The 72,089-nt window shown below is 40.1% G+C and overlaps 1 pseudogene; it reads right to left on the minus strand.

Moving 5' to 3' along the window:
- Window positions 1-8,307: 8,307 nt before the first annotated feature.
- LOC148777368 (uncharacterized) lies at window positions 8,308-35,330 on the minus strand (annotated as a pseudogene).
- Between the last annotated feature and the right edge of the window lie 36,759 nt (window positions 35,331-72,089).

A 72,089-nucleotide genomic window follows, 5' to 3' on the forward strand; every position in this document is an offset into this window, starting at 1 on the left:
TGGACTGTGTGGGATTCTCACACTGTGGGCTTACAATGCAATCTAAAGGTGACCATTCTTACTGTCAGGTATTCACTGGGCCTTCAGTGAAACCAGGATTTCATGTCTACCTGTGATGAGTTTCAGTGGCATGTTTAAAGGGGTACGTGACTAAGATTTGTGCCTGGGCAAAGACTTAGCAAGGAGGTTTGAAGGTTAACCTCAAAAGGATCCTTTAAGAGCTACTGGAGTAGAAAATGGGTGCAGCATGTAACTAAAGGGTGGCCAAGTAAAAGACATCATTTGTTAAGTGGAGTTGACTGAAATTGAATGTCAGCAAGGTAACCATTTAAGGTAGAGTATCAGTTCAGTCACTCAGTCATGTCCCAACTCTCTGCAATCCTGACTGCAGCACACCAGGCTTCCCTGTCGACCACCAACTCCCAAAGCTTACTCAAACTCACGTTCATTGAGTCAGTTATGCCATCCAACCATCTCATCCTCTGCTGTCCCCTTCTCCCCCGCCTTCAACCTTTCCCAGCATCAGGGACTTTTCCAATGAGTCAGTTATTCACATCAGGTGGCCAAAGTATTGGAGTTTCAGCATCACACCTTCCAATGAATATTCAGGACTGATTTCCTTTAGGATGGACTGGTTGGATCTCCTTGCAGTTCAAGACACTCAAGAGTCTTCTCCAACACCACAGTTCAAAAACATCAATTCTTCAGCACTCAGTTTTCCTTATAGTCCAACTCTCACATCCATACAGGTAGAGTATAAGAGACTGTAAGAGATTGAAAAGCCAGACAAGCCTAGCAATTTCTGACTTCAAAGTATAGGCAGCCCACTTAGCTATTCTTTTTTGGTGCTCCAAAATCACTACAGATGCTGATACAGATGCAGCCATGAAATTAAAAGACGCTTGCTCCTTGGAAGGAAAGTTATGACCAGCCTAGATAGCATATTAAAAAGCAGAGCCATTACTTTGCCAACAAAGGTCCGTCTAGTCAAGGCTATGGTTTTTCCCGTGGTCATGTATGGATGTGAGAGTTGGACTGTGAAGAAAGCTGATCGCCGAAGAATTGATGCTTTTGAACTGTGGTGTTGGAGAAGACTCTTGAGAGTCCCTTGGACTGCAAGGAGATCCAACCAGTCCATTCTAAAGGAGATCAATCCTGGGTGTTCATTGGAAGGACTAATGCTAAAGCTGAAACTCCAATACTTTGGTCACCTCATGCGATGAGTTGACTCACTGGAAAAGACTCTGATTCTGGGAGGGATTGGGGGCGGGAAGAGAATGAGATGGCTGAATGGCATCACCGACTCGATGGACATGAGTTTGAGTGAACTCCGGGAGTTGGTGATGGACAGGGAGGCCTGGCGTGCTGTGGTTCATGGGGTCACAAAGAGTCGGACACGACTGAGCGACTGAACTGAAGACTTTTTCAATACAGCCAAATCAATCAATGTTATACATCATTTTAACATATTAAACAAAACCATAAAATCATCTCAATAGATTTCAGAGAAAGCTTTTGACAAAATTTAATACCATATCATAATTTTTTTTATGATTTAAAAAAAATTTCCAGAAGATGGGCAGAGAGGCGAACTTCAGTTCAATTCATTTGCTCAGTGTCTGACTCTTTGCGACCCCATGAACTGCAACACGGCAGGCTGACCTGTCCATCACCAACTCCCGGAGTCCACCCAAACCCATATCCACTGAGTCACTGATGTCATCCAAACATCTTATCATCTGTCATCCTCTTCTCCTCCTGCCTTCGATCTTTCCCAGAATCAGGGTCTTTTCAAATGAGTCAGGTCTTCACATCAGGTGGCCAAAGTATTTGGAGTTTCAGCTTCAACATCAGTCCTTCCAATGAACACCCAGGACTGATCTCCTTTAGGATGGACTGGTTGGATCTCCTTGCAGTCCAAGGGACTCTCAAGAGTCTTTTCCAACACCACACTTCAAAAGCATCAATTCTTCGTGCTAAGCTTTCTTTATAGCCCAACTCACACATCCATACGTGACCACTGGAAAAACCTTAGCCTTGACTAGACGGACCTTTGTTGACAAAGTAATGTCATGCTTTTTAATATGCTGTCTACGTTGGTCATAACTTTCCTTCCAAGGAGTAAGCGTCGTTTAATCTCAAGGCTGCAATCACCATCTGCAGTGATTTTGGACCCAGAAAAATGAAGTCAGCCACTGTTTCCCCATCTATTTCCCATGAAGTGATGGGACCAGATGCCATGATCTTAGTTTTCTGAATGTTGAGCTTTAAGCCAACTTTTTCACTCTCCTCTTTCACTTTCATCAAGAGGCTCCTTAGTTCTTCTTCACTTTGTGTCATAAGGGTGGTGTCACTGCATATCTGAGGTTATTGATATTTCTCCTGGCAATCTTGATTCTAGCTTGTGATTCCGCCAGCCCAGTGTTTCTCATGATGTACTCTGCATAAAAGTTAAATAAGCAGGGTGACAATATATAGCCTTGACGTACTCCTTTTCCTATTTGGAACCAGTCTGTTGTTCCATGTCCAGTTCGAACTGTTGCTTTTTGACCTGCATATAGGTTTCTCAAGAGTCAGGTCAGGTGGTCTGGTATTCCCATCTCTTTCAGAATTTTCCACAGCACAGTCAAAGGCTTTAGCATAGTCAATAAAGCAGAAATCGATGTTTTTCTGGGAAGTCTCTTGCTTTTTCCATGATGCAGCGGATGTTGGCAATTTGATCTCTGGTTCCTCTGCCTTTTCTAAAACCAGCTTGAACATCTGGAAGTTCATGGTTCATATATTGCTGAAGCCTGGCTTGAAGAATTTTGAGCAATATTTTACTAGTGGGTGAGATGAGTGCAATTGTGCGGTAGTTTAAACATTCTTTGGCATTGCCTTTCTTTGGGGTTGGAATGAAAACTGACCTTTTCCAGTCCTGTGGCCACTGCTGAGTTTGCCAAATTTGCTGGCATATTGAGTACAGCACTTTTACAGCATCATCTTTTAGGATTTGAAATAGCTCAACTGGAATTCAGTCACCTCCACTAGCTTTGTTCGTAGTGATGCTTCCTAAGGCCCACTTGACTTCACATTCCAGGATGTCTGGCTCTAGGTGAGTGATCATACCATCATGATTATCTGCATTGTGAAGGTATTTTTTTTACAGTTCCTGTGTATTTTTGCCATCTCTTCTTAATATCTTCTGCTTCTGTTAGGTCCATACCATTTCTGTCCTTTATTGAGCCCATCTTTGCGTGAAATATTCCCTGGCTATCTCTAATTATATGGAGGAGATCTCTAGTCTTTCCCATTCTATTGTTTTCCTTTATTTATTTGCACTGATCACTGAGGAAGGCTTTCTTATTTCTCCTTGCTATTCTTTGGAACTCTGCATTCAAATGGGTATATCGTTCCTCTTCTCCTTTGCTTTTTGCTTCTCTTCTTGGCACAGCTATTTGTAAGGCCTCCTCAGACGGGCTTTTTGCTTTTTTGCATTTCTTTTTTGGGTGATGGTCTTGATTCCTGTCTCCTGTATAATGTCACAAACCTCTGTCCATAGTTCATCAGGCACTCTGTCTGTCAGATCTAGTCCCTTAAATATATTTCTCACTTCTACTGTATAGTAATAAGGGATTTGATTTAGGTCATATCTGAATGGTCTAGTGGTTTTCTCCACTTCAATTTCAGTCTGAATTTGGCAATAAGGAGTTCATAATCTGAGCCACAGTCAACTCCTGGTCTTGTTTTTGCTGACTTTATAGAGCTTCTCCATCTTTGGCTGCAAAGAATATAATCAATCTGATTTCAGTGTTGACCATCTGGTGATGTCCATGTGTAGAGTCTTCTCTTGTGTTGTTGGAAGAGGGTGTTTTCTATGATCTGTGCATTGTCTTGGCAGAATTCTATTAGCCTTTGCCCTGTTTCATTCTGTACTCCAAGGCCAAATTTACCTGTTACTCCAGGTGTTTCTTGACTTCCTACTTTTACATTCCAATCTCCTATAATGAAAAGGACATCTTTTTTGTGTGCTGTTTCTAGAAGGTCTTGTAGGTCTTCTTAGAACTGTTCAACTTCAGCCTCTTCAGTGTTACACATTGGGGCATAGACTTAGATTACCATGATATTGAATGGTTTGCCTTGGAAACAAACAGAGATCATCCTGTCATTTTTGAGATTGCATCCAAGTACTGCATTTTGGACTCTTTTGTTGACCATGATGGCTACTCCATTTCTTCTAAGGGATTTCTGCCCACACTGATAGATAGAATGCTCATCTGAGTTAAATTCACCCATTCCAGTCCATCTTAGTTTGCTGATTCCTAGAATGTCGATGTTCACTCTTGCCATCTCCTGTTTGACCACTTCCAATTTGCCTTGATTCATGGACCTAACATTCCAGGTTCCTATACAATATTGCTCTTTACAGCATCGAACCCACTTCTATCACCAGTCCCATCCACAACTGGGTGTTGTTTTTGCTTTGGGTTCATCCCTTCATTCTTTATGAAGTTATTTCTCCACTGATCACCATTAGCATATTGGGCACCTACTGACCTATGGAGTTCACCTTTCAGTGACCTATCTTTTTGCCTTTTCATGCTTTTCATGGGGTTCTCAAGGGAAGAATACTGAAGTGGTTTGCCATTCCCTTCTCCAGGGGACCACATTCTGTCAGACCTCTCCACCATGACTTGTCCATCTTGGGTGGCCCCACACAGCATGGCTTAGTTTCACTGAGTTAGACAAGGCTGTGATCCGTGTGATCAGATTGGCTAGTTGTCTGTGATTGTGGTTTCCGTCTGTCTGCTCTCTGATGCCCTCTCTCAGTGCCTACCATCTTACTTGGGTTCCTCTTACCTTGGACGTGGGTATCTCTTCACAGCTGCTCCAACAAAGTTCAGCCGCTGCTCCTTACCATGGACGTGGAGTGGCTCCTCTCAGACACTGCCCCTGGATGTGGGGTAGCTCCTCTCGGCCACTGCCCCTGTCCTTGGACATGAGGTAGCTCCTCTCCAGAACTGCCCCTGACCTTGGACGTGGGGCAGCTCCTTTCGGCCACGCTTCTGCTCCATCCATCGCAGCTGCCATGCTTCTGCATCTCTGTCGCAGCCCCTACGCTTCTGCGCCATCCGTCGCAGTTGCTGCAACGGATTTTACTTTGTGAGAGGGAACTTACCTCAACATAATAAAGGCTATATATCACTAATCCATAGCAACCATAATTCTCAACAGTGAAAACTGAAAACATTTCCTCTAAGATAAGTAACAGGACAAGGGTGTCCCCTCTCATCATTATTATTCAACATAGTTTTTGAAGTCCTAGCCATGGCAATCAGAGAAGAAAAAGAAAAAAAAAAAAAAAAAGGAATGCAAAGTCGAAAAGAAGTAAAACCATTACTGTCTGCAGATAACACAATCCTATGCATAGAAATTCCTAAAGACAGCACCAGACAACTCCTAAAGCTAATCAATGAATTTGGTAAAGGTATGGGATACAAATTAATGTATGGAAATCTCCTGCATTCCTATACACTAAAAACTAAAGTGCAGAAAGAGAAATTCACTACTTGACTCAAAGAAATCCACAGATTCAATGCAATCCCTATCAAACTACAAATGGCATTCTTCATAGCATTGAATTTTACAAAGAATTTTACAATTTGTGTAGAAAAACAAGACTTCAAATAGCCAAAGCAATTTTGTGAAAGAAGAATAGCTGAAGGAATCAAGCTCCCCAATTTCAGGTAATATTGCAAAGCTACAGTAATAATGACAGTGCGGTATTGGCACAGAAATAGTAATATAGATCAATGGTACAGGACAGAAAGTCCAGAGACAAACCCAGGCATCTATGGTCAACTATCTATAACAAAGAAAGAAATAACATGAAATGGAGAAAAGACATCCTCTTTCATTAAGTGGCACTGGGAAAACTAGACAGCTGCATGTAAAAGAATGAAATTATAACACTATCTAACATGATACACAACAATAAACTCAAAATGAATTAAAGACGTAAATGTTAAAGACCAGATAGTATAAAACATTATAGAGAAAAAGATAGGAAAAACACTCTTTGACATAAATTGTAGCAAGATCTCTTTTGACCACCTCCTAAAATAATGAAACTAAAAACAAAGAAATGGGACCTAATTATAAATAAAGGCTTTTGCACAGCAAAGGAATCCATAAACAAGATGAAAAGACAACCCTCAGAAGGAGGAAAATATTTCCAAATGAAGAAATGGACAAACAGTTAATCTCCAAAATACAGAAGCAGTTCATGAAGCTCAATATCAAAAAAACAAACAATCCAATCTAAAAATGGGCAGAAAACATGAAATAAATAGACATTACTAAATAGACTTTACTCAAAAGAAGAGATACAGATGATGAAGAGGCACAAAAAAAGATGCTTATCATCACTAATTATTAGAGAAATGTTAAACCTACAATAAGGTATCATCTCTCACCTGTCAGAATATCCACCATTAAAAAATCCACAAACAGTAAATGCTGGAGATGGTATAGAGAAAAGGAAACACTCTTGCACTATTGGTGGGAACATAAACTGATATAGCCACTATGGAAAAATGTATGAAGATTCTTTTGAAAACTAGGAATAAAACTACCATATGACCCAGCATTTCCACTAGTGGTCATATAGCTGAGAGAACTATAACTCAAAAAGACACAGGTACCCCAATGTTCAAGGCAGCAATATTTACAATAGCCAGGATGGAAATAGCCAGGATGAGTGTCCAACAGATTAGCAGATAAAGAAGATGTGGTACATATATATAATAGAATATTTCCAGCCATAAAAAGGAACAAAATTGAGTCATTTGTATATATGTGAACAAATTTGGAGTCCTTCTTGTAGAGTGAAGTTAGGTCAGAAAAAGAAAAACAAATATAAACACAGGTACATGGAATCTAGAAAAATGGTACCAATGAACCTAGTTGCAGGGCAGGGAGAGAAGATGCAGACACTGAGAACCAACATGTGGACACAGGACGGGAAGAGGAAGGTGGGATGAATTGGAAGATTAGATTTGACATAAATACACCACCCTCTGTAAAATACACAGCTAATGGGAATCTGCTGTATAGCACAGTGAGCTCAGCTCAGTGCTCTGTGATGACATGAATGGGTCGGATAAGGGGAGGGAGATCCAAGTGGGAGGAGATATATGTATACATATAACTGGTTCACTTCATTGTATAGCAGAAACTAACAAAAAATTGTAACAGAATTACACACCAATTTAAAAACAAAAAAAGGTAAGTTATCAAAATGGAGGACTGCATAATGATAAGGAGGTGGAGTCAAACAGTAGATATAACAATTCTTAAGAGTATGGTTGGGAAAACAGTTCATCAAAATAAGAGGAAAAAACTGATAAAAATTAGCTTGAAAGTTCAACAGAATTCCATTTGCACTTAATGGATTCATCAGTCAAAATAAGCACACAGTTGAACTGAGCAGCACCATCAATGAATAGGATCTAATCAACATTTATACAATATTTTATTCTATGGCATTAAAACACACATTATTTAACTCAGACAAAAGTCTGATTGAGATAGACAACATTGTGGCTCACAATGCACAATTTAAAGTTCACAGAATAAATCTTTCAAAGTAGGATCCCACTGAGTAGCCTGGCTGAAACAGTAGTCTATCCATAAGTGATTAATATCAAGGACTGTTCTCCTGTGTGAGCACTCTAATGTCCAAAGTGGGCTGAAATCTGGTTCAAATATTACCCATTCACAGTAAACATAAAGGATTTCTCTATGAGCTTTGTTGATGGATGATTGATTTCTCATAGACAAAATTTCCTATTTTATTATATTCACTGAGCTTCCTCTGAGTTCTCTGATGCTACACTACCGGTCAGTTTCCACCCACCCCACCCCACCCGCTTTCTACTACATTCGGACTGTTACTCTGACAGTTCCTAAGATCTGACTTTTAGGTAAAAGCTTTCCCATGATAATGGGGTTTCTCCCCTATGTGATGTCTCTGATGTATTCCTAGGCCTGGAAGGCTGCATCAAGTTTTATAAAGCTTATTACATTCATAGCAGGTCTCTTATGTGTGGAGTGATAATACTCTGAAGATTAGTTTATAAGAGAAAACTTACCAACATTCAATACCCATAAAATTTCACCAAGTGTGAGTTCTGAAAACATTATAGGGCTGGTAACTGTCTAAAATCTTTCTTACATTCAGTATTTTCATAGGATATCTCCCCTGTGAATTCACTGATGAAGGGTTAGATGAAAATTTCCACAGGATTTACCACACTTATTACACTCCTATGGTTTCTGTCTTGTGTGAGTTTTCTGATGCCTAGTGAGGTGGCATTTCTTAGGCAGACATTTCCCACACTTACCACATTCATAGGTTTTCTCCCCAGTATGAGTTCTCTGATGAATTTTAAGGAATGATTTCAAGGCAAAGGCTTTTCCACATTTACTGCACTCAAATGTTTCTTCCCGGGTGTGAATTCTGTGATGAACAGTGAGGTAACTTTTTGTACTGAAGGATTTTCCACATTTATTACACTCATAGGGTTTCTCCCCTGTGTGGCTTCTCTGATGAATAGTAACTTTTTGTACTGAATGATTTCCCACATTTATCACACTCATAGCCTTTCTCCCCTGTGTGAGTTCTCTAATGAATAGTGAGGTAATGTTTCTACTGAAGGGTTTTCCACATTTATTACACTCATAGGGTTTCTCCCCTGTGTGACTTATCTGATGAACAGTAAGGTAACTTTTTCCATAGAAGGATTTTCCACATTTTATTACACGGATACACTTTCTCCCCTTTGTGAATTCTCTGATGCACAATGAGGTATGCTTTGTTAGAGATAGATTTCCCACACTCACTACATTCATAGCGTTTCTCCCCTCTGTGAATTTTCTTATGTTGCTTGAGGTATGACTTGCAGGTAAAAGCTTTCTTACATTCATTACATGCAAAAGGTTTCTCCCCACTATGAGTTGTTTGATGGTCAATGAGGTTTGACTTCCTAGAGAAGGATTTTCCACATTCTTAACATTCATAGGGTTTCACACTTATTTGAGTTCTCTGATGCACACTAAGGTATTCTGAGAAGATAAGGTTTGCTGAAATATTGTACCATCGCAGAAGATCCTCTTTGTGTCAAGTTTCTGGGATATCGTAAGAGTTTAAGTGACTTCTAATTTCAGAGGGCTTGATTCCTGAATGACTGCTCTGATGTTCTCTGCAGTGTGATTTCTGGCTGAAAGTTTTCTCACCTGTGTCTGTAGTTTGATGTTGAGTAAAGTCTTGCTGCAGAAATGGTATGGACCTAACAGAAGCAGAAGATATTAAGAAGAGGTGGCAAGAATACACAGAAGAACTGTACAAAAAAGATCTTCACGACGAAGATAACCACGATGGCGTGATCACTCACCTGGAACCAGACATCTTGGAAAGTGAAGTCAAGTGGGCCTTAGAGAGCATCACTACGAACAAAGCTACGAACAAATCCTGAAAGATGATGCTGTGAAAGTGCTGCACTCAATATGCCAGCAAATTTGGAAAACTCAGCAATAGCCACAGGACTAGAAAAGGTCAGTCTTCATTCCAATCCCAAAGAAAGGGAATGCTAAAGAATGCTCAAACTACCACACAATTGCACTCATCTCACACGTTAGTAAAGTCATGCTCAAAATTCTCCAAGCTAGGCTTCAGCAATATGTGAATAGTGAACTTCCAGATGCTCAAGCAGGTTTTAGAAAAGGTAGAGGCACCAGAGATCAAATTGCCAACATCCGCTGGATCATGGAGAAAGCAAGAGAGTTCCAGAAAAACATCTATTTCTGCTTCATTGACTATGCCAAAGCCTTTGACTGTGTGGATCACGATAAACTGTGGAACATTCTGAAAGAGATGGGAATCCCAGATCACCTGACCTGCCTCTTGAGAAACCTGTATTCAGGTCAGGAAGCAACAGTCAGAACTGGACATGGAACAACAGACTGGTTCCAAATAGGAAAAGGAGTATGTCAAGGTTGTATATTGTCACCCTGCTTATTTAACTTATATGCAGAGTACATCATGAGGAACGCTGGGCTGGGAAAAGCACAAGCTGGAATCAAGATTGTCGGGAGAAATATCAATAACCTCAGATATGCAGATGACACCACCCTTATGGCAGAAAGTGAAGAGGAACTCAAAGACCTTTTGATGAAAGTGAAAGAGGAGAGTGAAAAGGTTGGCTTGAAGCTCAACATTCAGAAAACGAAGATCATGGCATCTGGTCCCATCACTTCATGGCAAATAGATGGGGAAACAGTGGAAACAGTGTCAGATTTTATTTTGGGGGGCTCCAAAATCACTTCGGATGCTGATTGCAGCCATGAAATTAAAAGACGCTTGCTCCTTGGAAGGAAAGTATGACCAGCCTAGATAGCATATTAAAAAGCAGAGCCATTACTTTGCCAACCAAGGTCCGTCTAGTCAAGGCTATGGTTTTTCCCGTGGTCATGTATGGATGTGAGAGTTGGACTGTGAAGAAAGTTGATCGCCGAAGAATTGATGCTTTTGAATTGTGGTGCTGGAGAAGACTCTTGAGAGTCCCTTGGACTGCAAGGAAATCCAACCAGTCCATTCTAAAAGAGATCAATCCTGGGTGTTCATTGGAAGGACTTATGCTAAAGCTGAAACTGCAATACTTTGGCCACCTCATGCGATGAGTTGACTCACTGGAAAAGAGTCTGATGCTAGGAAGGATTGGGGGTAGGAGGAGACGGAGACGTCAGAGAATGAGATGGCTGGATGGCATCACCGACTCGATGGACATGAGTTTGAGTGAACTCCGGGAGTTGGTGATGGACAGGGAGGCCTGGCGTGCTGTGATTCATGGGGTTGCAAAGAGTCGGACATGACTGAGCAACTGAACTGAACTGAAAGTCTTGCTGCAAAAGTTTTCCTCCATTTGCCAGGCTTTTCTTTAAGAGGTTATCAAGTCTGCATTCTTATGAAAGAAAAAAAATGGTTAATAAAGATTACAACACATTTCTCTTTCAGGATGCAGCCTTTATATGTGTCTTATATTTTATTTGACCATTTGGTTTTTAGTCACCAAATCTTACCAAAATAAATAAATTCCAAATGTGTTCCTATACTCCTTGAGAAACAAAGACACCAAAATTATGATTATCATTATACACCTGAATTTTAAAAATAACAGAAAACCAATAAATAGATACTAGAGAACTCTCAAAACTAGTTCACTAAGAAACATGAAAATTAGAGATGACTGATTTGGGATGACTGATTCTCAGCAGTAGGCAGAATTGCAAGAGAAATCTGTCAATAATGGTTTTCAACACTGTATCAAAGAAGGAACTTGACTGTGGAATAAAATCAATGTCTAGGTCCTTATACATTCAACTAGAGAACACAGTGGTAGGATACTGAGTAGTCAATAACCTTTAGCTGGAGTTTCCTCATTTCAACTCCACATATAAACACTAAAACCAATTCATAATTGCACTGATTTTTCTCCTGATTAAAGAAACAATTCTATAGTTCAAATCCTCCTGGAGAAATTCACAGATATATAAATGTACAGAAGTTAAAAATTGATGAGACATAAAATAACACACTGACCTGGAATGAATCCACTTCTATATGCTGGCTCTGAAGCCTTAATTTATTACATCAGGGTTGTTCAACAACAAAACACGGTTAAACATCAAATCGTAAGTTTTCCCTTTCATTGTGATTACTCACTTTCCTGAGCCTAGTCTTTTTTTTTTTTTTTGGCCATACAACATCCAGTGTGAGGTCTTAGTTCTCTGACCAGGGATGGAATCCATGAACCCTGCAGTGGAACTAACGATTGGAACGCTGGAATGTCCAGGAAGTCACCCTGAGACTCGTCTCAACCAGGACTAAGCTCCATTTAAGTATTCCATGCACTGCTGAACATATAGTAAGTTTCTATTAACTGAGATCCTTTAATCTCATGCTTCACCCTATTTCCAAAAGTCTACTTTTATTCATTTCTCATAAGTTTCTTTTATGTTTGACTGTTCTTACCTAGGATATTTCACTTCACATGTAACATGCCAGATCTATGCTCAAACCTAAGATGGCAGTGAGCATGCCACTCTAAATACAACAGATAAAAAGGGTCAAGAGGCATCATTCTGAAAAGCAAACTTTTAAAAAATCTGCTTTTAGGCACACTGGATATTCAGGTTACTATTTCATAACTCTGTGATATTTTCCTATTCTAGTTTGGTCAGGCCATATGTCTCAGTGCTTTCACTGTTGTGGCCTGGGGAAGTAAGATTCTGCAAGCTGTGTGGCGTGGACAAAAACAGTAACAACAACAACAAAAAAAAAAAAAACCAAACAGGATTTCCTTGGTGGTACAGTGGACAGGAATCTGCCTGACAATGCAGGAGACATGGGTTTGATACCTGGTGCAGGAGAAGGCAATGGCAAGCCACTCCAGTACTCTTGCCTAGAAAATCCCATGGACGGAGAAGCCTGGTAGGCTGCAGTCCGTGGGGTCGCTAAGGGTCGGACACGACTGAGCGACTTCACTTTCACTTTTCACTTTCACACGTTGGAGAAGGAAATGGCAACCCACTTCAGTGTTCTTGCCTGGAGAATACCAGGGGCAGGGGAGCCTGGTGGGCTTCCATCTATGGGGTCACACAGAGTCGGACACGACTGAAGTGACTTAGCAGCAGCAGCAGCAGGAAGATACCACATGCCATGGAGAAACTAAGCCTGTGCCTAAGAGTCCACGAGTCACAACTACTGAGTTTGCATGCTGCAGCTACTGAAGACCATGTGCCTAGAATCTGTGTTCCACAACAAGAGAAGCCACTGCAATGAAAAGCTCACACACTGCAATGACATGTAAGCCCTACTCACCAGAATTAGAGAAAACCTGTGTGCAGCAATGAAGACCCAGTGCAATCAAAAATAAATAAATATTTTTTTAAATCAACTGAAATATTTCACAAAACAATGACTCAGTTTTTCAAAATTAGTGACAGACTCCAACCACAGATCCAGGAAGCCAGAGAATACCAAGTCATATATAAACAAAACTATCTAGATATATACTGTTCAAGCCTCTAGCATATAGAACATTTGAAAGCTACTTGAATTACCTTAAGTGCTAAAGCTGAAACTGCAATACTTTGACCACCTCATGCAACAACTTGACTCACTGGAAAAGACTGATGCTGGGAAAGGTTGGGGGCGGGAGGAGAAGGGGACGACCGAGAATGAGATGGCTGGATGGCATCACCGACTCTGTGGACATGAGTTTGAGTGAACTCCGGGAGTTGGTGATGGACAGGGAGGCCTGGCGTGCTGTGATTCATGGGGTCGCGGAGAGTCAGACACGACTGAGCGACTGAACTGAACTGAACTGAACTGAACACTCTACTCCAGGGCAACCACTAAACAGTTTTAACAATTATAGCTTATATGCCAAGAAGAAAGAAAATGCATGGTTTAAAAAATTCACAGTTAAGATTACAGGAGGAAGAAAAAGAATGAAAAAGTACAGTTAATAGATAATATTTTAAAACATGGCAGATATATGTGAATTATCTAATCATACCAATGAAAAAAACAACTTTCTCCCCTGTGTGAATTCTCTGATGCAGAATGACGTATGATTCCCTACAGATTTCTCACACTCACTACATTCACAGCATTTCATCCCTGTGTGATATTTTTGATATATTCTGAGGTATGCCGTGTGAGTAAAAGCTTTCCCACATTCTGTACACCCACAGCATTTCTCCCCAGTGTGACTTTTCTGATGTTCACAGTGGATTAGGAAAAAAAAAAAAAAAAGACAATATGCTACCTATACAAAACCCCTTTGAATGTAAAAACAGGCATATCAAAAGTAAAAGGGTGGGACTGACTTTGTGGCCCAGTGGTAAAGAATCCACCTCGCAATGCAGAGAACTCAGGTTTGACCCCTGGTTGGGGAACTAAGATCCAAAATGCCATGGAGCAACTAAGCCTGTGAGCTGCAACTAAGACCCAACAGGGTTTAAAAAAAAAAAGTAAAAGGGTGAAAAAAATATGTCATACTAACACAAATCAAAAGAAAACTAGAATAGATTTATTTCTTTCAGACAAAGCTGACTTTAATCAAAGGAAAATTACCAAGAATAAAGAGGAGCTTTACATAATGATAAAGAGGTGTGTGCCTAAAAATAGATCAAAATAGAAGAGGTAAGAACTGATAACAAGTATATTTTGAAATTTCAACAATTTCCATTTGTACTTGATAGACTCACCACTCAAAACAAGGACACACCTAAACTGAGCAGCACCATCAATCAATGGGATCTAAATCAACATTTATAAAATATTTTATTATACAATAGCAGAATATACATTTCTAAGCTCAGGTGAAACTTTGATTGAGATAGACAACACTGTGGGTCAAAAAACACAATTCAACAAATTTAAGAGAAGAAATCACACAAAGCATTTTCTCACACCATAAGACAATGAAGTTCAGTATTAATAAAAGTCATTAATATAAAAATATTTGCAGATTGAACAACATATTTCTACATAATATGTGGGTAGAAACATCCAAGATAATTTTAAAATACTTTAAATGAGAATGAAAATACAACTTATTTTTCTGTTTACAGTATATATAGTGAGTATTAATGTACTGTGACTCCTCAGTTGAATCAGAACAGTTCTCTAAACAGCTGTGACTATGACTTTGCATAACAAATATAATGTTCACACTAAAAGTACTGCTGACCCTGAGACAATAAAAATCTTACAGAAAATACTGCTTGACTTTTTTCCTGAAGAGGTAATTCAGTAACAATAATCTCCCTTATATACACTGGCCAGAGACAGTAAGAAAAAATAGGAACACACTTATTTTAACCATCCAAATATATCCTAGTCTAACACGCTTATATGTGCACTGTATGCTAAGTTGCTTCAGTTGTGTCCAGCTCTTTGTGAACCTATGGATGGTAGCCCACCAGGTTCCTCTGTCTATGGGATTCTCCAGGCAAGAATACTGGAGTGGGTTGCCCTTCTCCAGGGGATCTTCCTGACCCAGAGATCGAACACGCGTCTGTCTCCTGCATTGACAGGCAGGTTCTTTACCACTAGCATTACCTGGGAAGCCCAATATGTTTACATACTGATAGTTCTTGCATTAAAAAGTAAATAATTCCCACTACTCTCATGTTGGATTCTAGTACTATTAAATTGATGGTTGCCTTGCACTAGAGAAGTTTCCTTCACCTATTACCTTCACAGAATTTTTTTTTCCTGTGTAAATTTCTAACATCCACCGAGCATTCTGACTAAAAGACTGCTCATAAGTGATTAATTCCAAGGATCTACCTGCTGTGTGAGTCCTCTAATATCCAATGAGGGCTAAAATCTAGTTGAAACACTATCCATACACTAAACATCCGAGATTTCTCTGCGAGTTCTGATTGATGGCTGATTTCTTGTAGAGCAAGTTTCCATGTTGATTACATTCACTGGGCTTCCCTTGAGTTCCTTAATGTTTCACTTCCAGTCAAAGTTTCCCTATAACCACTACATTCATAGAGTTTCTCCGTCTGATGTTTCCTAAGACCTGACTTTTGGCTAATAGCTTTCCCATATTCACCATGTTAATAGGATTTCTCCCCTGTGTCAATTCTCTGATGTATTCTTAGGCCTGGGTTGCTGCTGTAAATTTTCTAAAAAGGTTACCATATTAATAGGGTTTCTCCCAAGTGGACTGTCTGATGTACCCTGAGGTTCAGCTTGTAGATTAAAAAGTCTTCATATTCATTACTAATAGGATTTCTTCCTAGTATGAGTTCTCCAAAGTCTTTAGGACTGGCATCTGGCTAAAAGCTTTCTCACATTCAATACATTTATAGGGTTTCTCCCACATGAACTCTATGATGAAAAGTTAGATAAGAATTTCTACAGGATTTTCCACCCTTAAAACTCTCTTAAGGTTTCTGTCCTATGTGAACTCTCCAATGCTGCATTAAGTGAAACTTCCTAGAGAGATATCTTCCACACATACTGCATTCACAGGGTTTCTCCCATGTGTGGACCATCTAATGTAACCTGAGGTTGACTTGGTAGGTGAAAACTTTCCGACATTTTGTCCATAGGGTTTCTGTCCAGTGTGGGTTCTCCAATGTCTATTTAGTCGTGACTTCCAGTTAAAAGCTTTACCACATTGACTACATCCATAGAGTTTCTCCCCTGTATTTCTCTGAGGCTCAACGAGATTAGACTTTCTATAGAAGGATTTTCCACAGTTGTTACACACATAGGGTTTCTCTTCTGTATGACTTTTCTGATGCTCAGTAAGGTAAGACTTTGTATAGAAAGATTTCTCACATTTGTTACACTCACAGGGTTTTTCCCCAGTGTGACTTCTGTGATATTCAGTGAGGTAACTCTTTCTATGGAAGGATTTTCCACATTTATTACAATCACAGGGTTTTTCCCCAGTGTGACTTCTTTGATGATCAGTGAGGTAACTTTTTCTATCGAAGGATTTCTCACATTTATTACACTCATAGGGTTTCTCCCCAGTGTGAATACACTGGTGTATTTTTAGGGATGACTTATGTCTGAAAGCTTTTCCACATATATCACACTCATTGGCTTTCTCCCCTGTGTGAATTCTCTGATGCACAATGAGGTATGACTTCCTACAGACAGATTTCCCACACTCATTACATTCATAGCGTTTCATCCCTGTGTGGCACCTCTGATGTTTTTGGAGGTATGCCATGTGAGTAAAAGCTTTCCCACATTCAGTACATTCATAGCGTTTCTCTCCATTGTGACTTTTCTGATGCTCACTGAGGTGAGAATTTCTATAGAAGGCTTTTCCACAATTACTACACTCAAAGGACCTCTCCCCTGTGGGGGTTCTCTGATGTCTTCTTAGGGTTGATTTACGGCTAAAAGCTTTCCCACATTCAATACATTCATAGGGTTTCTCCCCTACACAACTTCTCTGATGTTCTCTGAGGTATGACAAGTGAGTAAAAGTTTTTTCACATTCATTACATGCAAAAGGTTTTTCCCCACTATGAGTTCTCTGATGGCTAGTGAGGTATAACTTCCTAGAGGAGGATTTTCCACATTCTTCACATCCATAGGGTTTCACACTTATTTGAGTTCTCTGATGTACACTAAACGTAGTCTGAGAGTATAAAGCTTGCCAAAATATGGTATCATCACAGAAGCTGCTGTTTGTGTTGCATTTCTGGGATAGAGTAGGGGATGCATTAGGACTTAAGTGACTTCTAATTTCAAAGAGCTTTATTCCGGAGTAATTGTTCTGATGTTCTCTGCACTGTGACTTCTGACTGAAAGTTTTCTCACCTGTGTCTGTATTCTGAAGTTGAGTAAAAAAAGTCTTGCTGCAAATGTCTGTCTTGATTTGCCAAGCTCTTCTCTAAGAGGTTATCAAGATTGCAGTCTTACAAAAGAAAGAAAATAAAAAATGCTGTATGAGCCTTAAAACACATTTCTTACAGGATGCAGCCTTTGTATTATACATATATATGCCATATTGTATTTGACTATTTGGGTTCTAGTCACCAAATCTTCCCAAAATAAACAAATTCCAAATTTACGTTTCCTACACTCCTTGAGAAAAAAAGACACCAAAATGATGATGATTAACACTATATACCTGAATTTAAAAAAAAAAAGGAAATGGATAATAAATAGATGATAGAGGACATTCAAAAGTCATTCACTCAGGCAACTGGAAAAATGGAGAGACTGGGATGACTGATTATGAGGAGGAAGTAGAATAATAAGAAAAACTAGTCAACAGGGGTTTTTAAACAATGCATCAGAGAAGGGACAGTATTGAGGACTAATTATCAATGTCTAGGTACTTATATTTCCAACTAGAGATTACAGTGGTACAATACTTTAAAATTACTCCATAAGATTCCAGCTGGAGTTCCCCCTTTTCTATTTTACACATTAACACTTAATTTGTAACTGCACTGATTTTCTCCTGATAAAGATACAATTCCACAGCTCAAGCTCCAATTCTCCTGTAATTATTCACAGAAATACAAATGTACAAGAAGTATAAAACTGATGAGAGGTAAAACTATATGTTGACCTGGAATGATTTCACTTCTATATGCTGGCTCTAATGCCTTAGTTTATATCAGGGTTGGTCAACAACAAACTTCTCTAACATAAAATCATAAGCTTCCCCTTTCATTATAATTAGTCACAGTCCAGAAACTAGGTTTTTTGGGGTGTTTGTTTGTTTTTTTTGTTGTTTTTTTTGCCATGTCAAACCACTTGCAGGATCTTCAGTTCAGTTCAGTTCAGTCGCTCAGTCGTGTCTGACTCTCCACGACCCCATGAATCACAGCACACCAGGCCTTCCTATCCATCACCAACTCCCGGAGGTCACTCAAACTCATGTCCACAGAGTCGGTGATGCCATCCAGCCATCTCATTCTCGGTCGTCCCCTTCTCCTCCCGCCCCCAACCTTTCCCAGCATCAGAGTCTTTTCCAGTGAGTCAACTCGTCGCATGAGGTGGCCAAAGTATTGCAGTTTCAGCTTTAGCATAAGTCCTTCCAATGAACACCCAGGATCGATCTCCCTTAGAATGGACTGGTTGGATCTCCTTGCGGTACAAGGGACTCTCAAGAGTCTTCTCCAACACCACAGTTCAAAAGCATCAATTCTTCGGCGATCAGCTTTCTTCACAGTCCAACTCTCACATCCATACATGACCAAGGGAAAAACCATAGCCTTGACTAGACGGACCTTTGTTGGCAAAGTAATGTCTCTGCTTTTTAATATACTATCAAGGTTGGTCATAACTTTCCTTCCAAGGAGTAAGCGTCTTTTAATTTCATGGCTGCAATCAGCATCTGCAGTGATTTTGGAGCCCCCAAAAATACAGTCTGACACTGTTTCCACTGTTTCCCCATCTATTTGCCATGAAGTGACGGGACCAGATGCCATGATCTTTGTTTTCTGAATGTTGCAGGATCTTAGCTACCCAATTACCCAATCAGGGATCAAATCCATGCCCCCTACATAGGAAGCATGAAGTCTAAACCACAGGACTGCCAGGGAATTTCCTCTGAAACTAGTCTTAACCAGGAGTAATCTCTATGTAAGCATTGTGTTTACTTCTAAACATATAGTTTCTATTAACTGAGATCCTTTAACATCTTGTTTCAGCCTGTTTCCAAAAGCTTGTTTAGAATATCTTTTATTCATTTCTCATGAAAGTTTCTTTCACATATTTGCTCTTTTCTAGGCTATTTTCACTTTCTATCTAAAAATAACAGCTGGATGCTAAAACCTAAAATGGCATTGAACACACAGCTCTAAATACCACAGATTTTAAAAAAGTTAAGTGGTATCATTCTGGGAAAAAAAAAGTTTTTTCCCCAACCAACTTCAGGCCTATTAGATATTCTAGCTACCATTAAACAATTCCACAATATTTTCCAATCTAGTCTGGCCAGGCTATTTGTCTCCCATCCTTAACAACAGTAATAGTTTTCAATTTCAACAATTATCTTCTACCAACACCCTTTCCCTAAGTTACCCTACATCTCAACTTAAGGACTAATGATTAATCTAGATATTTTCTGAGGCAATGCTATTCTCTAAACTTGTCAAAGATTGAGGCACACACATTTTAAGCAAATTTCCATCATTCAACCAGGATGCATCTTAAAACTGATGGCATGTTCACAGTTGTTTAGCTATCCCTAAAATAATGGTTTGTCTTTCAACTGATACCATTTTAGAGCCTATAAAACAATTCATGCAGCTTTGTGCTCCAAAACCTGAAACATAGCTTTCATTCTGGGATTATTTTCCTACCCCTCTGTGATATAAAATAAGTTAGTAGTCCTTAACAATGCAATATGCTTCAGAGCTACCCAGGCCACTCTTGGTTATACTCGCTCTGGTTCAATGCCAATTGAACAAAGATCAGAAGTCAAAGAAATTTGACTGATGCATCAATAAATGTGAAATACCTCTCACCTAACCTGGCTCTACTGTCAACCCAATATAACTATGCAATGTTAGTTATATATTACATCCTACAGGAGGCAGGAATACAATAAGAAATGTTATTTTCAGTACAATACACCAAATAACTTGTACACACGTAAGTTTTAAGTATATCTTAGTGTATGTTTTAATATTCTTATTCCAAATAATAAGACATTATTCAGTTAATTGTTTCTGACCATTATTTATATGTTACTTTCCCACCTATGAACATTTTCTGCTTGATTTCATAAGGACAAATTTCATTTTAGATTCTTAGACCATGGTTGCCCTATAGTTATAATGTTCCATTTTACTACTATATTATGATTTAATTTTTAGTTTACTTATGAATAAGTATCAAGGTTCTTTGCAGGTTTGTGCCTTTTACAAATGTTGTATGAAGAAAATCTTATTTTTGCCTCCCAGTGAAAATGCGCAGGAAACTCTACAAAAAACTGGGAGCAAAATTGCTGAGTCATAAGTAACAGGCATGTTAAACTTTAAAGAAAATGCAAATCTGTTTCCTCAAATATTTATACCAATTAATACTGCTGCCTGCTTGGTAGATGTTTCCCTGAATGATAACTTCATACTCTCGTCATCATAAGACTTCTCCATGTTTGCGAATTTATTGAGTATAATATCACACTACAGTATAATCTAATCTAAGTTTGTACTTCCCACAATGCCAAAATTAAGCAAATTTTTTTCTTCATAAATGCCATTTATTCCCTTCTACGAGAAATGCCTGTTTATGGCCTTTGACTCTTGTGAGCTTGCTTTCTTGCTCACAATTTTAGTAGCTTATTATTTAACATACATTTGAGTCCCAGGGTGCTATCTCTGATGGTGAATCAGTGAATACAATATTTTAAATATCTGCTCTTAAAGACTTTAAATGCCACTGGAAAGAGATAGAAAACAAAATATCTGACAACAGTATACAGGGTGATGGTTGGGAGAAAAATAAAACAGAAGAAAGGAAGAAACAGTTTGAGACAGAAGTGACATTTTGAATAGTAGAGTCATGGAAGGCCATACCAAGAAGATACCTGTCTTGAGATCTGAATTCTTTATTACAGAAACAAATCCTTTTTGAAGTATGTTTGTAACAAATATCATCTTCCACTGCTTGATTTGTCTCATGTTTATAAAAATATGAAATTTAACATAAATATACATACAACTATTCTCTTCATGATAACAAATAGCACATAGTGATCACCCAAAGAACCATCATTCTCATAAAGAAACAGAGTATGACTGGATCAGGAAAGTATCAGGTCTTTCTTAAGCACAAGTTTCTGCATTATTACAGGTCACATCACTTGATTATCTGCTTTCATTTCTGTAGTTTTACAACTCTCTTTTAGAGGCCTTAGGAATTTGACTGTTTAGGAAAAAATAATCCAGTATGTGGAGGCAGGAGATGTAAAAAAAAAGCAATAAGATGTAATCCTGATGTTTTTCTCATCTTGAAAAGCTAGGAACCACAATACATAATTTAAAGCTGACAAATCAATAGTCATATTTGCTATTCAAAAGCCAAAAATTAAGAGAGATTATAACAGAAACTAAAGTTGGATACTAAAATATGGGACAGAAGAGAAAGTAAGTATTTAAATTGCATAACTGGTTACACATCAGGTGATTACTAGATACTGTCAAAATAAATAGATGATTAAGCAATTACAAGAGACTATAATTTTGTGTGTGTGTGATTGCACCATGCAGCATGGGGGAATCTTTGTTCCTGACGAGGGATCACACCCAAGCCCGCTGCAGTGGAAGCACAGAGTTTTAACCACTGGACTGGCAGGGAAGTCCTAAGATTATAATTTTTAAGGTCACTATTTAAACCAAAGTACAACTTAACTAAATTATTTTTAGAAAAGCACACTTATTTTTAAAAGTGAAGAAAACAGGCCTATTAAAGAAAAGTTTCTGTAACATTTTACACACAAACAGCATTACAGAAGTAACAGCTAGTCAACCAATATGAACGGGCTAATGTCAACTAATAAAAGAAAATGTAATTAGACTGTATCAGGAACATACCTTAGATTAATTTGGAAAATTAGATATAAAAAATTTCAAATTAAATAAACATTTAAAAATAATTCAGGACTTATCGACTTTAGTCAAGCTTAAATTCAATTTTTTTAAAGTTAAATTCAATGTTTAGTATAATGCCAAACAAAATCTCAAGAGTACTTTTTGAAATTTGATCACCTCATTATTAAAGCATATCATAAAGGTGCATAATCAATATAAAATGGTATTAGGGTAGAGATAGAGAAACAATAGCAGCAAACACATGATTTACTGACTTGACGTCTATCTAAGGTAGCAATACAAAAATCTGAAGAAAATTACTCATGAAAGATCAGTAAATTTTATGTTTGAATGTAAATGTTTATATCACTTATATTTCAAGTTACCACCTATGTATTCAGATTTCTGTCTTCTATCTTATTATCTGCAAAATGACAACAGCAATTTGTTTATATTTCATCCCTTTTCTTAAACCTCACTTACTACACCATATTATGTCTATTCTTTTTATAACCCTCAAAAAGAGGAGTATTTAGGACTTTCCTGGTGGTCCATGGTTGAGAGTCCACCTACTAGTGCAGGGGACATAGGTTCAATCCCTGGTCGGAGAAGAGTCCACATTCTGGGGAGGGGGACAACTAAGCCCCTTGGGCCACAACTACTGAGTCTGCACTCTAGAGCCTGTGAACTGCAACTCCTGAAGCCCATGCTGTACAACAAGAGAAGCCACCATAATGAGAAGCCTGTGCACCTCTCAACAGGAGAATAGCCTCCACTCACCACAACTAGAGAAAAGCCCACATGCAGCAACGAGGACCCAGAGCAGCCAAAAAATAGATAAAATTTTTAAAAGGAGAGTTTAAACTATTTCACAATGTCCACATCTAACTGACCACTTTGGATCTAACATCCCCTGGAGACCTGCATGGCTCTTGCTTAGAAACTCTTCCTCTAACAACAATGGATCTTGCTCCAACTTGATGGTTATGTCTGGTTTTGCTAAACAATACCCTGTAAATGGGAAATAATTTAGGATTTGGACCAGATGCATTGGCTTTAATGCATATGCATATGGAGGAAGGAGCGGTTATAGGAAATAGCATGGTGATGATTCTCATATGACCTTTCCTTTGGAAAGGAAACTAAAATTTTTTCTGTATCTAAAATAAAATTGATCTCGTTACACCCCTGAATCATAACGATACATAACACTGAGCCTACATGCACAGAGGTTTAAATAAGGCTCAGGATAACAACCTCCAGCAATGGCCATGATGGTGTAAGAAGTAAATATCATCAGATATCAAACAACGGGAAATCATAAAAAAAAAAAAGTCAATGAAACAATGACCTTTAGGCATTACATTGTCTAGTAAGACAATGGCACTGGAAGACAAAGGTCTCTGAAAGAAGTGAAGAAACAGAATTTCTAGATTATGGCACAGAAAGGAGACTCCAAATCACAGCCCTCTAATCTCAGTAAATGGAGATGGCAACGCTTGGAATTCAGGGAAGCCAAAACAATTAGAATTTCTAGGGTAAAAAATATCTGAGCAAAGATGGACAGCGAGAGATAGGGAGAGAGAGGCAGGAAACGTAAACAGAAAGGTCCTCTTAAGTAAGATTTGTACACTCATATAAAAAAACTTCTAACAGTGGAGGGTAAGAACCCAAATGCAGTAGGTGGAAAGATTCCCAAAGCATATACACAGACAGGATGTTTGGAAAGAGTGGAAAGATCTAATCATGAAGTACCAGGCACTCTGTTCACAAAAGATTGTTATTGTCTTACTACCGAAACCAAATTAGTCCTAAAGGTTGCTCTAGACATGAAATAACAAGGAAGGACTGAATTAATTTAATTAAACTACAAGTCAGAACTGAAAGGACTAAAATTACTCCCAAGTTATTTACTACTCCCCCCAAAAATGCCCCAAAGTATTTAAACAAATAAAAGAGAAGCTAGCAGCCAACAATGTAAAATTCATAATATACAGCACACTATCAAAAAAAGATCAAGTATGAAAAGAAGGAAAGTATGATTCGTGACAAGAAAACAAGTCAATGGGACAGAAGAAGAAATGTAACCTGAGATTAAATTAGCCTCCAAGGATGTTAAAACTGCCATTATTAATACATTCCACACGTTAAAGAAGATAGAAAAAACAGGAATGTGGTGAGAAAACAGTTATAAAAAATGTCACAAACTGGAAGTAAAGGCAAGAAAATACATTACTTGGGGGAAAAAACACTAAAAAAACTGCCAACGATTTTATGATACAGATTACCAACATTTACATTAAAAATAAAAACTGTCACAGATCTCTTTAATAAGGCATCCAGGTTCTCATGTGCTCCTGTTTGGTTCATTTGTTGTGTACAGTCATTTAATTATTTGAAAACTCCATCGTTTACTTGTGAGTGGTGAAAAAGGATAATATCTTAGGGTCATTATCCTTGAACTGTCACTGGCCTTTTAGGTCAAAGTGCTATATAGTCCTAATAAACCAGTCCTATTCAGTATCTCCAGGAATCCCTCATAAATTTCAATGAGCACCCAGCCAACTGAGCACTCAACTAAGTTGTTGTTCTGGACTGATATATGAGAGTTTGCACTTCTAACCAATTCCAAGGAGATTTCAAAAGTCCTTAATATTAGAATAGCAGACATTTCTGTTTCATTTTGATTTAATCTAAATGGAAGCTTTAAAAAAATATCAATATGCTCAAACATAAGGTTTTCAAACTGTTCATGCTTATCTTATAAATTCAGTACATCATTCACCTTACCAACTTTATCAGCCAAATAAAGGACCCAAAAATTAAACATTAAGTTTCAACAGCCCCAAATCAAGTGAGGCCCCTCTTTCCTCCTCCCCAAACTAGTTATGTGGAATCTTGAGCGAACTCAAAAATCAGAGCACTACTAGTTATCAAAAAATATAATGACCTTTTAAAACAAATAAATAAAACCCACTGTCAATTGACCTAAATTTTTAAAAAACTAAAATAAGTCATTTAGATAAAAAAAATTATCCCAAGTGTAAATCTGCATCTACATAAAGAAATAAAGAGAACTGTAAATGAAATGTAAATAAAACATCATTCTCATTTAAAAAATATTAAAGTGAAATAACACTTTTAAAGAAGACAGCAATGTACCATGGAGATTACAAGATATATAAAAGTAAAATAAATGACAATAATAGAAAAGATGAAGATAGAAAATGAAAACACTCTTTTAATATTGTGATACATAGTTGAAGTAACAAGTATTATTTGAAGATAGAAGAATGACACTTTACAGATGTATATTCAGCAACCACTAGAAAATAAGAAGTACTGGGTTGGCCAATACGTTCTTTCAGTTTTAAGTAAAACTAAAAGACATAGTTTTCATTTTCACCAACAGCTTTACTAAACAATGTATTCATTGTTTTTGTTCCACTACTTTTGCCATTCTTCAGGTAACTCCATAATTTCATCTTCCAAAAACTTTTTATCTTTTTGACCAAAAAGCTGTTCCAGGTGCCTTTTACAGTCTTCCAGGGGATTGCAATTTTTTCCATTAAGAGAATTTTGTTAAGACTAAAATAAATGTCAATCCAAAGGTGCAATGTCTGGTGAATATGATAGATGAATCAGAACTTCCCAGCCAAGCTGTAACAGTTTTAGCCTGGTCATCAAAAAAACATGAGCTCTTGCATTATCCTGATGGAAGATGATGCATTTTCTGTTGAATAATTCTGTATACTTTTCATTGGGTGCTGTTTTCAATTGGGAACAGTATTTGTTAGAATTAATCATTTGGTTTTCCAGAAGGCGCTCACAGTAAAGGACTCCCATCCAATCCCACCACATGCATGAAGTCTCCTTTTTATGAAGGTGAAGACCAGCCTTTGCTGTGGTTCATTTCACCTGCCCCAAGATCTCTTCATTGCCTATCATGATTTGTTTTAAAAATGAAACATTTTTGTTACGTTTAAGTAGAGAATCACATCTGAAAATAGTTAAGAAGGATTTTTTTTTTTTTTTTTTTTTTGCTTAACTTAAAGGTAGAACCCAAACATCCAGTGATTAACATAACCAAGCTGGTACAAATGATTTTCAATCCTTAACTTGGATATTTTGGGTATGTTGCCAGTCTTCCACATGGTATAACGACTGTTCTCAACATCTCGATTTGATTGCTATCAACTTCAACTGGTCTACCCAACTGTGGAGCATTGTGCAATGAAAAACCTCCAGCAAGAAACTTTGCCAACCACTTTTGACATGTTCAATCAGTCACAACACCTCCATACACTGCACGAATCTTTCTTTTGAATTTCAGTTGCATTTTTACCTTTCTTTTTAAAACATTAATTAATTTGGCCATACTGAGTCTTGGTTGCGGCAGGAGGGATCCATTTTCCCACCAGGTATCAAACCTGGCCCCTGTGCATTGGCAGTGTGGAGTCTTAGTCACTGGACCACCAGGGAAGTCCCACATTTTAACCTTTCTTGAAATAATGAAGCACAATATGCAAAAAATGTTGTTTTTTTCCTTGCATCTTCAATATAAACTGGCTACATAAAAATCACCCAGTTTCGATGTTTTTTCTTTTAAATGCACACAGATATGACAGCTGCCACAATACAGTCTAATGAAATTGTTTCAAATGACGTTAAAGACAACTAGCCCTACTAGTTGTAGGGCTTACAAGAAACATTTTGTTTACCCTTTCAGTTCAGTTCAGTCGCTCAGTCGTGTCTGACTCTTTGCGACCCCACAATTACCAATTACTAACTATTTACCAATTATCTTATAGGTAAACAAAATGAACCTTTTGCCCAACATGATATATTTCATAGAAGCCAAAAGTGAGTAAAAGAGATTCATTAAAAAATAAGCACAGGAAATTCTCTGCTAGTTCAGTGGTTAAGACTCTGTGCTTCCACTGCAGGGGGTGTGGGTTCAATCCCTGGTTGAGAAATTAAGATCCTGCCATGAGGTAAGGCCAAAAATACAATTTTAAAAAGTAAAGAAACACAGAGAAGGCAGGGATAAGGAAAATGAAAATAAAAACAGAAAAAATTTGAAGGTAAATGAAAGATGATTCAAATTTGACCAAAAAGATAACATTAAACATAAATGATATAAACATTTTGCTAAAACACAAAAATTATCAGAGGAAATAAAAAGCAAGACTTAAATATGCCGTCCCTTAAAAACGGACTGCAAATATAAAGACAAAGATAGGTCAGAAATAAAAGGATAGAAAAATCTATATATCAAATGAAAGTCTGACTGACTATACAGTACCACACACAAAAAGAAGTATTACCAAAAATAAAAATAAATACTGCAAAATGCTAAAAAAGAAAATTCACCAAGAGGATATAACAATCCTAAATGCTTTACCACTTGAACACAAAGCTTCAGAATGCAAGAAGCAAACCCTGTTAAAAAGGAAAGGAGATAACAGACAAATAAATTAGACTTGAATACTCTCATTCCTTTCTCAATATTTAATAGAACAAGTAGATAAGATAGTAAAAGGATACTGAAGCCTTGAGCAATAAGATCAGTCCAACAGAACGAATTCACATCTAGAAAAAATATTCTTTTCAGTCACATACAGAACATTCCCCAGGATCATACTGTAGGCCCTAACACAAGTTTCAATACATTTAATTCAATATTGTCCAAAGTAACACACAAACAAAAAATTATATATAAATTACAAAAGTAAGAAATTATAAAACACATAAATATTGGAAAATAAACAATTTTTACCAATTCTACTCACAGAATACTTTTGTATTCTCAATACTATTTCACTGCTGGTCACTTCAGACCTAAGAGGTTTTTCCTACTACCAAGTAACTGTACAATACCAGGAGGGTATCCTACATTTAATTCACTTCTGACAGTATCTACCTGGAGTTTACATCAGATCCCACACAGGAGTTGAGTCCCACGAGACTGCCTCTCCTCACACTTTAGATGTCAATTACAAGTTTGGGTTGCTACCTGTGATTGGACCAACTAGCTATAAATAGGAGGTTCCCACATCCTCACCCTCAGATTTAATTTGCTAGAATGGCTTACAGAACTCAGGGAACCCATTTACTTACTTTTAATAGATGGCCAGGTTTATTACAAAGCATACAACTTAGTGACAGTCAGATGAAAAAGCTGCATAGAGCAGAGCTTCCAGGCCCTCCAGGAGCCTCACCTTCCCAACACCTCCAAGTATTCCGAAACAAAGCTCTTTGAACCCCACAGCTCAGATATTTTTATGGAGACTTAAACATGTAGGAATAATTGTTCAGTTCAGTTCAGTCTCTCAGTCGTATCCGACTCTTTGCGACCCCATGAATCACAGCACGCCAGGCCTGCCTGTCCACCATCAACTCCTGGAGTTCACTCAAACTCATGTCCATCGAATTGGTGATGCCATCCAGCCATCTCATTCTCTGTTGTCCCCTTCTCCTCCCGCCCCCAATCCTTCCCAGCATCAGAGTCTTTTCCAGTGAGTCAACTCATCGCATGAGGTGGCCAAAATATTGGAGTTTCAGCTTTAGCATCAGAATAATTGTTATTAGTTAATTATTAGTTAAATATCCAGCCCCGACCGCAGCTCCCTGGAAATAAGGGGGTGGCCCTGAAATTCCTTACCTTCTAGTCACTTGATTGGCATTCCTGGCAAGCAGTCTACATCCTCAAGGTTTTATCAAAGGTTGCCTCATTAACATGAACTCAGGCATGGTTGAAAGGAACTTGTTATGAATAAGAAAATACATCTTAATTTCTCTAATCACCTAGGAAATTGCCAGGGTTTCTGAACTCTGTGCCAGGAACAGGGAGGAAGACCAAGTACATCTTTCTTATTATAAATTCCAGTATCATACTATGCTACACTATCCCAGTACTACAGTACTGGTGCAAAAATAGACATATTAAGAATAAAAATTAAGATCAGTGGGGAACTGAGAGGCCAAAAATAAATCCTTAAATTTAAGGAGAGTGGTTTTACCAGAGCAGATTTCATCTCAAGAAACCACTTTCTTTGCCCTTTCAAGTAGCAACTTGTCATCCATAAAATTTTTATCATAAGATTGAAGCAATTCAATCACATCTTCAGATTTTACTTCTAATTCTAAATCTGTTTCTTCCACCACATCTGCAGGTACTTCCTTCACTGAAGATTTGAAACCATCAAAGTAATCCATAAGGGCTAGAATCAACTTCCTCCAAACTCCTATTCAGGTTGATATTGTGATCTTTTCCCATGAATCACAAATGTTCTTAATGGCATCTAGAATGGTCAATCCTGTCCAGAAAGCTGTGAATTGACTTTGCCCAGATCAATAGAGCAATCACTATCTATGGCAGTTGTAAACTTATAATAAAATGTTATTTCTTAAACAATAATTCTGGGAAAGTCAAAACAGGTTCTTGATGCATGGGCTGCAGAACAGATGCTGTGCTAGCAAGCATAAAAACACTAATCTCATAGTACGCCTCCATCAGAGCTCTTGAGTGACTACGTGCATAATCAATAAGCATGTTTTGAAAGAAATCTTTTTTCTGAGCATTTGATCTAACAATAGGCTTAAAATATTCTGTTAACTATGTTGTCAGTATACGTACTGTCATCCAGGGTTTGTTGTTCCACTTACAGAGCACAGGCAAAAGAAATTCAGTATAGTTTGTAAAGGCTCTAGAATTTCCCGAATGGTAAGTGAACACTGGCTTCAACTTGGACCCACCAGCTGCAACAGCCCCTAACAAAAGAGTCAGTCTACACTTTGAAGCTAGGCACTGATTGCTTCTACCTATGTAAGTCCTAGATGGCATCTTCATCCAATGGAAGAGTAGTTCATCTACACTAAAACTCTGTTGTGTACTGTGGCCACCATCATCTTAGCTGGATAACCTGCTGCATCTTTTCCATCAGCACTTGCTGATCCCCCTTGAACATTCATCTCAATGGAGATGGCTTCTTTCCCTAACTGTCATGAACCAACCTATACTAGATTCAAACTTATCTGCAGCTCCCTAGCCTCTCTCAAGCCTTTACAGGACAGAAGAAAGTTAGGGGTGAGGAAGATACCCTGGAGAAGGGAATGGCAACCCACTCCAATATGCCCGCCTGGAGAATTCCATGGACAGAGGAGCCTAGTGGGCTATAGTCCATGACATCGCAAATAGTTGGACACAACTAAGCAATTAACAGACACAAAACCATGCCCTGGATTAGGACTGAGGTGAAGGAAATGTTGTGGCTGACATGACCTTTTATCCAGGACACTAAAATGCTCTTTTTTTTTTGGTTGTGCTGGGTCTTCACTGTTGTGCATTGGCTTCCCCTGGGTGTGGAGAGTGGGGGCTATTCTTCATTGGAATAAACAGGCTTTTCACTGTGGTGGCTTCTCTTATTGTGGAACACAGGCTCTAGGCACAAAGGTTTCAGTAACTGCAACACACGGGTTCAATACTTGTGGCTCATGGGTTCTAAAGCTCAAGCTCAGTAGCTGTGGCTCATGGGCTTAGCTGCCCCATGGCATGTGGAGTCTTCCTGGACGAGGGATCAAACTCATGTCCCCAGAATTGGCAGGCAGATTCTTATTCACAGTACCAGAGCTGTTAATAGATTTTAGAAAGATCTAAAATATTCTTGATATCAACAATCAAGCTGTTTTACTTTCTTATCATTCATGTGTTCACTGTAGTTAGCACTATTTCTGCTTCATTGACTATACCAAAGCCTTTGACTGTGTGGATCACAATCAACTGTGGAAAATTCTGAAAGAGCTGGGAATACCAGACCACCTGACCTGCCTCCTGAGAAATTTTCATGCAGGTCAGGAAGCAACAACTGGACACGGAACAACAGACTGGTTCCAAATAGGAAAAGGAGTACGGCAAGGCTGTATACTGTCACCTGCTTATTTAACTTATATGCAGAGTACATCATGAGAAACACTGGGCGGGAGGAAGCACAAGCTGGAATCAAGATTGCCAGGAGAAATATCAATAACCTCAGATATGTAGATGACACCACCCTTATGGCAGAAAGTGAAGAAGAACTAAAGAGCCTCTTGATGAAAGTGAAAGAGGAGAGTGAAAAAGTTGGCTTAAAGCTCAACATTCAGAAAACTAAGATCATGGCATCTGGTCCCATCACTTCCTGGCAAATAGATGGGGAAACAGTGGAAAGAGTGGCTGGCTTTATTTTGGGGGGCTCCAAAACCACTGCAGATGGTGACAGCAGCCATGAAATTAAAAGACGCTTACTCCTTGGAAGGAAAGTTATGACCAACATAGACAGCATGTTAAAAAGCAGAGACATTACTTTGCCAACAAAGGTCCGTCTAGTCAAGGCTATGGTTTTTCCAGTGGTCATGTATGGATGTGAGAGTTGGACTATAAAGAAAGCTGAGCTCCGAAGAATTGATGATTTTGAACTGTGGTGTTGGAGAAGACTCTTGAGAGTCCCTTGGACTGCAAGGAGATCCAACCAGTCCATCCTAAAGGAGACCAGTCCTGGTGTTCATTGGAAGGACTGATGTTGAAGCTGAAACTCCAATACTTCAGCCACCTGATGTGAAGAGCTGACTCACTGGAAAAGACCCTGATGCTGGGAAAGATTGAGGGCAGGAGGAGAAGGGGACGACAGAGGATGAGATGGTTGGATGGCATCACCGACTCAATGGACATGGGTTTGGGTAGACTCAGGGAGTTGGTGATGGACAGGGAGGCCTGCCGTGCTGCGGTTCATGGGGTCACAAAAAGTCGGACACTACCGAGCAACTGAACTGAACTGAACTGAAGACAGGGAAAGAGATGGGGCAATGACCAGTCAGTGGAGCAGTCAAAAGACATACAGTATTTGTGAATTAAGTTTGCCACCCCATATGGGTTCAATGCATGGTGCCCCAACACAATTACAATACAACATCAAAGATCACAGATCAACAAAACAAATGCAATAATGAAAGAGTTTCAAACGTTCTGAGAATTACCAAAACATGACACAGACACATAAAGTGAGCAAATACTATTAAAAAAGGGGGGCAACAATAGCATAATAAGGTAAAGCACAATTAAACAAGGTATTCCTAGGTATAAATATTTAACATGAGACCCAGGAAACCACAACTAGAGTCTTTACACAAGAGGATGAAAACATGGCCAAACAAAGACTTAGTCTTAAATATTCATAGCACCTTCACTTATGATAACACCAAACCAAAAAGGACCTCAATGTCTTATCAACAATTGAAAATACACACCATGAAATAAAACATTACTTGTCAGTGAAAAGAGTAAATACAGATACACACAACAATATCTGTGCATCTCAAAAGAACTATGTAAAATGAGAGAAGTCATACAAATAAAAGCATAATTCCATTTATATGAAATTTCAAAATGGCAAAAGTGCTAAAATAGAAAGAGAATCAGTGATTTACAGAACACAGATGAGAAGAGAGGACTGACTGAGAAAGGCCATTAGGAAAACATTCACATGATAGAAATAATCAGTATTGTGATTTTGGGGGCTTAACTGTAAACATTTTTCAAAATTTATTGAATTATACACAAAAAGTTGCTGAATTTTATTTTCTGTTAATGATCCCTGAATATAGGTGATTTATTTAAAAAAGAAGAAACAGAAAATCAAAGGCACTCTAGGCTGAGTTGCATGATAAAGTAGGCTCACCCAGTGAGACAAGGTGTCTATATTCTCCAGCATCACATCTCTGTACAGGGTCCTCTGACCAGGATTCACATGCTGCCACTCCTTCCAGGTAAACTTCACACTCACATCCTTGAATGACACTGATGTCTATGAAGGCACTTTCTCATCAATCTGAAGAATTCAAATTTAGGTGACGTGGAAAATACCTTTGGAACTAATTTCTATCAGTTTATGGTTAAAAAATATAAGACAAAAACTGAAAATTTTTTCACATTAGCAAAAATAAAAAATATCCAACAGTACACTCTTTATATGCAGTGTCCTAGGGAAGCAGGCACATTTTTGGTTCCACCTCCAAAATCCACACAAATATTATTTTTCTTTCGAAAAAAAGGTTAAAAGAAACATATTTTATTCAAAGAGTTCTTTTCCCAAATTATATCCATGATCACAATGCAAGCTTGGGTGAGAGTTTTCACATCAATATTTACGAAGTATCATTCTCAGACTTAAGTTTATCAGCTGGCCAAAGCATCCCAGGCTGTTTCTGTTTAAGCTAAAGTGGAATCAAGTAAAATCATCTGGGGCTTCCCTGATGGCTCAGTGGTAAACATTCTGCCTGCCAGTGCAGAATACTTGAGCTCAATCCCTGAGTCAGAAGATCCCATGGAGAAGGAAATGACAACCCACTCCAGTGTTCTTGCCTAAAGAATCCCACAGACGGAAGAGCCTGGTAAGCTAAAGCTGATAGGGTCTCAAAGAGTCGAACGTGATTCAGCAACTAAACAACAACAAAATCATCCAACCCATCATCAAATCTTGGAAGAACTAAAAGAACCAGCTAACTCATCTGTTTTCTCAACTGCTTCACTAGAGTCCATTCTGAGAGTTATATTTTAAATTATAAGTCAGGCCATGCCCTTTCTTACCTCAAAATTCTCTAAAAAACTAGTTCCGTTCCGTCAGTCGCTCAGTCGTGCCCGACACTTGCGACCCCATGAATCACAGCAAGCCAGGCCTCCCTGTCCATCACCAATTCGCGGAGTTCACCCATACTCATGTCCATTGAGGCGGTGATGCCATCCAGCCATCTCATTCTCTGTCGTCCCCGTCTCCTCCCACCCCCAATCCTTCCCAGCATCAGAGTCTTTTCCAATGCATCAACTCGTCACATGAGGTGGCCAAAGTACTGGAGTTTCAGCTTTAGCCTCAGTCCTTCCAATGAACACTCAGGATTGATCTCCTTTAGAATGGACTGGTTGGATTTCCTTGCAGTTCAAGGGACTCTCAAAATAAAAAGATAAAATTTTTGTCTATTGATTTAAATAATACAAACAGAAATCTAACAACAGCTGACTGAAGAACATCAAAGGATAATGCTATTTCACAGTAGAATACACAACTGTATCCTTTATGTTCTTCAGTTTTCCTAGCAAAACTGTTTACCCACTGAGGTTGAGAATTCACAGGAAGTCGAGTAAAAAGGATGGCAAACTTTAAGGCAATTTAAAAAAAAATTACTGAAGTGGGCTGCAGTTTCTCAAAAGGGACTCTTGATAAGTGTCTTCTTAGGACAGAACAGTGTGAATGACGGTCCTGGCTCTGGCACAAGCTGGGTAAGCCTAGAGAAGTCAACAGTCCTCTCAAATTCAGGACCACCTCACCAACTTGAGACTCAGATTTGCTTCTTGTTTTCTGTGTTTAATGCAGAGGGTCACACCCCTATCACGAGATAACTGGGAGACTTAAATAAACCATCCAACAAAAAGAACACTGTGTCTTTTAAAAACAACAGCTGTTACCACTTCTTCGGCGGTTACTACCCAGTACTTTGCTAACTCCTACTAATGAGGCCACCTCGAATCCTCGGACCAATCCCATGAAGCAGGCATTATCCATAGCCTTCTTTGCAGACGAGTTACCTGACTCTGCTCCACGTTAGTTCTCCCGCCCACGGGGCATGTGGCACAGCGGGAACTGACCAGGTCTCTCCGGTTCCGGAGCAGGACTGCCCAGCACACCTTCCGCTCACGCTCGGCCAGCGTGACGACCACTGTCCGCCCAGCGATCCCCCGTCAGATGCAGGCGAGGCCGGATATTCACACCCCACAGGAACCAAGTCCCTGCTCCTAATGGACCTCAGCCCTACCTGCGCTGGAGCCCACCTGAGCCGAATTGGGAACACCGCACCCAGCTTCCCAGTACTAAGGTCCAAGCCAGACCGGGCCCCTGCGGGGTCCCACCTGGGCCTGAGGGAGGCCCAAGACTTCCTGCTTCTGCCTCCGCCACAATAAGGCCGCGCTCAGCAAAGCTCGAGGCCACTCGAGGTCCCGTTGTGATGCCTAACTCTCCCACCTGCAGGTAACTGAGAAACGCCACGAACTTCTCGCCGAACCTGCCACTGCGGACAGGAAGAAGGACCAAGGCTGCACATGCGCAGAGGGAGCCCGCGGAGACCAGGCGCGCTGTGGGGCGGAGAAAGACTACACTTCCCATCTTGCGCGCTCCCTGTGACTCTGAACTAAGCTATCAGGTTCCAGCTGCAGAGTAGGAATATGGGATAAACGTGTGTCCCAGAGTCCTGGTTCTCAGAGGCCCCAGATGGGGTGTGTCCACACACTGCTGGTGTTAGGCTGTCTCTATACCTAGCAGCAGCAGCATACCTGGCAAGCAAATTTGGAAAACTCAGCAGTGGCCACAGGACTGGAAAAGGTCAGTCTTCATTCCAATCACAAAGAAAGGCTATGCCAAAGAATGCTCAAACTACCGCACAATTGCACTCATCTCACATGCTAGTAAAGTCATGCTCAAAATTCTCCAAGCCAGGCTTCAGCAATATGTGAACCATGAACTTCCAGATGTTCAAGCAGGTTTTAGAAAAGGCAGAGGCACCAGAGATCAAATTGCCAACATCCGCTGGATCATGGAGAAAGCAAGAGAATTTCAGACAAGCATCTATTTCTGCTTCGTTGACTATGCCAAAGCCTTTGACTATGTGGATCAAAATAAACCGTGGAACATTCTGCAAGAAATGGGAATACCAGACCACCTGACCTGCCTCTTGAGAAACCTGTATGCAGGTCAGGAAGCAACAGTCAGAACTGGACATGGAACAACAGACTGGTTCCAAATAGGAAAAGGAGTACGTCAAGGTTGTATACTGTCACCCTGCTTATTTAACTTATATGCAGAGTACATCATGAGGAACGCTGGGCTGGAAGAAGCACGAGCTGGAATCAAGATTACTGGGAGAAATATCAATAACCTCAGATATGCAGATGACACCACCCTTATGGCAGAAAGTGAAGATGAACTCAAAAGCCTCTTGATGAAAGTGAAAGAGGAGAGTGAAAAGGTTGGCTTGAAGCTCAACATTCAGAAAACAAAGATCATGGCATCTGGTCCCATCACTTCATGGCAAATAGATGGAGTAACAGTGGAAACAGTGTCAGACTTTATTTTGGGGGGCTCCAAAATCACTGCGGATGCTGATTGCAGCCATGAAATTAAAAGACGCTTACTCCTTGGAAGGAAAGTTATGACCAACCTAGATAGCATATTCAAAAGCAGAGACATTACTTTGCCAACCAAGGTCCGTCTAGTCAAGGCTCTGGTTTTTCCAGTGGTCATGTATGGATGTGAGAGTTGGACTGTGAAGAAAGCTGAGCACCGAAGAATTGATGCTTTTGAACTGTGGTGTTGGAGAAGACTCTTGAGAGTCCCTTGGACTGCAAGGAGATCCAACCAGTCCATTCTAAAGGAGATCAATCCTGGGTATTCATTGGAAGGACTGATGCTAAAGCTGAAACTCCAATACTTTGGCCACCTCATGTGACGAGCTGACTCACTGGAAAAGAGTCTGATGCTGGGAGGGATTGGGGGCAGTAGGAGAAAGGGACGACAGAGAATGAGATGGCTGGATGGCATCACTGACTTGATGGACATGAGTTTGCGTGAACTCTGGGATTTGGTGATGGATAGGGAGGCCTGGCATGCTGTGATTCATGGGGTCACAAAGAGTCGGACACAACTGAGCGACTGAACTGAACTGAACAATACCTGGCTTAGGTGAAGGTTCAAGGATAAAATTGGAAAAGTTCATGGATGAAACCATTCTCCAAATTGCTAAATCCTAGAAGTCTGGAGAAAATATTCTCCTGATGGAATACAATTTTCTCTCTCTCCATTAGTCAACCTGCTTACCATCATGTAGACTTCCTTTGTAAAAGGACAAATAGCATGTCTTTTAAAAAGTAAGGTTGCTGGTTTAGTCACAATTGAACAGACTTCTTTTTCATTTCTTGTAATTCTGTAACCAGTTAGGACTACACAGGGCCCTGCTAGATACAAAAGGCTTTCCCTGTCCCCTGAGTTTTTAGCAGGAAAAAGGCATCAGTCTCCAAAGCCTTCCCTGAATGCCAAAGGGCAGATTCTGACAGTTACTAGTAGGCAAGGGATGTAATGTAGAAGAAATGTGGAGCAGTCAAAACAAAATGATGAATTACTTTGCTGTACACTGTAAATTAACACATTGCAAAGCAACTATACTCTGATAAAAATGAAAAAAAAAAAGATTTAAAAATAGTACAGCTAAAAAGTAGAGACCTTAAGAGTTCCTCCTTCAATTCAGTTCAGTTCAGTCGCTCAGTCGTGTCCGACTCTTTGCGACCCCATGAATCACAGCACGCCAGGCCTCCCTGTCCATCACCAACTCTCGGAGCCCACCCAAACTCATATGCATTGAGTCAGTGATGCCATCCAGCCATCTCATTCTCTGTCGTCCCCTTCTCCTCCTGTCCCCAATCCATCCCAGCATCAGAGTCTTTTCCAGTGAGTCAACTCGTCGCATGAGGTGGCCAAAGAATTGGAGCTTTAGCATCAGTCCTTCCAATGAACACCCAGGACTGATCTCCTTTAGAATGGACTAGTTGGATCTCCTTGCAGTCCAAGGGACTCTCAAGTGTCTTCTCCAGCACCACAGTTCAAAAGCATCAATTCTTCAGCAATCAGCTTTCTTCACAATCCAACTCTCACATCCATACATGACCACTGGAAAAACCAGAGCCTTGACTAGACGGACCTTGGTTGGCAAAGTAATGTCTCTGCTTTTGAATATGCTATCTAGGTTGGTCATAATTTTCCTTCCAAGGAGTAAGCGTCTTTTAATTTCATGACTGCAATCAGCATCTGCAGTGATTTTGGAGCCCCCAAAAATAAAGTCTGACACTGTTTCCACTGTTTCCCCATCTATTTGCCATGAAGTGATGGGACCAGATGCCATGATCTTCGTTTTCTGAATGTTGAGCTTCAAGCCAACTTTTTCACTCTCCTCTTTCACTTTCATCAAGAGGCTTCTTAGTTCCTCTTCACTTTCTGCTTTAAGGGTGGTGTCATCTGCATATCTGAGGTTATTGATATTTCTCTCAGTAATCTTGATCCCAGCTTGTGCTTCTTCCAGCCCAGCATTCCTCTTGATGTACTCTGCATAGAAGTTAAATAAGCAGGGTGACAATATACAACCTTGACGTACTCCTTTTCCTATTTGGAACCAGTCTGTTGTTCCATGTCCAGTTGCTGCTTCCTGACCTGCATTCAGGTTTCTCAAGAGGCAGGTCAGGTGGTCTAGTATTCCCATCTCTTTCAGAATTTTCCACAGTTTGTTGTGATCCACACAGTCCAAGGCTTTGGCATAGTCAATAAAGCAGAAATAGATGTTTTTCTGGAATTCTCTTGCTTTTTCCATGGTCCAGCTGATGTTGGCAATTTGATCTCTGGTGCTTCTGCCTTTTCGAAAACCAGCTTGAACATCTGGAAGTTCACGGTTCACGTATTGCTGAAGCCTGGCTTGGAGAATTTTGAATTTTACTTTACTAACGTGTGAGATGAGAGCAATTGTGTGGTAGTTTGATCATTCTTTGGCATTGCCTTTCTTTGGGATTGGAATGAAGACTGACCTCTTCCAGTCCTGTGGACATTGCTGAGTTTTCCAAATTGACTGGCCTATTAAGTGCAGCACTTTCACAGCATCATCTTTCAGGATTTGAAATAGCTCAACTGGAATTCCACCACCTCCACTAGCTTTGTTCGTTGTAATGCTCTCTAAGTTCCACTTGACTTCACATTCCAGAATGTCTGGCTCTAGGTCAGTGATCACACCATCGTATTATCTCGGTCATGAAGATCTTTTTTGTACAGTTCTTCTGTGTATTCTTGCCACCTCTTCTTAATATCTTCTGCTTCTGTTAGGTCCATACCATTTCTGTCCTTTATCAAGCCCATCTTTGCATGAAATGTTTCCTTGGTATCTCTAATTTCCTTGAAGAGACCTCTTGTCTTTCCTATTCTGTTGTTTTCCTCTATTTCTTTGCATTGATCACTGAGGAAGGTTTTCTTATCTCTCCTTGCTATTCTTTGGAACTCTGCATTCAAATGGGTATATCTTTCCTTTTCTCCTTTGCTTTCCACTTCTCTTCTTTTCACAGTTATTTGTAAGGCCTCCTCAGGCAGCCATTTTGCTTTTTTGCATTTCTTTTCCATGGAGATGGTCTTGGTCCCTTTCTCCTGTACAGTGTCACGAACCTCTGTCCAGAGTTCATCAGGCACTCTATCTATCAGATCTAGTCCCTTAAATCTATTTCTCACTTCCACTGAATAATCATAAGGGATCCGATTTAAGTCATACCTGAATGGTCTAGGGGTTTTCCCTACTTTCTTCAATTTAGGTCTGAATTTGGCAGTAAGGAGTTCATGATCTGAGCTACAGTCAGCTCCTGGTCTTGTTTTTGCTAACTGTATAGCGCTTCTCCATCTTTGGCTGCAAAGAATATAATCAATCTGATTTCGGTGTTGGCCATCTGGTGATGTCCATGTGTAGAGTCTTCTCTTGTGTTGTTGGAAGAGGGTGTTTGCTATGACCAGTGTGTTCTCTTGGCAAAACTCTATTAGCCTTTGCCCTGCATCATTCCATGCTCCAAGGCCAAATTTGCCTGTTATTTTAGGTGTCTCTTGACTTCCTACTTTTGCATTCCAGTCCCCTATAATGAAAAGGACATCTTTTTTGGGTGTTAGTTCTAAAAGGTCTTTTAGGTCTTCATAGAACCGTTCAACTTCGGCTTCTTCAGCATTACAGGTTTGAGCATAGGCTTAGATTACTGTAATATTGAATGGTTTGACTTGTAAACAAACAGAGATCATTCTTTCATTTTTGAGATTGCATCCAAGTACTGCATTTCAGACTCTTTTGTTGACCATGATGGCTACTCCATTTCTTCTAAGGGATTCCTGCCCACAGTAGTAGATATAATGGTCATCTGAGTTAACCTCACCTATTCCAGTCCATTTTAATTCACTGATTCCTAGAATGTCTACGTTCACTCTTGCCATCTCCTGTTTGACCACTTCCAATTTGCCTTGATTCATGGACCTAACATTCCAGCTTCCTATGCAATATTGATCTTTACAGCATCTATCTTGCTTCTATCACCAGTCACATCCACAACTGGGTATTGTTTTTGCTTGGCTCCATTCCTTCATTCTTTCTGGAGTTATTTCTCCACTGATCTCCAGTAGCATACTGGGCACCTACCGCCCTGGGGAATTCCTCGTTCAGTTCCTATCATTTTGCCTTTTCATACTGTTCATGGGGTTATCAAGGTAAGATAATAGCTTATCTTTCAATTTTTATGACGGTACTAAGGCAACAACCCAGGTGGAGGATGGCAACTTCAGGTGCAGAAGGTGAGCCCCAAACACCACACTGTTAGCTCACCACCAACCAAAGCAACACACACTGTGGCTTTTGCCTGAACTTTGCCTATAAAATCTCTTTCCCCCCAAATAATACAGAGGATTACGTCTTTAGCACACGAACCACCAGTTCTCCTCCTTTAGCCTTTGCAGTAAAACTGCTCCAAATCCCAGCGTTTTGGTTTTTTGGCTTCAGTATTCAGCAGGCACAGGAATTTGTATTTGGCAGTGATTTTCTACAAAAAATTCCTTGAACTCCAAATTCTAAATCTAAATATCACTGTTTTGTTGTTGTTGTTCAGTGGCTAAGTTGTACCCGACTCTTTGTGCCCATGGACTGCAGCACACCACACTTCTCTGTCCTCCACTATTTCCCAGAGTTTGCTCAAATTCATGTCTATTGAGTTGGTAATGCCATCAAACCGTCTCACCCTCTGTTGTCCCCTTCTCCAACAGAGAAGGCAGTCTTGCCCAGCATCAGGGTTTTTTCCACTGAGTCAGTTCTTCATATTAGGTGGCCAAAGTATTGGAGCTTCAGCATCAGTCCTTCCAATGAATATTCAGGGTTGGTTTCCTTTAGGATTGACTGGTTTGATCTCCTTGAAGTCTGAGGGACTCTCAAGAGTCTTCTCCAACACCACAATATGAAAGCATCAATTCTTCTGTGCTCAGTATTCTTTATGGTCCAACTCTCACATCCGTATGTGACTACTGGAAAACCCATAGCTTTGACTAGACAAATCTTAGTTGGTAAAATGATGTTTCTGCTTTTTAATATGCTGTCTAGGTTTGTCATAGTTTTTCTTCCAAGGAGCAAGCGTCTTTTTAAATTCATGGCTGCAGTTACCATCCACAATGATTTTGGAGCCCAAGAAAATAAAGTCTGTCACTGCTTGCATTGTTTCCCCATCTTTTTGCCATGAAGTGATGGGACCAGATGCCAATATTTTAGTTTTTTTGAATGCTGGGTTTTAAGCCAGCTTTTTCACTCTCCTTTTTCACCGTCATCAAGAGGCTCTTTAGTTCCTCTTGCGCTTTCTGCCATAAGGATGGTGTCATCTGCATGTCTGAGTCTGTTGATATTTCTCCTGGGAATATTGATTCTAGCTTGTAATTCATCCAGCCTGGCATTTCTCATGATGTACTCTGCATATAAGTTAAACAAGCTGGGTGACAGTATACAGCCTTGATGTACTCTTTTCCCAATATTGAACGAGTCCATTGTTCCATGTGCGATTCTCACTGTTGCTTCCTGACCTGCATACAGGTTTCTCAGGAGGCAGGTCAGGTGGTCTGGTATTCCCATCTCTTTAAGAATTTTCCACAGTTTGTTATGGTACTGAGTTGGCCCAAAACAAGAGATGCCAATTTGAGCAGGCAGTGAAGATTCCCCAATGAACACGCCCAAGAAAGGTGAAAATGTTAAAATATCTAATCTGTGTAACCAATTAGAAATGAACTACTAACAGGAATTGGCATAACCAATGGGAAAAAGTAAAAGCTAACAGAAAATGATACAAGTGAAAACAAATGCACAATCAAGGAGGAGCAAAAAGCATAAGAAAGGTGATAAAGTGATTTTACACTAGGAGACTCATAAGGAAAGAGTAATGTAAAATGTAATATAGTTCAGCAATGTAAACCCCAAGTTTATGTAACCAAAAATTGCAAAGTAAATATTTAGTATAATGGGAGTAAGGTAAGGAAGAAGGGGGCTTCCCTGGTGGCTCAGAGGTTAAAGCGTCTGCCTCCAATGCGGGAGACTCGGGTTCGATCCCTGGGTCTGGAAGATCCCCTGGAGAAGGAAACGGTAACCCACTCCAGTATTCTTGCCTGGAGAATCCCATGGACGGAGAAGCCTGGTAGGCTACAGTCCACGGGGTCACATAGAGTCGGACACGACTGAGTGACGGAATGGAACGGAAGGAAGAAGGAAAGCTAAATAGAGATTTATAATAAAATGGAATCAACAGATAATGTCTAAAATGAAGAAATCAAGAGGCACCACTTTACAACTATTATCAAAACGATGTTTAAAGATGAATGCAAGAAAACAGAGCTAAAAAGATTGAAGGTGCTTAGTTATTTCTGTAGAACAAGAGAAAGGAAGGGAGAGAAAGAGTGTGGGGATATAGACTGAGATTTTTGTTGTGTTATTTAATTACACTGGATTAAACATTTTAAAATTTTAATTGGAGGACAATTGCTTTACAATGTTATGTTAGTTTCTGCTGTACAACAAAGTAAATCAGCTTTAAGAATACATATATCCCCTCCCTCTAGAGCCTCCCTAACACCCCCCTCCATCCCACCCCTCTAGGTCATTTCAGAGCATCAAGCTGAGCTCCCTGTGTTACACAGCTGGTTCCCACTAGCAATCTATTTTACACATGGTGGTGAATATATTTGGGGCTTCCCAGGTGGCTTATTGCAGTAGAGTCTGCCACTGCAGTAGACACGGGTTCAATCCCTGGGTCAGGAAGATCCCCTGGAGAAGGAAATTGCAACCCACTTCAGTATTCTTGCCTGGAAAACCCCATGGACAGAGGAGCCTGGTGGGCTACAGCCCATGGGGTCACAAAAGAGTTAGTCACGACTTAATGACTAAAACAACAACAGCAAAGTGTATATATGTCAATATCACTCTCTCAATTTGTTCTACCCTCTCCTTCCCCCAATGTGTCCACAAATCTTTTCTCTACATCTGCATCTCTATTCCTGTCCTGCAAATAGGTTCATCAGTACCATTTTTCTAGAGTCCATATATGTTCGTTAATATGTGACATTTATTTTTCTCTGACTTACTTCACTCTGTATGACAGACTCTAGGTTCATCCACATCATGACAACTGACTCAATTTTATTCCTTTTTATGGCTGAGAATTACACTGGATTTCAAAATTGTGGTTCATGTCTTCTGATTTAAAATTTAATGATCAATTTTAAATTTAAAATCTATTTTAAAATTTAAACTTAAAAAATTATAGTGCTCTTTTTTAAAAGAAAGAAAATGGAAAAAGTTTTATTATCACCAGCAGGTGGCACTGTTTTCTCTCAGTGTGAGACTTTTCTTCCAAATCCTGTCACCTCTGCTTTTTCCTCACTCATTTCATTATATTAAATTGTACAGCTTTTCCTCATAAGAACTAAGAAGCCCAAGCTGATTGGTCTTTACTGAGAAAACTGTTTGTTTATATTGTTTGCTTAGTCGTTCAGTCGTGTCCGACTCTTTTGCAACCTCATGGACTGTAGCCCGCTAAATTCCTCTGTCCACGGGGATTCTCCAGGTAAAAATACTGGAGTGGGTTGCCATGCCCTCCTCCAGGGGATCTTCCCAACCCAGGGATCGAACCCAGGTCTCCCACACTGCAGGCAGATTCTTTACAGTTTGAGCAACCAGAGAAGCCCAATATAAATTTTAGGCAATCACAAATATTTCCAAAGTGATTACATTAAACTGAAATTATCACATTTCCTTTTTCTTTTGTAAAGCAGAGATGAATTCACCAAACTCTTCTCTTTTTAAAAACTTTTTTATTTAATTTTTTATGTTTGGCTGTCCTGGGTCTTTATCTCTGCTCAGGCTTTTAGAGAAAAGTTGGGGCAATCAGACTTCTCATGGTAGTGGCTTCTCTTGTGGAACACCATTCTAGGATGTTCAAGCTTCAGTAGTTGTGGCATGTGGGCTCAGAACTTTCAGCTCCCGGGCTCTGGAGCACAGGCTCAATAGTTGTAGTATGAGGACTTTGTTGCTCTGTGGCATGTGGGATCTTCCCAGACCAGGGATCTAACCTGAGCCTCCTATACTAGCAGGTGGATTCTTTACCACTCAGCCACCAGGGAAGTCCAACTCTTCTCTTATTCATAAATCTTGGCCATCAAAGAAAACCAGCAAAATTTTCACAGAACCAATTTTTTTGTTTAGCCCATTGACAGTGGAGCCTGGCGGTATACAGTCCATGGGGTCACAAAGAGTCGAACTTGACTGAGGGACTAAGCACACCACTTAACCTTCAAGTTCATGAAAAACTATCAATTTAAGGGTAGCATTAAAGATTGATTTTATCTAACTCCATCTCCTAGTGCTATATAACCCTAGAAAATAGATCTTTGTGCTTGGTTCTTTCTTTATGGGTTTAGGTTAGGACAAGATTAGGGTTAGGCTCAGGGTCCTCCATATTCCTTTCTTTTTACTGCCCCTCTGTGTGTGTTCTCTTTATCAAAAATTCAGCAACAACATCTCCCCTATAAAGAGAGGTAACATGTATGGTGGGCTGTGAAAATGATAAAGGGCTTTACAAATAAAAGTCACCACAGTGTCTGTAACAAACAGAATATTGAGACTGTTTTTTTTTTTCTTCTGATACTGGATAACCTGGTATTGGTTAAATGGTGGAAGTATTTTTTTAATAATTTATTTACTTTTGACACATACACACTTATTTATTTATTTTTGGCTGTACTAGGTCTTCGTTGCTGCAGGCAGGCTTTCTCTAGTTGCAGAGAGTGAGGGTTAGAGGCGTGCATGGGCTTCTCATTGTGGTGGCTTCTCTTGTTGCAGAGCTCAGGCTCTAGTTTTGCATCACGTGCCTCAATAGTTGCAACTTGCTGATTCTAGTGTTCTTGGGTTTCAGTAGCTGTGGTACAGCGGCTGATGAGTTGTGGTTGGTGGGCCCTAGAGTATACAGGCTTCAGGAAGCTACACACACAGGCTTAGTAGTTGTGGCACACGGGCATAGTTGCTCTGGGGCATTTGGGTTCTTCCTGAACAAGGGATTGAACCCATGACTTCTGCATTGACGGGCAGATTCTTATCCACTGGGCTACCAGGGAACTCCAGTGGTGGAAGCATTTTTGTCTCAGCTTTAAAATGAGACTTGTAAATGATGAGACTGAGGCTGAAAATGAATGAGCTTTGAGTAGAATGACAAACAGAAAAGTATGGGACAAGTAACCTTACTGCCATCTTCACTCCTCACAAATAAGCAAGCTGAAACAGGGCTCTTTACCCTCAGGACTGTTTCTTTATCTATAAAAAGGATATTGTAATATTGATAACACACACGCCTGAAGCCACAGCCCTTGGACCTGGAGAAATCTTGATTTCCTGTCCATTTTTAATATCTGTAGTTTTAACCCACAGCTTTCACAGTTCCCTTAAATTGGTACACAGTAAAGAGCTTCTGGAAAGAAAAGGACTTAATAAAATAAAAACTTTATCCAGTGATTCAACAGTCAAGTCATTATATGAAAATAGAAGGGCGGGGGACTTCCCTGGAAGTCTAGTCGTTAAGACTCCAGGTTTCCACTGTAGAGGGTGGGAGTGGGGCGGGAGCACAGGTCTGATACCTGGTAAAGGAACTGCCTCTTGAGAAACCTGTATGCAGGTCAGGAAGCAACAGTTAGAACTGGTCATGGAACAACAGACTGGTTCCAAATAGGAAAAGGAGTACGTCAAGGTTGTATATTGTCACCCTGCTTATTTAACTTATATGCAGAGTACATCATGAGGAACGCTGGGCTGGAAGAAGCACAAGCTGGAATCAAGATTGCCGGGAGAAATATCAATAACCTCAGATATGCAGATGACACCACCCTTATGGCAGAAAGTGAAGAGGAACTCAAAAGCCTCTTGATGAAAGTGAAAGAGGAGAGTGAAAAAGTTGGCTTGAAGCTCAACATTCAGAAAACGAAGATCATGGCATCTGGTCCCATCACTTCATGGGAAATAGATGGGGTAACAGTGGAAACAGTGTCAGACTTTATTTTTTTGGGCTCCAAAATCACTGCAGATGCTGACTGCAGCCAGGAAATTAAAAGACTCTTACTCCCTGGAAGGAAAGTTATGACCAACCTAGATAGCACATTAAAAAGCAGAGACATTACTTTGCCAACCAAGGTCCGTCTAGTCAAGGCTATGGTTTCTCCAGTGGTCATGTATGGATGTGAGAGTTGGACTGTGAAGAAAGCTGAGCGCCAAAGAATTGATGCTTTTGAACTGTGGTGTTGGAGAAGACTCTTGAGAGTCCCTTCGACTGCAAGGAGATCCAACCAGTCCATTCTAAAGGAGATCAATCCTGGGTGTTCATTAGAAAGACTGATGCTAAAGCTGAAACTCCAATACTTTGGCCACCTCATGTGATGAGTTGACTCACTGGAAAAGACTCTGATGCTGGGAGGGATTGGGGGCGGGAGGAGAAGGGGACGACAGAGAATGAGATGGCTGGATGGCATCACCGACTCGATGGACATGAGTTTGAGTGAACTCCAGGAGTTGGTGATGGACAGGGAGGCCTGGCATGCTGTGATTCATGGGGTCGCAAAGAGTCGGACATGACTGAGCTACTGAACTGAACTGAACTGAGAGGAACTGGAAAATCCCATGTACAGAGGAGCCTGGTAGGCTGCAGTCCATGGGGTCGCTAAGAGTTGGACACGACTGAGCATCTTCACTTTCACTTTTCACTTTCATGCATTGGATAAGGAAATGGCAACCCATTCCAGTGTTCTTGCCTGGAGAATCCCAGGGACGGCGGAGCCTGGTGGGCTGCCGTCTATGGGGTCGCACAGAGTCAGACACGACTGAAGTGACTTAGCAGCTGCAGAGGAACTAAGATCCCACATGCCATAGTGCACCGCCAAAATAATTAAATAAATAAAATTGAAAAAAAAGGGGGGGGGAATACGATGAACAATTTTTTTAAAAAAAAGAAAATATAAGGGCATTCTTTGTGCCACTAAAGGAAATTGAGGAAACTTGGCTCCATGACACGACGTTAAGAAACAGAACTTCGCACTTTTCCCAGACAATGATCCTGTCATTGACTGGGATCTGCACATAAAACTTCCCTGCTTCCGACAGTGGGTCTGGTCCATGGAATCACTCCGTTTCTTCCACAGTCATTGGGTGGGATTCCTAATCGCTCCTTGGGTGGGATTACTAATCAGTCCCTTAACATGTTTATATTTAGTCATTTTAAAAATAGTTTTATAATCCTACTATGTGCAGATACTCTGCTCTCTGTGATTTCTTGAGACATGTTAAAAAAAAAGAGTATAGGATTTGCTTTCTATGGGTGTAGCGACAACAGGTGGCGCTAGTGGTAAAGAACCTACGTGCCAATGCAGAAGACACAAGAAACCCTGGTTCGATCCCTGGGTTTGGAAGAGGCCCTGGAGGAGGGCATGGCAACCCATTCCAGTATTCTTGCCTGGAGAATCCCATGGATGGAGGAGGCTGGCAGGCTACAGTCCATAGGGTCACAAAGAGTCAGACACAACTGAAGTGACTTAGCACACCCAGGGACAACAGAAAGGGATTTTAGAAAGTGACATTAAGAGACTTTCAGGCGTGTGTGCTACCTCGCTTTAGTGTCTGACTCTTTGCGACCCCACGAACTGTAGCCCACCAGGCTCCTCTGTCCATGGGGTTCTCCAGGCAAGAATACCGGAGTGGGTTGCCATGCTCTTCCCAGTGGATCTTCCTGACCCAGGTCTCTTATGTCTCCTGTATTGGGAGGCATGTTTCTTACAATGAAGATAGGAGAACAATCTGGGGTTTCTACCATTAACATCTAACAGCACAGTTTTTCACACCAGCCAGGTCTGCTCAATTAGTATTTCCTTCTTTTTGCATCTTTTGCCCTACAAAATTAAATCTTAAAATTAAAACTTGTCTTGGTAATACCAGTATTATGAAGTTAAAATAAATCTGACAGACATTCTTTCTTTCAACACATGTTTATTGAGCACCTTCTATGTGTGAGGTATTGTTTTGTGTGCTAGGGTTACAGCAGTGAAGGAGGCAGGTAGCATGACTCAGCAGGAGCTTCTATGCTGATGAGGGGAGACAATTAATTAATCAACTAATAATTAAATTGGAGAAGGAAATGGCAACCCACTCCAGTATTCTGGCCTGGGAAATCTCATGGACAGAGGAGCCTGGCTGGCTATAGTCCATGGGGTCGTAAAAGAGTCAGACAGGACCTAGTGACTAAACCACCACAACAAAATAATTAAATAAGCTAACAAATTTTCAGATAGTGGTAAGGAGTGGAGATATCTAATGACTGCACTGCTACCTGTTGAGTTAAGTAGACATCTGGGGCTGAGATCTGAAGGATAGAGTGGTTAGCATAATGAGATAGATGAAAACTGCTTTCTGGGCATAGTGAACTGATGGCATGAACACCTAATGTGCAACCAAGCATGAAGCTCAGATAGACTTCTGTAACCGGAACAGGCTCACAGAGGTGAGAGTGGGAGGATAAACTAGCAGCAAAGTAGGTAGCAACCAGGCAGTGTAAGATTTAGCATTTTGGATATATGTGCATGTAAAGACAAAAGCAAGTAAATCATAAGTGTTGCTCAGTGCACAGCAATGTAACATACATATGAATTTCAGCATTATTAAAACATTTTAAGGTGCCTTCAAATTAATATAGTACTTTAAATGTGTTGCAGAAAGTTCTATGTAAATAGCATGTTTTAATTTTAAAGGAACTGTAGTTTAATCTGTATTTGTTCAATCTTTTCTGAAGTAAACTATCACTTCCATTTTATTGTTACTAGAATGAAACTAAATGTAAGGAGAATGCTACTTTGTCAGGTGAGTAGATTATTTTAAAAGTAATTAGAGCACCTAAAAGACTTAGTCTAAATTTTTGAAACTGAAATTTAAATCAAATAAAATTAAATGCTCAGAAAAACTTTCCAAGCTCACTTTAGGGTTCAAAAATAATTCCTTATAATGACTCAGTAGCTATTCAAATTTGCTCTTGGTCAAAATATTTGTATGTTCAGTATTAGGAGAAGTAATAGACTTATTTTTTTAAAAATAGGTGTAAGTTAGAATGACTAGTCTAGAACAAGGAACAAAAATTTGTAAGAAATCTGGAATCTTATTTCTCTGTCCATTTCTTTTCACTTACACTCCCAGGCCAGAAGCCAGAGGAAAAAAAAATATGCCATGAGCTAGGAAAAAAAATATGCCATGAGCTGGGAAAAATTAAGTCATTTCTAGATGAATTTTAGAAAGCTGACTAAGTTGAAAACACAGTGATGAGTTCAATATCAACTTTTACCAGTTACCTGGTATTTAATTATTTGAAAATAACAAGAAGCTGGGCATGATTTTGTTTTGCTAATGCACCGTAACAATAAAATATAATTGCTAGTACAGAACACTGTGTATTTTTAAGTGTGAAATTAACACAAAGGCTAATCTAGTTTGACACATAGAAGGAGGCCCACAATTATGTAGGAATTTGATAAGCAGCTTAGGAATTCATGAGTTTATAGGTTTCACAGCATTTTGCCGACAGAGTTGGAAGCTCTAGGTGCAATGTAGAGAGGCTGCTATGGAGGTCACAGGACTTGTTCCGTTTTGTGGCCCTCCTGTGCAGAGATCTGGTTCCTTTGAGCAAGAATCCTCTCTTCTTTGAACTTCAGATCTGACATTCCAGGATTTTTTTTAATTTTATTTTATCATATTATTTTATAATTTAAACCCTTCTCTCATATCACCTTCAGTCAGTTCAGTCGCTCAGTCATGTCCGACTCTTTGTGACCCCATGAACCGCAGCACGCCAGGCCTCCCTGTCCATCTCCAACTCCTGGAGTCCACCCAAACCCATGTCCATTGAGTAGGTGATGCCATCCAACCATCTTATCCTCTGTCGTCCCTTTCTCCTCCGGCCCTCAGTCTTTCCCAGCATCAGGGTCTTTTCCAATGAGTCAGCTCTTCGCATGAGGTAGCCAAGGTATTGGCGTTTCAACTTCAACATCAGTCCTTCCAATGAACACCCAGGACTGATCTCCTTTAGAATGGATTGGTTGGATCTTCTTGCAGTCCATGGGACTCTCAAGAGTCTTCTCCAACACCACAGTTCAAAAGCATCAATTCTTCAGAGCTCCGCTTTCTTTATAGTCCAACTCTCACATCCATACATGACCACTGGAAAAACCATAGCCTTGACTAGACGGACCTTGGTTGGCAAAGTAATGTCTCTGCTTTTTAATATGCTATCTAGGTTGGTCATAACTTTCCCTCCAAGGAGTAAGCGTCTTTTGATTTCATGACTGCAGTCACCATCTGCAGTGATTTTGAAGCCCAAGAAAATAAAGTCAGCCACTGTTTCCACTGTTTCCCCATCTATTTGCCATGAAGTGATGGGACCAGATGCCATGATCTTAGTTTTCTGAATGTTGAGCTTTAAGCCAACTTTTTCACTCTCCTCTTTCACTTTTATCAAGTCCTCTTTAGTTCCTCTTCACTTTCTGCCATAGATTGGTGTCATCTGCATATCTGAGGTTATTGATATTTCTCCCGGCAATCTTGATTCCAGCTTGTGCTTCTTCCAGCCCAGCGTTCCTCATGATGTACTCTGCATAGAAGTTAAATAAGCAGGGTGACAATATACAGCCTTGACTTACTCCTTTTCCTATTTGGAACCAGTCTGTTGTTCCATGTCCAGTTCTATTGCTTCCTGACCTGCATACAGGTTTCTCAAGAGGCAGGTCAGGTGGTCTGGTATTCCCATCTCTTTCAGAATTTTCCACAGTTAATTGTGATCCACACAGTCAAAGGCTTTGGCATAGTCAATAAAACAGAAATAGATGCTTTTCTGGAATGCTCTTACTGTTTTGGATGACCCAGCAGATGTTGGCAATTTGATCTCTTGTTCCTCTGCCTTTTCTAAAACCAGGTTGAACATCTGGAAGTTCCCGGTTCATGTATTGCTGAAGCCTGTCTTGGAGAATTTTAAGCATCACTTTACCAGCGTGTGAGACGAGTGCAATTGTGCGGTAGTTTGAGCATTCTTTGGCATTGCCTTTCTTTGGGATTGGAATGAAAACATATCCCCTTGGCCTATCTCTATTTTCAGCCCCAGCCTTCTGGGAGATTTTGTGCAAGTTTAGACCCATTCTACAGAGCCAGCCTTTCACTTAAAGAAGTTATGTCTCTCTGCATTTTGATGTAGGATTTTACCTTCTCCACTTTTGGTTCTGGCTCTAAGTACTGTCTGGAAATGTAGGGTCATTAAACCTCACTTGGGACTTCTCTGGTGGTCCAGAGGTTATGAATCCTGTGGATTCGATCCCTGGTAGGGGAACTAGGATCCCAGATGCTGTGGGGCAACTAAGCAGGTGTACTGCTACTAGAGAAGGCTGTGTACTTCAACGAGAGCTTCCACACTGCAGTGAAGACCCAGCACCACCAAAAACAAAAACAGCCTCACTTCCTCACTTAACAAAAAAGAGGTTGAACTGTCGTGTAGGATTTTCTTTTTTTTCCGACTGTGCTGGGTGTTCATTGCTGTGGGGGGGTTTCTCTAATTGCAATGCTTGGACTTCTAATCACAGTGGCTTTTCTTGTTGCTGAGCACTGGCTCTAGGAAGTGAGGGCTTCAGTAGTTTCAGCACATGGGCTCAGTAGTTGTCGCACACAAGCTTAGTTCCATGGCATACGGGATCTTCCCAAATCAGGGATCGAACCTGTGTCTCTTGCATTGGCAGACAGATTCTTTACCACTGAGCCACCAGGGAAGCCCAGTCTTGTAGTTTTGAAGGCTAATTCTAAGCGGTATTCTGCCCACTTCGCAGGAGATCACAGAATTGGCACCCGCCCCACACACCCACCCCTGGCAGCCCCCAATGGTAATCTCTCATTGTGCACCCTTACTATTGACTTTCTCTCTTGCCCTCCTCACTCTCTACTCCCTTACTCATACTTCCTAAAACCATGTCTTGTATTAGAGTGCTATTGCTCCCTACCAAATTACCACATATTTATTACATGTAATAAATGTGTCACCTATTCTATTCCATAGGCCAGAGTTCTGGGTGGGGTGTATGGATTTTCTAATTGAAGTCTCACAGGGCTGAAATCAAACTGTTAGCCAGGATGAGCCCTTAGGTGCAAGATTTAGAAAAGACTCCGCTTCCAAGCTTAGCTCCTTGAAAGTGAAAGTCCCTGCTTCCTGGCTATAAGTCAGGGGGCCATTCTCAGCTCCTAGAAGCTAGTCTCAAAGCTATTCCAAGGCCTGTCTCCTTCCTTTTCACAGCCTATGATGGGGGCATGTCAGTTCCTTCTTGTGCTTTTAATCTCTTTGACCTTCCCTTCTGCAGCCAGCCAGAGAAAACTTTCTGCTTCAAAGGACTCATGCTATTAGATTAGGCTTACCTGAATCATCTCCTTTTTGATTAACTCAAAGTCAAGAAATTAACAGGCTTCCCAGGTGACACTAGTGGTAAAGAATCCGCCTAGCGATGCAGGAGATGTTTGAGACATGGGTTTGATCCCTGGGTTGGGAAGATGCCCTGGAGGAGGGCATGGCAACCCACTCTAGTATTCTTCCCTGGAGAATCCCATGGACAGAGGAGCCTAGCGGGCTACAATCCATAGGGTCGGAAAGAGTCGGATATGACTGAAGTGACTTACCACGCACGCAAGTAATTAATAACTCAAAGCTGCAAAATCCCTTTTGCCATGCAGCGTTAATGTAATCCTGGTCATATTTCATCATATTCGCAGTTCCAGGATTTAGGATGGAAAATCTTGGAGGAATTCTGCATACCAACTTCCCAAATAAACTAATTGTATCCAAATCTTTGCCCTCGGCTCTGCTTTCAGGGGGGCCAAAAGTAAGACATCCCATTAATAGACAATGACTACTTTTCCAATTCTATTATGAGCTTTCCATCATTCCAAGATTCTAAATTCAAGATTCTAGAGATGTTTTCTAATTTATCTGTCATTTTCATGACTGGAAAGTTGTAAGAGAAGTAAGTATAAAAATTAAACAATTTCTGGGACTTTCCTGGTGGTCCAGCGGTTAGGACTCCACGCTTCCACTGCAGAGGTTATGGACTTAGTCCCTGGCCAGGGAACAAAGATCCTGGCATGCTGCACAGTCAGCACCCCCCCAAAAAAAAAATTAAATAATTTTTCAAGCTTTCTTACAGATGTCTAAACTATTTAAACCCAACTAAGGCTAGTAGCTCCTTTCCTTTTGATCTTCTAATTTTACAGTACATCACACTTAATATTTGTATATTTTTCTAATCTAGCAGATTTGTTGAATTTATTTCATTTCCTCTTCACAAGAAGCCTGAGAAACTTTATGACCCTAATGTTAGAAACAGAAACTTTCTATAAACAGAAATTTTCAGACAGCCACAGAAAATTTCTTAAGACTACATGTCTAGTCATGGCAGAAATGGATTGAAAGTCCAGTTCTCTCTGATGTCAGATGCCCACTCCTTCCATTTTACCTTACTAGTCTCCACAACTGAGCAAACAGACAGGTAATCTGGGAGAAGGAGGTACTGCTTAGCCCTACATAAAGACACTTCAAGTGACTGAGTTGGACAAAATGATGTTCAACACAGACTGGCTTTACAGAAATTACAGGGACTTCCCTGGTGGTCCTATAGCTAAAACTCTGCACTCCTGATGCAAGCAGGCCCGGTTCAATCCCTGATCAGGGAACTAGAACCCGCATATTGCAACTAAATATTCCATGTGCTACAGCTAAAAAGACCCCACATGCTGCAGAAAAGATTGAAGACCCCGTGTGCAGCAACTAAGACCCAGCACAGCCAAATAAATACATAAATATATTTTTTAAAGAAATTCCAGAGTTTCCATGGTGGCTCAGTGGTAAAGAATCTGCCTGCCAAGCCAGGAGACAGGAGTTTGATCCCTGATTCGGGAAGATCTCATATGCCACAGAGAAACTAAGCCCAAGCACCACGACTCTAGAGCCTGTGCTCTAGAGCCTGGCAGCTGCAACTCCTGAAGTCCATGCTCCCTGGAGCCCATGCTCCTCAACAAGGGAAGCCACTACAATGAGAAGCCCGCACACCACAACTAGAGAAAAGTCCAAGAAGCAACAAAGACCCAACACAGCCAAAAATAAATAAATTTATTAATATAAAAAAAGAAATTATAGTCATAGTACTGATCCCAGATCATCATCCTGATTTTCTCTTACAAGCCTCCTCCTTCCAGAAAATGTAACAAACCTCAGAGAACTCAAATATAGTACTATAATGGTTTCCATGATTGCATTTCAACTAAACTGTTCATTAAAGAGTAATTTAGTTGCTCAGTCATGTCAGATTCTTTTGTGATCCCATGGACTGTAACCCACCAGGCTCCACTGTCCATGGAATTCTCCAGGCAAGAATACTGGAGTGGGTTGCCACTTCTTTCTCCAGGGCATCTTCCTGACCTATGGATTGACTTGAGTCTCTTGCATTGGCAAGTGGATTCTTTACCCCTGAGCCACCAAGGAAGCCCAGTTTTATTCTACATGTAATCGTTTTACGCCCCAGCTCTCTCCCCAGTTCCAGTACACTCTCTCCTGTATGTTTTTCAAACTCTCTTTCATGAGAAGCAGAATGGTGACCTGAAAAGTCATGGGCTGTAATCTGGAGTCTCAGCACTGCCGTTACTCACTAGGGATAAACCTTGTGGAAAGATAGTTCTTTCTGCTTCCATTTTTGGATGTTCTCTATGCCCCTGTAGCAAGAACATCCTGGGAGTTCAGCATTTGGTTAACTTTATAACTATCTATTCCCTTTCCTCTGAAGATTCCCCACAAATTGAACCAGAGTCAAAATAATCTAAAACATTGCTGTTCAAAGAGTTGCCCATAGACAATCAGCACGAGTATCACCAAGAAACTAATTCAAAATCTCAGGCTGACCTCAGACCTGCTGAGTCAGAATCTGCCTTTCAGTGAGGTCCTAATGATTGATTATACATTGAATTTTAGATGTTCTTATCTGAACATATACTTAGGCATTGACTCCAGAGCTTGGGAGCATAGTTCCTGGCAGTCTGAGGGAACAAGTCTGGCTGGGTCACACGATGGAGGGTGTCCAGAAGATTCAAGGAAGCCTATTTTTATGATTAGAGGTTTTAGTCATTGACGTCAGTGACCTCAGAACTTCTTCCTGATGCTATACCTGGAATGGTGTCACTGTAAGATTCAGCACCATATCTTTCAACAGCAACAAACAGCCATAAAGATTACCCCTTCAAAATAAAGGGAAAATCAGTGAGAAATGAGCTAAAAGAAAAATCCTCCTAGTTCTTCCTGGCTCGAGGAGATTTTATCCTCCTGTCTTTTTATGTCTTCTATCTTTCTCTGGCCTCCCATTTCTCTATTCCCCTCCCAAGTGGGGATATTGCTGACATAGACTCTCTCTTCTGCTTCCTTTCTGACTTCTTTGAATCTAGCACTAACATTTTTCCTTGAAATAATACTCACTAAATAAGATAATTATCAAAAACTAGTAAAAATTGCCAAGATATCTGACTTAGAACCAAAGTCTGGCCCGGCTCTTCTAAGACCAAAAGAATATTGCCCTACCACTACCTGCTATGTTCCCCTCAAAGATGGCATATGTTGCTGTAGTTTCAGCTGCCATTGCTAATGTCAAGTCAAATGTGAAGGTGAGAGATTGAATTTAGCTAATAATACAGCAATAAATTTTTAATTTTCCATTATCTCACAGCTTCAGCCTTCCTCTTTACAAGAGAGAAGCAGAAGCTAATGTTTAAAGTACTCTGAGCTGAAAACATAAACATTATATAAGCACCATGCATGAGAGTTGATGCATTTTATATTGTCTCACTCAGAATTTATGTACCCTTGCTTGATTCTTTGTTCTAATAAGCCTATATATCTGATTTCCAAACCACAATAAATTAGAAAAGAAATAAACAATGTAAGTGAGTTATGACAGCTATTGGGGATGGAGGATGCAGTAAAAGGACGAAACCCTGAACACACGCACACAAGCAGACACACCAAAAGTAGTATGGGACTACTTTATGTAGAGGCAAATATCGATCCTTACACCTGTCTTTATAGCCCTGAAAGCTTTATTGTATTACAACTCAGTAGTCCAGTTAATATTCGTAATAACAAAGCTGAGTTATGCAGAAAAATGTAAAATATTCTCCAGTAAGCTGAAAAATAAAAAGACACTTAAGCATAAGTTATGGTTTCCCTGGTGGCTCAGACGGTAAAGATCTGCCTGCATAGCAGGAGACCCAGGTTCAATCCCTGGGTCAGGAAGATTCCCTGGAAAAGGGAATGGCAACCCACTCCAGTATTCTTGCCTGGAGATCTCATGGACAGAGGGGTCTGGAAGGCTATAGTCCATGAGATCACAAAGAGCTGGACATGACTGAGAGGCTAACACTAACTAACACTAATGGTTTAACTATAAAAACTGTAACCATAGCATAAGTAGAATTTAGGTAGTTTTTCATTTAAAATAGTCAAATAACCTCGTGGGGCTATGCAAGGATTATGACTAAAGCTTCACAGCACCTTATAATTTGTTTAATCCTTAAAGTTTTTTTAAGAGGTTCTCATTCAAATGGGATTAATGAAACTTGAGTTAAATAAATGAGGGAAAATAAATGTATTTTTAAGAAAAAAGTAGAAGCCATCTCTATGGAATCGGAATGATTCCTATGACTCTCTCTCTCTCTGAAATTACAGATAAAATGTTTTAGAGAAATGGAAAAAAAAAAATGTGTGTTAAAAAAAAAAAAATCATACCTCTCTGGCTACAAGAACTTTAGTGAGTATGTGGTCCAATCACCCATATAATACTCAAGGTCTTTCTATGACATCTGTGATAAGTGATTCTTCAATTAGAATTTAATCATGTTAAGAGATGTTTCCACTTCTTTTATCTTTAAGTAACTCCCTCAGAATATTCCTTTTTATACTGAGTCATAATCTACCTCTTTCCAGCCTCTACCAATAATATCTAGCTTAATCTGTTTTGGTCTTTGTTAGTAGGGAAAGGACTCAGGAATAGAGATAAAAAAAGGTGAGGGTGTTCTCTTCAAAGACCATTATGTGAAAAAGAAACTGGACTTGTGATCCATGCATAGAAGTTATGAAAAGGCAAAAACAAAAACCATTTAAGCAATCATTTCTGTCCACCAATGTGATAAACTTTCTTGAGAAATTCTGAGTTTCCCATTAATGGAAGCACTCTAATTGTAGCATGATGACCATTACCAGGATACTATAAAGAATCTTCCTATATTTCATGGGAAATTATGTTTTACAGCCATGAAATTAAAAGACGCTTACTCCTTGGAAGGAAAGTTATGACCAACCTTGATAGTATATTAAAAAGCAGAGACATTACTTTGCCAACAAAGGTCCGTCTAGTCAAGGCTATGGTTTTTCCCGTGGTCATGTATGGATGTGAGAGTTGGACTGTGAAGAAAGCTGAGCGCCGAAGAATTGATGCTTTTGAACTGTGGTGTTGGAGAAGACTCTTGAGAGTCCCTTGGACTGCAAGGAGATCCAACCAGTCCATTCTAAAGGAGATCAATCCTGAGTGTTCATTGGAAGGACTGATGCTAAAGCTGAAACTCCAATACTTTGGCCACCTCATGCGATGAGTTGACTCACTGGAAAAGACTCTGATGCTAGGAAAGTTTGGGGGCGGGAGGAGAAGGGGACGACAGAGAATGAGATGGCTGGATGGCATCACTGACTCTGTGGACATGAGTTTGGGTGAACTCCGGGAGTTGGTGATGGACAGGGAGGCCTGGCGTGCTGTGATTCATGGGCTCGCAGAGAGTCGGACACGACTGAGCGACTGAACTGAACTGAACTGAACTGAACTGAACTCTAACTTAGTTTTACTTACTACACTGTTACAATTTCTGGGTTATAACTCAGTGCTCAACATTTTAATCATTATTATCATCAGTAACATTTATTTTGTGCTCTCAATGTGTCGGATATTTCATATTTTGTTGTTCAGTTGCTGAGTCATGTCTGACTCTTTGCAACCCCATGGATTGCAGCACACAGACTTCCCTGTCCTTCACTCTCTCCCCAAGTTTGCTCAAACCCATGTCCATTGAGTCAGTGATGCCATCCAACTGTCTCATTCTCTGTTGTCCCCTTCTCCTCCTGCCTTCAATCTTTCCCAGCATCAGGGTCTTTTCCAATGAGTAATATTTATATAATCTTATTATTTAATCCCAGGAAACAAGTGATATTATTAATGTTTCTTTTGATAAATGAGAAAACCAAGGCTTACAAAGATTCAGAATCCTGTCTTTAAACTATAGAGATTGAGAAAAGATCAGTGGTTGCTAAGGACTAGCAGTGGAAGGAAAGATTGACTACAAAAGAGCACAAAAAATTGGGGGAGGTGACGGAATTGTTTTGTATCACAATGGTGGTTATCACAGGACTGAATGCATTTATCAAAACTCATAGAACTGTACAGTAAAGAGAGTGAATTGTACAACATGATGTTAGCCACTCAGTCGTGTTGGACTCTTTGCAACTCATGGGCTGTAGTCCGCCAGGTTCCTCTGTCCATGGGATTCTCCAGGTGAGAATATTGGAATGGGTTACCATTCCCTTCTCCAGGGCATCTTCCCAACCCAGGGATTGAACCCAGGCCTCCTACACTGTGGGCAGATTCTTTATCACTGAGCCACCAGGGAAGCCTATACAACATAAAATATATGCTAATAAACCTGATTTTAAAAACCTTGCCTTTGATTATACAATTGGTTAGTGCTCTTCTGTGGGCTGAGATAGTCACAAGTTTGGATTCTGTGGTTATTTGTTCCTTGCCTGTGATCTATAATTTGGGTAAAGTGCCACATTTGTAACTTTGATGCTTGGCCCAAGCCCAAAGACTATGTGGATATCATCCTATGGAAAAGTCTGTGTCTTAATAAGTTCTATCACTTCTTACTATATTTATCACTGTATTCACCTCTATGATTCATTTATCTATTCATGGTTTCCAAACTTGCTACAATCTGATTATTTTGAAAGACATAATTTTGTTTAGAAAGATAAAGTTTCTTTACCTCTATAACTATAATAATCTCTACAAACCTAGTATCTTTCACAGTACCTTATTCAGGCACAGAGGGTCTTTTTCCTTAATAAATAGCACCAGGAAACCTGAGATTTGGGTTCAGCATGAGGGAACATTTCAGATAGTCACTGCTGCTCAGAGATAGACCAGGTGCCCACTAGAACAAGTGTGTCTCTACATCAGAGAGTAAGTAGTAGTGTGTTAGGCGTTCAGTCATGTTCAACTTTTTGCGACCCCATTGGCTGTAGCCCACCAGGCTTCTCTGAAGATTCAGTGACCTTCCTGACCCAAAGATCGAACCCCTGTCTCCCATATTGCGGGCAGACTACCTTCTGAGCCAAGTATTTCTAAAATCACCTTTAACTGAATTTATCAAAGCTCCCACATTAAAAAATGCTCAATTTTTTCTCTAAAGGCATGAGGAAAATTGACTTCATAGATTTGTAAATGCAGAATATTGTGAGTGATAGAAGAGGAAGACCTTGCTTTCCTTCTAATCCCACTTAGCTTCTGTGCTTGCTGCGTATGTGTGTGTGTTATCATGTGTCCTATTGAGTGCAACTTAAGAGCAAGATTTTTAAGCAACTGATGAATGAAATCACTATTTCTGAAACTGAGAAATCAGTTTCAGAGTAGTCAATTTCATAAAAGAAAAAATGTTTTTATAATGATCATATCTAAAGATATTGATCGGATGTTTTTATTATAACTGAAAATTGTTATAAGTGAAAATAATCTAAGTGATGTCTTTTTTTTAGTAATAATAAGAAAAATGAGTAAGAGGTTAAATCCACCTAAATTGTAAACATTTTTGAAAAACACATAATATAGCTTGTATTTCATTCACACAGATCTCAGATGCTCAGGTAAGATTTGTGCACACCACAGTAATGTCTGAAAGTTTCTACCACCAACTTGCCAATAGACTAACCATGGCCATAAATGCAAGATACTGAAATCCATGCAGCACCTCATCCCTAAGAAAGAGCTTGAATAGATATATACTGAAGGACAGAGTCCTACAGAAAATAAGGTTGGCAACTCTCTGCAACAAAAGGGATAAAAAACAGGTGATCCGATAAAGAGAAAGTCAAGTGGGGCTCCAGGGCTCTCCTCCCACCTGCATGCATGATGCATGCTGGACTTTTTTTTCTCACCTACAACGTGAGAAGTACACACTGCATGCATAGATTATAGGACAAACTGTTATCGTCTCAACAGATAACGCAGTAAACATTTCAAATAAAATTCTGATCTGACATGGAGAGTGTCTGGAAAATTCTTAACTTTCAATATCTGCATGAATTTTGAAATGCCATTGTGAAAATGTCTTTTACAGCTTTCCTGTGTCTGGCCAATCGGGACAAATAGCAACCCATGTGAATTGAGTAAGATAAGGTTTTATTTTAAAATAGAAAAATCTTGCCCCATAGAACTTGTGTCACTATGAACACAGAAATATCAAAAAATAATTTCTTATAGTTGCTCAATAGTGTTAGAAAAGGTTAAATAAAAGGGACAAATTGCCTAATACACACTCCTTCTTTAAACCATGAAACAAAATTAGACAACTACATAAAACCAGGAAGTCATAAAACAAAAAAGTAAAGAAGTGTCTACTGGAATAAAAGTATTATAAAACAAGAAAATATGCATATTAAATTCCATAGAAGGCCAAAAAATCAAAGAATTGCATAGCCCAGTGTGAAGTAACATTTGATAGCATGTACTAGTTGGTGATGGACAGGGAGACCTGGCATGCTGTGATTCATGGGGTCACAAAGAGTCAGACACGACTGAGCGACTGAATTGAACTGAACTGAACTTAATTTACAACATTACTAGTGACAGCGTAAGATCACAAAGATCAATTAATCTATTTAGCATATTTATTTATATGCTTTTTTGTATGGTGTTTCAAAATTTTAAAAGAGTTTTCACATACACTGTCAACTTAAGACTTCACAAAACTCTGAGGGAAGTAGAGTAGCCTAATCCCATCAGGATACCTGTCCCTACCTTCTGCCCAGGTGCCAATGGGAATGGCTTACATAAATCAGTAAGAAAATCCTAGAGATCAAGTATCCTTATGTACCTTGTAAGACCTGCTGGCCACCTTTTTACTTCCATTCCTGGGTTTGAAAGAAGTAACACACAATCTCCTAATCAAAAGCTGTCACTTGCAGATAACTATGCGTGCTTGCTCAGTTGCTCAGTTGTGTCTGACTTTTGCAACCCTGTGGACTGTAGCCCACCAGGATCCTCTGTCCATGGGATTCTACAGGCAAGAGTATTGGAGTGGACTGCCATTTCTTCCTCTAGTGGATCTTCCCAACCCACAGATAAAACCCGTGTCTCCCTCATTGGCAGGAGGATTCTTTATCTTTGAGCCACCAGGGAAGTCCCACAGATAAATTTGAGTACATCCAAAAACTTGGTCTCTATCAACAGAAAGCTACATGTCTTAGCTTGGGACATAGCAGATCCTGACAACTTCGAGGCTGTGCCCTTATGCAAAATATTGGCAGCGGTAACGCTACCACCAAGAGTTGTTGTTAGAACTTCATCTATCCATTCAATCAATACTTATTGAGGCCAGAGTGACATCACCAAGATGGCAGCATAGGAGACCCCAGCCTCTATCCCCCCAACAAAGACCAACAATTAGATAACTATCCATGAACAAAAACAGCTCTGGGAGAGCTTGGTGCCTGTTAAGAAACTTCAACAACCCAGTGAAGTTTTTTAAAAAATTAAAAATAAAGGCACAATAAGAGAACAAAGACCTCTTTATTTTCCCTGAACCATCCTTTTCCTCTAAACTGGCATTCCTCATTTCCAAAATGAAACTCTCTGTTTAGAAAGCATTCCCTTCAACAAGAAAGGAAGAGAGTGGGATGAGGGACCAGCTTTCCCAGCATTTCAGGTGCCGCATGAAGGTCCAGCTTCAGTTTTATCCTACCAAAGCTGACACGTATAGCGTTGGCTAGAAACAAGGAGAAAACCAGGGGCGGCCAACAGCAGCCACACATGGAAGTGACTGAGGTTCACAGTAATCTGCTTTTACAAGTAAAACCACCACCTTTTGACAATAAGGAAGAAACCGACAGACAGTATAGCTGCTGCAATTTCCTTGCATATTTCACCAGGTGTTCATACAGGTATTTGAATTCATTGACTTCAGCCATCTAAGTCCTTCCCTGATCCCTCCCTCCACCTCCCAAAGCCCAGGAATTGCACTAGCAGCCAGCCCAGGCTTCTGCAGCTGTAAAATGCAAGTATATAAAATGCAAGTCTAGACCCCTGTGGCTGCACCCCACCACCAGTTGTGCACATGCTTGGGTCTAGCCCCTCTAGCTGTGCATCTGCACACTGCTGCCTGACATCCATCACCAGCTTTCACTGTGCATGCTCATTCAGGAAAGACTGTGCAGCCCCAGGAAAGTCACCATAACTGCTTGTGGGCCCAGTCAAGACCTTGTCTTCCGTCACTGGCCTTTACCACCGTGATTACCTGCAATCAGCCCCTATAACTGAGCACCTGCAGGCTGTCAGCCCAAGCATCTTACCACGCTGCACTGCCAGGTACCTGGAGCAAGACCCAACAGCCATTGTAGTACATGCAAACAGCCAGGGCCTCTGAACTATCAGTGCACCAGCAGTTGCCTGTCCCGCCCTAACAACTACATAAATGCCATAACTTGTCCCTGTCACTACATAGGTAGCTGCAGCTGGCTTCCAGAGCCAAATGTGTGCACACTACAAACTCTGGTCACCACCACTCCTTGCAGTGGTCCCTAACCACTGGACCTGGAGGCACAGCTGAAAAACCCAAGAACCTTTGCAACTACCATGGACACCCAGTAACACTCACCAAGGACCACATTGTTATCAATGACATGGACTCAATGGCCTGAGTTTAAGAGTCATTATGCCTCCTGAGCCACATTGCCACCACGCACTTCTCACTTGGCACCCTGCAACCGTAGACCTAGGGCCATAGGATGCACCAGTGTGTCCACACTTGCAGGTAAAAACCTTTCTTACTGAAATCATTTCATAAAGTCTGAAAGTGATGACTGCTTCAGCAAATGTGCAGTAATCTACACAAAACTACAGGGACCAGGGAGAATCAGGGAAACACTGAATCCACCAAAGGAATGCTGTAAACCTCCAGTAACAGGCCACAAAGAAATGGAGATAAAGGAATTACCTGACAAATAATTCAAAATAATTACTATCAAAGTGCTTAGAAGTCTACAGGAGAACACAGACAAAAAATAATATCAGGAAAGCAACACAAGAACAATATAAGAATTTCAAAAAAGGTAATAGAAAAGATAAAAAAGAACCAAAGAAATTTTGGAAATGAAGACTACAGTGGCTGAACTGAAAAATTCAAGAGAGCTTCAACAGCAGACTTGACTAAGCAGAAGAAAAACTTAGTGAGCACAAATACCCAAATAAATAAAATTGTAAATGAAAAAGAACATGCTACAATTAATACAGCAGATACAAAGAATCAGAGAGACTACTAAGAACAGAAACACTCAGTAGGGAAAGGATAGTCTCTGAAACTAATGTTAAGAGAATTAGATAGTCACATGCAGAAAAAAGAAATTGGACCTTATCATACATCAATCACAAAAACTAACTCAAAGTGGATTAAAGACTTAAACATGAGATCTGAAACCACAAAACTTCTAGAAGAACACATAGAGAAAAAGCTGCTAATACTGATCTTGGTGATGATTGCTTTTGGGGTATATGACACCAAATGTATAAGCAATAAAATCAAAAGTTAGCAAGTAAGACTACAGCAAACTGAAGAACTTCTGCACAGGAAAAGGGGCATTCCAAAAATGAGAAGGCAACTTATGAAATGGAAGAAAGTACTTTCAAATCATATAGCTGTTGAGGAGTTAATTCCAAAAATATGTAAATAACTCATACAACTCAATAGCAAAGAAACTGAATAAAAATTTTTCCAAAAAAAAAAAAACCACCTGAATCATTAATAGGTACATGAAAAAGTGCTCCACATTACTAATCATTAGAGAAATAAAAATAAAACCACAGTGGGCTATCACTTCACACCTTTTAGAATGACTATCATTAAAAAGCCAAGCAATATCAATTGTTGGTAAGGGTGTTGAAAAAAGATCCCTTGTACACTGATAGTGGATAAATGGTGCATCCAGTGTGGAAAACAGTATGGATGTTACTCAAAACATTAAAAATATAATTACTATTCCGTTCTGTTCCGTCGCTCAGTCGTGTCAGACTCTTTGCGACCCCGTGGACTGTAGCCTACCAGGCTTCTCAATCCAGTAATTCCAATTCTGGTTATATATCCAAACGAAATTCAAATAGGAATTGAGAGAGATACATGCACTGCACTCCGTCACTGTAGATGCTGATTTCAGTCATGAAATTAAAAGATGCTTACTCCTTGGAAGGAAAGTTATGACCAACCTAGATAGCATATTAAAAAACAGAGACATTACTTTGCCAACAAAGGTCCATCTAGTCAAGGCTATGGTTTTTCCAGTGGTCATGCACGGATGTAAGAGTTGGACTGTGAAGAAAGCTGAGTGCTGAAGAATTGATGCTTTTCAACTGTGGTGCTGGAGAAGACTCTTGAGAGTCCCTTGTACTGCAAGGAGATCCAACCAGTCCATCCTAAAGGAGATCAGTCCTGGGTGTTCATTGGAAGGACTGATGCTAAAGCTGAAACTGCAATACTTTGGCCACCTCATGCGACGAGTTGACTCACTGGAAAAGACTCTGATGCTGGGAGGGATTGGGGGCAGGAGGAGAAGGGGACGACAGAGAATGAGATGGCTGGATGGCATTACCGACTCGATGGACATGAGTTTGAGTGAACTCCGGGAGTTGGTGATGGACAGGGAGGCCTGGCGTGCTGCAATTCATGGGGTCGCAAAGAGTCAGACACAACTGAGAGACTGAACTGAACTGAACTGAATGTTCATTGCAGCGCTGCTCACAGTAGCCAAGATTTGGAAACAACCTAGGTGTCTATTTATTGATAATTAGATAAAGGATATGTGGTACATATTTATTGATATGTATGTATATAGACAATATTATTAATCTACAAGAAGAAAGGAAATTCTGTCATTTGGGACAACATGGATTGACCTTGGGGACATTATGTTCTGTGAGATAAGTCAAACAGAAAAAGGCAAATATTGTATTATATCACTTACATGCAGAATCTACAAAAGCAAAACTATAGAAACAGTATAAAGTTGTTTAGCAGGGTCTGAGGGGAGAATGAGAAGATATTGGTTGAAGTGTATAAACTTCAGGTTATGAGTAAGTTCTGGGGATCAAATATCCTGATATATAATCTCCTGGTGAATATAGTTAATAATAGTATAGTATATATATGAGAGTTAATGAGAGAGAAGATATTAAATGTTCTCACCACAAAAAAGAAATCGTAATCATATAACATGAATAAGGAATTAGCTATGGCTCTGGTGGTGGCTCAGATAGTAAAGAATCTGCCTGCAGTGCAGGAGACCCGGGTCTCAACCCCTGGAATGGGAAGACCCTGGAGAAGGAAATGGCAACCCACTGCAGTATTCTTGCCTGTAGAATCCCATAGACAGAGCAGCCTGGCAGGCTACAGTCCATGGGGTTGCAAAGAGTAGGACATGACTGTGCAACTACCACTTCACTTCACTTCAGTGGTGGAAATCATTTTGCAATATATCAGTGCATCAAGTCAATACACTGCTCATGCTAAATTTGCATAATAGAATATGTTGATTATATCTCAATAAAATTAGAGAATAATAATAAGTAAATGCTGTGCCTTAAGAAAGAGAAAATGTTTCATGAACAGTAAGGACTTATTTAAAAGATTGTACTTATTTAAAGGAGATGAGAAAGATGGACCTTATTCAAATGTCACAAGTGAAAAAAAGAAAGTGGATTCCTAAAGCCTCCTGTCTTGGGGTCCTGGTTAAGTTTCCTGCATATAATGGTGCCTTGAGTCTGAACTAGGACTTTTATGTGTAAAATATCTGTAGAATTGAACTAACGATTACAACCATGTTATGTAAGAGAGACTTTTATATATAAATGCAGCCAGAGTGTTTTCACACTGTGAAATTCATGTGAATGCTGGGGCAAGGCCCTCTGTGGTCCAAGAGATGAAGCCATGCCAGTTACTCTCTACCCACAACACCATCCCCTCAGCTTTCCACAGAAGCTTTAGTTGAAATGAAAACATGGAAGGCAAAATACTTGTCAAAACTGGGGCATGCTGAACTGAAGACAAAACTGTTCTTTTATTTTTTTTGACAAAATAATTCTTTATTTTCTTCCAATATGTCAAGTTCTCACAACACTCACCACACACAATCAGATCTTTGCAAATTCATGGAAGTAGAAATGCATAAAGGGGAAGGAAGAAAAAAAGAGAAAGGTGTTGGGGTAAGATTTATAGAGTTAGCTATAAAGGTGAGAGCAGTAAAACAAGAGCTAAACCAGACAAAGAGCTGGAATGCCTGCTTCTTTCCATGAGAATGGTAACTGCTGCAGTTCTGGACTCCAGGCAAAACTTTGGATTATTGTTTTGCTGAAAGTTTTACTCTCATTTTAGGTTCAAAGAATTTATTAACAAAAAAGCCACTTGTTACACACAAACAATTTCAATTTTTTATAGAGGACTGCTTGGCTTAATTTCAATATACAGTCATTAAAAGAAAAGAAATAGTAGAAGTAACAGCATATATGTCACCAAATTGGGCCGACAACCTACATCCAGATTTGAACAGCACTGAGAAAAACCTTGTTAAGAGCAATCTGGAGTCCCATTTGGGAAAGGATCCCAGATAGTGTGTTCATCCCACAGGTGAGACTTCAAATTGCAGCTTTCGGCCCTCCCGCTTATAATCCCAGACCAAAAACTGATATCATCATCAGTTTGCATTCAAAAAAGCAGCTCTTGTTTTTCTTTAACTTTTGCAGTGAAGCTTGTCTCACCTTGTGAGTCATAAGACTTCTTAGACCCTGGGACAGATCGGGGAGGTCGGCCAGACATCCAGCGACTCAAGAATTCCAAGACCCACTCCTGTTTTTATCTAAAGTGCCACCGATTTGCTGTGCTTGCAGGTAGGCAAAGAATCCAGGCAGTGTCCAGGCAGGTCAGAAGCAGGCTTCAGAAGCCTGAACAAGACTTCCTCCATTTTAATTTTCCTAACCGAGATAGCATATTGAAAAGCAAAGACATTACTTTGCCGGCAAATGTCCATCTAGTCAAGGCTATGGTTTTTCCTGTGGTCATGTATAGATGTGAGAGTTGGACTGTGAAGAAAGCTGATCGCCGAAGAATTGATACTTTTGAACTGTGGTGCTGGAGAAGACTCTTGAGTGTCCCTTGGACTGCAAGGAGATCCAACCAGTCCATTCTAAAGGAGATCAATCGTGGGTGTTCACTGGAAGGACTGATGCTAAAGCTGAAACTCCAATACTTTGGCCACCTCATGCGATGAGCTGACTCACTGGAAAAGAGTCTGATGCTAGGAAGGATTGGGGGTGGGAGGAGACGGGGACGACAGAGAATGAGATGGCTGTATGGCATCACCGCCTCGATGGACATGAGTTTGAGTGAACTCCAGGAGTTGGTGATGGACAGGGAGGCCTGGCATGCTGTGATTCATGGGGTCGCAAAGAGTCAGACACGACTGAGTGACTGAACTGAACTGAACTGAACCTTCCTATATCATGGGGTTGCAAAGAGTCAGACACGACTGAGTGACTGAACTGAACTGAACTGAACCTTCCTATATCATGGGGTTGCAAAGAGTCGGACACGACTGAGTGACTGAACTGAACTGAACTGAGCCTTCCTATATCCATTAACTTATTGGCAGCAATAGTAGTAATCACAGATGTTCCAGAGGCACAATTCTGTCATCTCTGAAATTTTGTAAATATGGTTCCTTGTAAATTCTTATCTGAGGATTTTAAGAGAAAGCTAATACTGGAGACAGAAAGAGTGGGAAATAACATTTGAGTCCATAATACCTTAGTTCTCATGGGGGGAAAGTAGTAAGTGGTGCCCTTTCAATATAAATGACCAACATGTCCTAGACATCCAAAAAAAGAGTTCCTAACTGATATATGAAGTAGTTTCTACATCATTGGTTAAAATACATACAAATTAAGGGGCTGTTTCAAAAAACATATGATAGGATTTAGGGAAGATAGTCTATTCACAATAGTTGATGAAGATCTCTAATAAGCAAGGTTCCCAAATTTGAAAGGTTGATCCACATAGCAGTCCTTCAGTGCTTTGTCACAATCTTTCAGTAAGTGGGTATGATTATTAAAGTCCAGATAATTCCCAGTAAAATGTAGCAACCAATAATCTTCCAAATATGATGTATAACACATGAACTAAGTACATACTTGTGTTAACTGTATTATAATGCTATACGGTTCCCTGCCACCAGGTAGCAGTGCATTTTGTAATGCCTTCAGGGATAAACATATGGCGATTCTCAGGAACCCATTATCTAAATAGTTTTTACCATGCATATGCATTCAGTTCAGTTGAGTCACTCAGTCATGTCTGACTGTTTGCAACCCCATGGACCGCAGCACACCAGGCCTCCCTGTCCATCAGAGACTCCCAGAGTCTACCCAAACTCATGTCCATTGAGTCGGTGATGCCATCTAACCATCTCATTCTCTGTCGTTCCCTCCTCCTCCTGCATTCAATCTTTCCCAGCATCAGGGTCTTTTCCAATGAGTCAGCTCTTCACATCAAGTGGCCAAAGTATTAGAGTTTCAGCTTCAACGTCAGTCCTTCCAAAAAAACTCAAGACTGATCTCCTTTATGATGGACTGCTTGGGTCTCCTTGCAGTCTAAGGGACTCTCAAGAGTCTTCTCCAACACCACAGTTCAAAAGCATCAGTTCTTCAGCGCTCAGCTTTCTTTATAGCCCAACTCTCACATCCATACATGACTACTGGAAAAACCAGGACCTTGACTAGATGGATCTTTGTTGGCAGAGTAATGTCTCTGCTTTTTAATATGTTTTCTAGGTTGGTCATAACTTTCCTTCCAAGGAGTAAGCGTCTTTTAATTTCATGGCTGTAATCACCATCTGCAGTGATTTTGGAGCCCAAAAAAATTAAGTCAGCCACTGTTTCCCCATCTATTTGCCATGATGTGATGGGACCAGATGCCAAGATCTTAGTTTTCTGAATGTTGAGTTTTAAGCCAACTTTTTCACTCTCCTCTTTTACTTTCATCAAGAGGTTCTTTAGTTCTTCACTTTCTGCCATAAAGGTAGTGTCATCTGCATATCTGAGGTTACTGATATTTCTCCCTGCAATCTTGATTCCAGCTTGTGCTTCCTCCAGCCCAGTGTTTCTCATGATGTACTCTGCATATAAGTTTAAAAAGCAGGGTGACAATATACAGCCTTGACTTACTCCTTTTCCTATTTGGAACCAGTTTGTTGTTCCATGTCCAGTCCTAACTGTTGCTTCCTGACCTTCATGAAGATTTCTTAGGAGGCAAGTCAGGTGGCCTGGTATTCCCAACTCTTTCAGAATGTTCCACAGTTAATTGTGATCCACACAGTCAAAGACTTTGGCATAGTCAATGAAGCATCTATTTAGATGTTTTTCTGGAACTCTCTTCCTTTTTCCATAATCCAGCTGATGTTGGCAATTTGATCTCTTGTTCCTCTGCCTTTTCTAAATCCAAATTCAACATCTGGAATTTCACGTATTGCTGAAGCCTAGCTTGGAGAATTTTGAGCATGACTTTACTAGCGTATGAGATGAGTGCAATTGTGCGGTAGGTTGAGTGTTCTTTGGCATTGCCTTTCTTTGGTATTGGAATGAAGACTGACCTTTTCCAGTCCTGTGGCCACTGCTGAGTTTTCCAAATTTGCTGGCATATTGAGTACAGCACTGCCACTGCTGAGTTTTCCAAATTTTCTGGCATACTGAGTACAGCACTTCCACAGCATCATCTTTTAGGATTTGAAATAGCTCAACTGGAATTCCATCACCTCCACTAGCTTTGTTCATAGTGATGCTTCCCAGGCCCACTTGACTTCTCGTTCCAGGATGTCTGGCTCTAGGTGAGTGATCCCACCATCATGATTATCTGGGTCATGAAGATCTTTTTTGTACAGTTCCTCTGTGTATTCTTGCCACCTCTTCTTAATATCTCCTGCTTCTGTTAGGTCCATACCATTTCTGTCCTTTATTGAGCCCATCTTTGCATGAAATATTCCCTTGGTATCTCTAATTTTCTTGAAGAGATCTCTAGACTTTCACATCTATTGCTTTCCTATATTTCTTTGCATTGATCACTGAGGAAGGCTTTCTTATCTCTCCTTGCTATTCTTTGGAACTCTGCATTCAAATGGGTATATCTTTCCTTTTCTCCTTTGCTTTTCATGTCTCTTCTTTTCACAGTTATTTTTAAGGCCTCCTCAGATAGCCATTTTATTTTTTTGCATTTCTCTTTCTTGGGGATGGTCTTGATTCCTGTCTCCTGTACAGTATCATGAACCTCCATCCATAGTTCATCAGGCATTCTGTCCATTAGATCTATTCCCTTAAATCTATTTCTCACTTAAACTGTATAATCATAAGGGATTTAATTTAAGTCATACCTGAATGGTCTAGTGTTTTTCCTACTTTCTTCCATTTCAGTCTGAATTTGGCTATAAGGAGTTCTTGATCTGAGCCACAGTCAGCTCCCAATCTTGTTTTTGCTGACTGTATAGATCTTCTCCATCTTTGGCTGCAAAGAATATAATCAATCTGATTTCCGTATTGACCATCTGGTGATGTCCATGTGTAGAGTCTTCTCTTGTGTTGTTGGAAGAGGGTGTTTGCTATGACCAGTGCGTTCTCTTGGCAGAACTCTATTAGCCTTTGCCCTGCTTCATTCCGTACTCCAAGGCCAAATTTGCCTGTTACTCCAGGTGTTTCTTGACTGCCTACTTTTGCATTCCAGTCCCCTATAATGAAAAGGACATCTTTTTGGGGTGTTAGTTCTTAAAGATCTTGTAGGTCTTCATAGAACCGTTCAACTTCAGCTTCTTTAGCATTACTCGTCAGGGGATAGTCTTGGATTACCGTGATATTGAATGGTTTGCCTTGGAAATGAACAGAGATCATTCTGTCATTTTTGGGATTGCAACCAGGTACTGCATTTCAGATTCTTTTGTTGACTATGATGGCTACTCCAATTCTTCTAACAGATTCTTGCTACAATAGTAGATACAATGGTCATGTGAGTTAAATTCCAGATTCCAGTCCATTTTAGTTCACTGATTCCTAAAATGTCAATGTTCACTCTTGCCATCTCCTGTATGACCACTTCCAATTTGCCTTGATTCATGGACCTAACATTCCAGGTTCCTATGCAATATTGCATAGGCATTAATAGACATTAAAATTCCTTGGGCTTTATCCTTTTGAGCAAGGTAGTATAACTACTGCATAGAACAAACAGGGCAATCAAACATGTCAGTTAAGGGTTAAGTTTGGTATAGTTGAAATACTACTGAGTCGTTAAACAAATGTAAACATCTTTGT

This window comes from Moschus berezovskii, chromosome 7, assembly GCF_049115385.1.
Source record: "Moschus berezovskii isolate FMDL1 chromosome 7, NW_MosBer_1.0, whole genome shotgun sequence".
In the NCBI taxonomy this organism is placed as follows: domain Eukaryota; kingdom Metazoa; phylum Chordata; class Mammalia; order Artiodactyla; family Moschidae; genus Moschus; species Moschus berezovskii.